The sequence below is a fragment of the Artemia sp. Qi Xiang Cuo genome, chromosome 10 (assembly GCF_049724085.1).
Source record: "Artemia sp. Qi Xiang Cuo chromosome 10, ASM4972408v1, whole genome shotgun sequence".
NCBI lineage: Eukaryota > Metazoa > Arthropoda > Branchiopoda > Anostraca > Artemiidae > Artemia > Artemia sp. Qi Xiang Cuo.
This window is the reverse complement of record NC_142803.1, coordinates 48,991,211-49,063,299: the sequence shown is the minus strand read 5'-3', so window position 1 is coordinate 49,063,299 and position 72,089 is coordinate 48,991,211. Positions and strand designations below refer to the sequence as shown.

General features: G+C 36.4%; 1 protein-coding gene across 1 annotated transcript; it reads right to left on the bottom strand.

Annotated features, from left to right (window-relative positions):
- Nucleotides 1–37,093: 37,093 nt before the first annotated feature.
- LOC148947848 (Parkinson disease protein 7 homolog) lies at nt 37,094–54,314 on the bottom strand. The gene is made up of 6 exons (XM_089095114.1): nt 54,193–54,314; nt 46,675–46,836; nt 45,056–45,125; nt 41,211–41,333; nt 40,132–40,281; nt 37,094–37,202 (listed from the first exon to the last, which is right to left on the bottom strand). The coding sequence occupies exons 1-5, from the start codon at nt 54,277–54,279 to the stop codon at nt 40,142–40,144; spliced, it is 582 nt and encodes a 193-aa protein (XP_088951240.1). The 5' UTR covers nt 54,280–54,314; the 3' UTR covers nt 37,094–37,202; nt 40,132–40,141.
- Nucleotides 54,315–72,089: the final 17,775 nt, after the last annotated feature.

Sequence of the window (72,089 nt, the reverse complement as noted above, 5' to 3'; positions counted from 1 at the left end):
GTTTCCACTATTTTTGCGTGCTTTATCAACTCTAGAGTTGATTTATTTGAGAAAATACCGAACTTAACTAGAACTGTTTTCTTCTTTAAGAAAAACTCAGAACTGAGGTGTAACTTTTTTTCTCTCCTTCGGAAGAATTCAGAATTGGAGTTCAACATTTTTTTCTCTTCTTTAGAAAAAATTCAGAATCGAACCTTAACTTTTTTCTCTTCTATGGAGAATTCAGAAGAGAACTTGAATTTTTTTCTTCTATGAACAAATTCAGAGCCAAATTGGACCTTTTTAACTACTTCGATTAATCTCAGAACAGAAGTATATCTTTGGAAGAAATTCAGAATTGAAGTATAACTTGCTCTATCTTCTACGGAAAAATTCAGAACAGACCGTGAACTTTTATTCACTTTTTTGAGAAAACTCGAAATTAAAATGGAACTTTCTCTCGTCTATGGAAAAAATTCAGAATCGAAATATAACTTTTTCTATCTTCTACGGAAAACATTCATAACATATATTGAAATTTTTTCTCTTGTCTTAGAAAATTCAGAACTGAAATGTGACTTGTTTCTCTTCTTTGTGAAAATTCAGTATTGAACTGGAGTTTTTTTTTTTCATAGGACAAATTCAGAATCGAAGTGTTACTTTTCTCTTCCTTGAGAAAATTCAGAAGAGAAGTTGAAATTTTTTTCTCTTCTTTGAGAAAATTCCGAACTAAAATATGGTAAAGAAATTTTTAAAGCCCTCAAGTGCTAGCATATCCTTAGTCGAAATGACCCTCAGATGTGAGTGAAAAACGGTATTGTAGTGCCACTCTAGTCCCGAGTTTGAATGTTTTCATGCCCTGGATTTATTAAACCCTAGCAAATAATGAAAAATATCAAAATATCAAAAATATAGGCTAGATTAGTCATTATTTCATCGGGTTTAATAGATCCAAGGCACGAAAACATTCAATATCGAGACTAGAGTAGCACTGCAATACCGTTATTCACCTGACACACCTGAGTGCCATTTCGACTAAGGATATGCTAGCACTTGAGGGCTTTAAACAATGATTTACCATATTTTAGTTCGGAATTTTCTCAAAGAAGATAAGAAAAGTTCAACTTCTCTTCTGGCTTTTCTCAAGGAAGAGAAAAGGTTACGCTTCGATTCCGAATTTGTTTAATGAATAGAAAAAGCTCCAATTCAATTCTGAATTTTCAAAAAAAAGTGAAAACATTTCAAGTTCTGTTCTGAATTTTTCCCGTAGAAGATACAAAAAGTTATACTTCGATTCTGAATTTTTTCCGAAGACGAGAGAAAGTACCACTTTAATCTAGTTTTCTCAAAGAAGTGAAGAAAAGTTTAAATTCTGTTCTGAATTTTTCCGTAGAAGATAGAAAAAGTTATGCTTCGATTCTGAATATTTTCCAAAGATATACGCCTGTTTAGAGATTCATCAAAGACGTTAAGATGTTCCACTTTGGTTCTGAATTTTTTCATAGAAGAAAAAAAGTTCAAGTTCTCTTCTTGATTTTCCGATAGAAGAGGAAAAATGTTAAAGTTCGATTCTGAAATTTTTCCAAGTGAAGAGAAAAAAATGTTAAACACCGATTCTGAATTTGTCCGAAGGAGAGAAAAAACAGTTACACCTCAGTTCTGAGGTTACCCAAAAGACGAAAAAAGTTCTAGTTCGGTTCGGTATTTTCTAAAAGAAGAGAAGAAAAGTTCAAGTTCCCTTCTGGATTTTGCCATGGAAGAGAAATGTTAAACTTCGATTCTGAATTTCCCCGGAGTTGATAAAGTACCTTAAAAATAGTGGAAACAACACAAAGTAATGCAATAAAAATTTTTTTTTTGAAAATAATTGCGTGTTGAATATCATCATAAGAAATGCACGCTTTAAATCTACTCATAAAATACTTCGTCATGTTTTCTCTTCAGATGTCACATATTCACATTCTGGGGGTATACACAACTTTTAAAAACCTCATCATACATTTCATTGTCGATAATACCAGCTAAATGGTCTGCATCTGTTGGTAAGCCCATGATAGTAGCAGTAACGTCTGCTGATCCTTTGTTTTCATCAATTCATCTTTATACTCCTTGATGATATTGTCTTTCAAAGCCCTTTTTATTTTACTTGCGGTTCCAATGTCTATTACGACAGTATTTTTCCATAGGACGCAGTTTTGACACTTGGATATGATATGACTTATGATACTGTTAGAGCAATATGCCTGTCTTCTTCTTCTTGTCTTCTTTTGGATGGTAATGCCAGAAGGATGGTGATAGGATCTATCAACGGGTAATGGGTTACCAACACCGGTAGCAAGAAGTTGGCCTTCGTCGTCAACTAAAAGTTTTAGACTAGCACTCTCTTTGAGTACTATCATCTCTGTGATTTTTACTCTCGCATATCCAGCACTTTGATAGTAGAAATTCTTGGGTGCTCCAAAAGAATTTAACTCCTTAGTGTCATGACACAACACAAATACATTTCCAATAAGATCGTCATTAACGCTTATTTAATAATTCAAATATTTCTCTTTCTCAACATTCAATGCAATGATAACTTTATTATGTACGCAGGCTTTCTCGAAACGCTTCATCTTCACCTTTTCCATGATGATGTTAGTGAAGTTTCGATGGGATTTGTTTTTTCATGAAATCCTCTTTAATCTACAAGCTGATAATGTTTGTTTGTGCTCTTTTTATTTTACTTATGGTTTCATTGATGATTACGACATTATTTTTACATAGGTCGCAGTTACGACACTTGGATAAGATTTGCCTTATGGTATTGATGCTGGGGTATGCCCGTCTTTTTGTTGTCTTCTTTTCAATGTTAATACCAGAAGGATGGTGGTATGATCTATCAACCGGTATTGTGTTACCAGCAACTATAGCAAGAAGTTGGCCTTCGTCTTCAGCTATAAGTTTTTGACTAACATTCTCTATGAGCACTATCAGCTCTGGAAATTTTATTCTACTATATCCACCTTTAGTAGTGTTGAATTTTTTCGGTATTCCAAAGGAATTTAACTCCTTAGTGTCAGCACAATACATGCATACATTTCCAAAAAGATCGCCATTAGCACTTGTTTCTACTACTACTACTACTAACAACTCATCGCAGCACCAAACCACCTGAGGCCAGTACAGCTACGCACGCTCCTCCTCCGCCCCAATCTATTCAAAGCCTCCCTTTTTACACCCGCCCACGAAGTTCCTATTTCCTTTAAATCTTTCTTTATGACGTCCTCCCACCCCAGACGGGGACGACCTGCTTTCCGTTTAGCCCTAGGCGATTGGCCGAAAAGAACAATCTTCGGCAATCAGTCATCCTTCATCCACACAACGTGCCCTAACCACCTCAACCTTTCTTTCATTATAGCCCTAGAGAGCGGTATTGAACCACATTTTTCGTATAGCCTATTGTTTGAAATACGGTCAGTCAGCCGGGTACCCAGAACAATCCTTAAGCAATTTCTCTGGAAAACATCTAGCAAACCTTCATCCGCTTTTCGGAGTTTCCATGCTTCAGAGCCACATTTGACCACTGTCATCACTGTAGCTTCTAAAATTCTAATCTTGGTTTGCAGACTTATCTTCCTATTCTTCCAGACTTTTTTTAACTGTGAAAAAACACCCTGAGCCTTGGCTATTCTATTTGTAACATCTTCACTGCTCCCACCATCTTTACTATTAATACTACCAAGGCACTTGTTTCACAATTCAAATATTTCTAACTGTCAGCATTCACTGTGACAATAACGTTATCATTTACACACATTTTCTTGGAATATGTCATTCTCACTTTTTGAAATATGATCTAGATGTTTATCCTTCCTATTTACAAAAGATACTGATCGAAAACTTATAATAAAGTAACTAATTTCGACCATCACCCATAGATTACCAGTAAGGCAACCATATACAAAATCTTGGAATTGGCGGAACTTGGAGTGGAAGAGGCTGAATCGGAATTGTAGAATCGGAGGGTAGAAGCGGAGGATCCGGAAGTAACTCAACCGGAGCTAGATTTGGAGTTAGGGTCGGAGGGGGCATAGATAGAGCTGGAGTCGGTTGTAACGGGTTGGAAGCCAGCAGAATTGGAGGTGGAAGCATTGTAACCGGTGGGGCAGAAGCGGGGTTATCACCTTATTAACAAAAAGTATATTGAAATGTCTTAGGAATGATGGTAGGGTGGTAGCTGGTGCCAGAGGGGGAGTAAGAGTGTCACACAGGCTGGGAATTGATGCGGTCTATCAGGGGAGGGTTGGATTTCGAAAACATAAACCAATGGATTTAGTGCGTTATTTTCAGAGAGGATATGATCTTGAAATGTCTTAGGAATGATCAATGGGGTGTCAGGAGGTGCCGCAGGGCAGTAATAGTGTATCACTCCGGCGTGAATTGCTTGGAGTACCACGTTCTGGTAATGAAATGCCAAGTCCGCCCTTCAATGCTACGTGGATGCTAGGGGGAGGCGCGTAATGCCGCGGTGGCGGGGTGTCTTTATGAGGTTATTATGAAAGGCTTCGCTTGTGAAAAACTTAAATCAATGGATTTAAAGCAAAAGTTTTAAAAAGAAATGTCTGAAAAATGTCTTAGGAATCATGATGAGAGGTTAGAGGGTGCCACAGAGGGGTAATAGTGTGATACTGGGCTTGGAATCCTTGGAAAATAATAACAATTGAAAATATATCCATTGAAGGTGTTCAAACGTTAGATGATGACGCTTAAAATATTGATGACTGGTTTCGCAAGTTGCCACACAAATTAATAATGTGGTATTGCGGCGTGAATTGCTTGTATCACATTCTGGTAGTGATCGAGTTCCACTGTTCAATGCCACATGGATGTTAGGGGGCAGGTGAGTAATCCCGTGGGGGCGGGGTATCTTTTTTAGGTTATTATGAAAGGCAAGGCCCGCGAAAAACTCGAATCAATGGATTGAATGAAAGCATAATTTTTAACAAGAAATGTCTAAAAAAAATGTCTTGGAGGTAACAATGTGATGTCAGGGGGCAGTCAAATAATGTCACTGTGGTGTGAGTTGCTTGGAGCATCATGTTATACGGTTCGAAAGTTAAGGTGGAGGCGTTAAAGAATTTTTACCGTGGAAGTACCACATCGATGGCAGGCGTGAAATGTTGTAGTGGCGGTGTGTTTTGTGGAGCAAAAGGAATGGCTTGGGTTGCGACAAGGTTGAATCAATGGGTTGAACCAAAATTCTTAACAAGAAATGTCTGAAAATTATTTTAGGAAAGATGATGTGATGTCAAAGGGGTTTCGCAGAGTAGTAGTAGTGTGGTACAGTGTCGGGAATCGTTAGAAAATAGTAGCAATAGAAAATATATCCATTGAGGGTTTTCAAACGTTGGAAGACGCTCAAAATGTTGATGACGGGTGTCTCAGGGGTGTCACAAAGTAGATAGAGTGTACTTCTGTGGGGTGAATTGCTTGGAGTATCACGCTCTAGGAAAGAAATGCTGACTTCTCACTGTTCAAAAAAATATACTGTTAAATTTAGAGTTACAAGCTTATTTTCAGAGTGAAAAGGTTGGAGATGTATTAGGGGTGGTGAGAAGGTTGCCATGTGAATTGCAGGCGTGTAAAGCCGTGATTGTGTGGGAGTGTTCTGAAGATAATCATCAATGGCTTGGGTCGGGATAAGCTTGAATCAATTGGTTGAATGTATAATTTTCTATGAGAAATGTCTGAAAAAATATTTTAGGAATGATGATTTGATGTTAGAGGGGTGTCGCAGAGTAGTAATATTGTGGCACAGTGCCGGGAATCGTTGGTAAATAATAGCCATAGAAAATATATTCACTGAGGGTATTCAAGCGTTAGAAGATGTTTAAAATGTTGATAACGGGTGTCGTAAGGGTAGCACAAAGCAGTTATAGTGTAGTACTGTGGCATGAATTGCTTGGAGTATCACGCCCTAGGAAACAAATACCGATTTGTCGCTGTTCAAAAAATATACTGTTTAATTTAGATTCACTAGCTTATTTATAGAGTGAAAAAGTTGAAGATGTCCTAGGGGTAATAGGGGGGGCACGTGGATGAAAGGTGTGTGAAGCCGTTATGGTGTGGGGGTGTTTTGAAGGTTATGGTGAATGGCTTGGGCTTCTGATAAGCTTGAATCAATTGGTTGAATGTATGATTTTTAACGAGAAATGTCTATAACTATTTTAGGAATGATGATGTGATATCAGAGGGTTGTCGCAGAGTAGTAACAGTGTGACACAGTGCCGGGAAACGTCAGTAAATAATAGCAATAAAAAATGTATGCATTGAGGGTGTTCAAACGTTAGAAGACGCTTTCAATATTGATTACGGGTGTCGCAGGGTTCCACAGAGCAGTAATATTCTGGTACTGTTGCGTGAATAGGTTGGAGTATCACGCTCTAGAAAAGAAATGCCAATTTACCGCTTCTCATAAAATATACTGTTTAATTTAGATTCACCAGCTTATTTTCGGAGTGAAACAAAATCCCGGTTTTTCAAAGAAAATTATAGAACTTCATTAAACCAAAATGAACAAAAATCTAAATCAAATAATCTCCAAGCGCAAAACTGTCACAGAAAACGATGCATTATCAAAACGCCCAGTCCAACTCTAACTTCATTCAGCGAAAAAAAATTTACTAATACTCTCTCTATTGGCAAGTTAATGCTAAATTTGCATAGTGGCGCCACTTCTCTAAGAAAACCAACAAAATTAGAAATGCGCAAAAATGAAGTATTTATGCAATCTTTCAGCTAGTTAATACTAAGTTTGTAATAATACTTACTTACTTACTTACTTTTGTTACTTACTTACTTGCTTAATAATGGTCCATTTCTTTCAGAAGACACACAAAAAAATAGAAAAAATATATTAACGGTTCCTTAATTACCCGCGCGATATGACTAAAATGCAGAATTTATGAACTATTTTAGCTAGTTAATACTAAGTTTTACAAAGTGGGGGGTTGGTATTTCTCTAAGAAAACACACAAAAAAAGAAAAATATATTAAATGATCCTTCAATACCCGTGCAATATGGCTAAAATGAAGGATTTGAGAACTATTTCAGCTTGTTTAGATTAAGTTTTACAATAAGGGGGGGGGGGGTCATAACTCTAAAAAAATACACAAAAGCAGATAAAATACATTAAATATTCCTTAATTATAAATCAAATATTCAATTTGATGCTGTTTATACTTTCCAAGACTGTTCAATGCGCATATAGTTTTCAGTAAAGTACCAATGACGCTGCAGGTTTTAGACTTTTACAGTGAGAGAAGAAGGTCATACCCAAATTCTTGTTTGAGGTGATTTTTGTTCGCTTCAAGCTTGATTTGCATATTCAATTTAAGTTTAACTCGTTTTGAGATTTATTAATTAATTTACATTAATATTTATTGTGTGTTTCTTTGCATTGATTGTTTATGTAATTTCTGTTCGTTTTAAGTTTCATTTGCAATTCAATAGGAAAATATTTTTTTCGTCTTAAGCTTGATTCTCATATTCAATCTAAGCATTATTCGGTTTAAGATCTATTTATTCATTTATATTATTACTTGTTGTATGTTTTTACCATGATTGTTCATTTAATTTCGGTTGGTTTTGGGTTTCATTTATTCTTTAATAGTAATTTCTGGTCGTTTTGAGTTTGAATTTCAATACGTATTTGCATTTGCTGAGCTCAAGATTAAAATGGTCTTTACTTTCCTTTGAAAAACTTACTTTTCGGAGAGTTTTTTATTATTTAATTTTTGTTCGTTTTTGATTGCAAAAAAATTCAAGTTCTTATAAATACCTTATTTCAAAATCAAACTTTGAAAAAATCACATATTTATCAAAGTATCAAAACTGATATCAAAGTAACAATATCAAAGTGAAAAAATGGGTTTGTGTTAACCTCGGAGTTTTCATTATCTGATGTTTGAACTATTTTTAACAAAATTGCTATCTCAAAATTTGTATCAGATAAATATATATCGGATGGGTTTGGGGAAAAAGAGCCTGGGGGACTAGATTAAACTCCGGTCTCTTTTGACTCTTTAAAAGTGAACTAGAACTTTCTATTTTCAATCAAATGAGCCCTCTCTGAAGTTTATACGAGTATCCCTTCTATAAGAACCATATATATCCCCAGAGTATAACTTACAACGCCTGTCCCTGGGTCCTGGGGGATTGTGTCAACCCTGGAGTTTTAATATTTTATGGTTAAACTATTTTTAACAGAATTGTCACCTTAAATTTTTATCGGATGGGTTTATCCATCCGATACACCCAAAGACGTGGAGGGCGGGAGGGGCTAGTTGCCCTCCGATCTTTTCACTCTGAGAAAATGAACTGCAACTTTTAATTCCCATTCAAATGAACCCTCTCTGAAGTTTATACGAGCATTCGTTCTTGTTTGGCATCTGACCTGTAAACATCTGTTTTGTTTTTAAGCCGGATTAAGCTTAGAATAAATTACAGTGGACAGTTTCGCAATAAGTGAATTAATTCGTTTCGCTGTATTCACATTTTGTGAAAAAAAAAGGACTTGCTATGGCTTAGTTATTTTGTTAATAATTGGATGCTATGCTGCTTTGGAAGTCAGAAAATGGTGGAAAAAAAACGTCGCTGGCCTCTATGGTCCACTGGGCCACCCTGCAAGAGCAGTGATTGCCAACACCTTCCGTGGGCCTGCCCACTACAAGATAAGTCTCATTTTGGTTTTTCATTTTTAATTTTGGTTTTTTTTTTCTCACACTAATCATGACGTCTTTCAAGCAATTCGATCTTGCACTGGCGAAATTTGCAGGCTATCCATTGTGGCCTGTACGAATTCTGATGATTACGAAAAATGATGGAAAGCGAACTAACTATTTGATCTTTTGTTACGGGGATCATAACGAGCAAATTGTTTCTGAGAATAATCTTGTATCGTACAAGGATAATATTCAAGAGGCTTCTACTAAAACTGCGAAGAATGTGAAACACGCTTTTGAGGAACTCGAACGTTTTCCTGAGATTTACAGGTCTATTTCAAAAGCGTTTGCGGCACTAAAAGTACCGGATCAAGCTGCCGTACTGCCTGGTTCACAGTCTGCTTTATTTGCACAAATTTCCGCTACAGAACAGGAGCTAGTGAAAACTAGGGAATCTATAGTTACAAAGATAACTCGTCAGGTTTCTGCCAAGTGTGGCTCGAATGCAAAATCTGGTCTTAAAGATACAGCTGAGACTATAATTAGCGAGTTATATAAGTCTGTGTCACTAGAGCTCAACCCCATATTAGACCGTATCGAGCGTGAGTTGAAAATGTATAGAATGCAAACCTGTAATCTGGAGAATCGAATTGAAAAAATCGAACTCAAGCTAGACGATATTGATCAAGAAAATTTGTTGGACAGTCTTGTTTTAAATGGTCTTAAGCAAAAGCCAGTAGTTGACCTTAAAACGACTATGCTCAGTGTCCTTTCGAAACGGATGGGTGTTACTGGTATATCTTCTGGTGAATTATCAAGTGTTTTCCGGCTTAGAATGAATGGGCCTCATACCACCAGTGACAAAGTTGCCCCAGTTTTAGTGCGATTTGTTAGTAAAGAAGTTGCTCGAAAAGTGTTCTTACAGAAGTCTAAACTAGCTGGGTCTGGAATCTTTGTGTCGGAATCCCTTACAAAGCGACGTCGCGACCTGCTAAATGCCGCAAGGGATCGCTTTGGTGTTGAAAATGTATGGACCGACCGGGGCAACATACTAGTGAAGCTACCTGGTGAACCGTCTGCCCGGAAAATAAGATCCCTTGCTGAATGCGTTTGAATTCGTATTTGTGTTGTTTTCTGTCGTTTTTTCTTCTCTGTACAGCGTTTTTGGCTGGTTTCGTTGTGTTTCGTTTTCGCGATTTTTTCACTCGTATTATTATTCGCATAAAATGTTTTGGTCTCCCATTTATTTTATTCTCGCTTTTCCTTTTCTTTTGAGGGATCCGTTTTGTTTCGTTTTTGGTTTTAGTCTTTCTATTATTATTTGCAAAAAAATGTCTTGGTCTCCTATTTTTTATTTCTTACTTTTTTTTCTTTTTTTTTATTTAGAGAGATATGTTATATGTTTATTTATTTACTTTCGTTAGTTCTTCACTTGATGATTTAATGAGCCGACCTTTTCGTCTAGAAGAGGTTTTATCGGCACCAATAGCAAGAGATGCTGAACCGTGTATGAACCAAGTTAGATTTCAACCGTTAAAAAATAGTGCTTATGTCCAAAGATCGAAGTTAGACCCCGGGGAAACCGAGTCGTTGCGAATATGTGCCTGAAATTGTCACCTCACTACTTGCTATGAAGATGTGTTGCAATTTATTTCTGATTCTCATGGAAAAATTAGTTTTATTGGTATATCGGAAAGTTTTTTTTAGTCAGGAACACTCTTTCTCGCTGTATTCTTTTCCAGATTATAATTTGGAGGCTAAAAATCGGACGTCACTTCACAGAGGGGGAATTGCGTGTTTGATTTCAAAGTCATTGACATACCAAGTAAGAAATGATATTGATGTTTGGATAGAGGGTAAGTTTGAAAGTTTTAGTATTGATTTAAATTTGGGTAGTAGTAAATTTTTGATTAGTATTGTGTATAAGCCACCGAGCGCAAGCTGGGAAGATTTTGAGCGTGGATTTGGTCAACTTACGCGTGCGGTGTCTCGGACAGGTTTAGATTTTATTTGTATGGGTGATTTTAACTTTGATCTGCTATCGCTGAATGGAGTGAATCTTGATTTTTTTAATTTGATGGTTGCTAATGATCTTTTTCCCCTAGCTAATATTCCAACACGGGTTACGAGTCATTCAGCTACTCTCATTGACAATATTTTTGTTGGTTCGAAGTATCTGGACCGCAGCTATGCTGATGTGGTTCTGTACCCTTGTTCTGACCATTTTCCAGTTCTCGGAACGGTACCTTGTGTCCGCATAAAAAGAAATAAAAGAAAAAAAGTGATGATTCGGTCGCTAAAAAAAGAGAACTTACAGAGGTTTGGTGATGAGTTGAGCAGCACTGATCTTAGAGAGATTTTGGAGATAAAAGATGACGCTTCTGGGGCATATGATTGCATGATGGGGATCATACAGCCAATTTATGACAAGACTTGCCCAGTTAAATTTGTGAAACCGCATAAGGATCAACCCAGGAAGCCTTGGATAACTACAGAAATTCTTGAAGCGTCACATTTAAGAAATCAAGTGTATGTAGATTATTTAAATAGTAGGTGTGTCAAGAAATTGGAAGAGTTTAAAATAATACGCAATAAAGTGAACTCAATGAGAAGGAAAGCTAAAAAAGAATATTTTGCTAACCAACTGAGTTTTAATAAGGATAATGCGAGAGGAATTTGGAAGGTTATAAATGACCTATTGGGAAAGAAGAAAGAAGCTCCACCCAATTCGCTGCTGATTCAAGGAGAAGCAGTGAGTGATGAAACGATTATTATTAATAAATTTGCTGAGTTCTTCTCAAGTATTGGTCAAAATGTGCAGGGGGACGGGTTAGTGAATTTTAATAATGATTCCTTGGAGGACGAATTTTTGGATGAAAAAGGACTTGGACATGAAATTGAATTTCAACAGTGTACTGGAGATGAAATTCTGAAGGTTGTGAAACAATCAAATCTAATTCAGCAGGGACAGATGGAATTAATTTGAAGGCTTTTAAATTAGTGATGTGTTATTTAATACCATGTCTTGTCCACATAATCAATCTTTCCCTGGAAACTGGGGTATTCCCCGATGCGCTTAAAAGGGCAAAAGTTATCCCTCTCCATAAAGGTGGGTCTAAACTAGATATCGAAAATTATAGACCTATATCAATCCTTCCCCTGTTTTCAAAAATATTTGAAAAAATTGTACATAAAAGGCTGTATGATTACCTTACGAAAACAGGGATGTTAAGTGAAACTCAGTTCGGCTCTGAGGAAAGGTCACTCGACGTCTGACGCCGTGCATTCTCTCTGTGATATTGTAAATAGATGCTTTGAACGTGGTGAAATCCCTTTGACTGTTTTTATTGATTTTAGAAAGGCGTTTGATACAGTGGATTTTATAATTTTACTCATACGTCTACAGTCCCTTAGAGTTCGTGGTAATTATCTGAAATGATTTGATAGTTTTTTAAGTGGAAGATCTATTCAAGTTGTTTTAAATGATGCATTTTCTTCTCCCCATCAAGTGAAGTGTGGTGTACCTCAGGGATCTGTCTTGGGACCACTTCTGTACCTTGTGTATGTTGATTCAATGCGTTTTAACTTACCGGAGTGTTTTATCACGACTTTCGCGAATGATACTGCTTTAACTATGTCTAGTCGAATGATTGATGATCTATTGTTGAAAGTAAATAGGGTTTTAAAGTCATTTTATGTATTTACAAGTTTAAGCCTTTTGTCAGTAAATGTTAAAAAAACTTATTTTATGATTTTTAGGAGAGTTGGTAAGCCTCCGAGTGTTGATGGAGAGATATGTTTTAATGGTAAGCCTTTGTCACAGGTGCACGAGGTGCGTTATTTGGGCTTCCAGCTTGATTGTAATTTGTTTTGGAAGCACCATAGTGATATTTTTGCAACTTAAGTTCCTAGAGGTCTGGGAATTTTCAGTCGTATGAAGCATTTTTTACCATTATTGGTTACTTTATTATTGTATTATAGTATTGTTGTGCTTTATATTTATTATGGATGTGTCATTTGGTCTATTAATTTTTATGCAAATTTCAAAAGAGTGCAGATTTTACAAAATAAAACAGTACGTCTTCTTGGGAATTATATTGAAAATGTGAATGATACCGCGTCATGTTTTAAAAAATTAAGAGTGCTTAACATTGGTCAGATTCGCGATTACCAAGCTGCTATTTTTGCCTATAGATGTTGGAATGATGTATGTCCTCCAGTTTTTACAAATTTTTTTCACGTAAATAGTTCACTCCACAGGTATGTGACTAGAGAGGCGGAAAATTTTACTGTTGAGTATCGAGACACCACACATGCAGGTTTCGGGATTCGGATTTGGCTCCGGCTATTTGGAATGATATCCCAGTTGGCGTTCGGGAAGCTGAACACATTGGGTCGTTTAAATTAAAAATAAAAAAAAATTTTTTGGGCGAGGGGCTGTATTTTTTTTTTTTTTTCATATTTATTGTTTTTTTTTCTTTTCTTAATTTTTTTTGGTTTTTTTTTTTTTTTTGATTGATCGTTTTAAAGTTTTTTTTTTTTTTTCATGTCTTTTTTTTTTTGAGAATTATAATTTTTAGAGGTTGAGAATTAGAGGATTGCAGCCGTCTTTCATCAGGCTTTTTGAGCCTTCTCCAGGCGGTTGCTTGTATATAGTTTATTTTGTAATTAGTAGTAAATAAAGCAAGTCAAGTCAAAATTCCTTTCACAAGAACCACAAACGGCCCCAGGAGTTTTTGTTATCTGACCTTTGAACTATTTTGAAAAAATGGCTCTCTCAAAGTTCTCATCGGATGGGTTTCAGGAAAACAGGGAGTGTAGAGGGGGGCTAGTCATCCTCCGATCTCTTGTGACTCTTAAAAAATGACCGAGAACTTTCAATTTCCAATCATATGAGCCCTCCGAAGTTTATACGAGCATACCTTCCATAAGAGCATATATGCCCCCAGAGCAATCCTTACAACGCCTGCTCAGGCCTGGGGGAGGGGGGTGTCGACACAGGAGTTTTCCTGCTCAAACATATAATTTCAAGAACTTTCAACTACATTGAACAAAATGGCTATATCAAAATTTTGATTGGATGTGTTTGGGGAAATGGTGGGCGTGGAAGGGGCTTCAGTTGCCTTAGAATCACTTTTGAGTATTAAAAAGGGAACTATCCATTTAAATTTCAAATCAAATGAGCCCTTTCAGAAGTTTCTACGACAACGCTGTCTATACAAAACCTTATATGCCCCCATGGCATAACTTACTTCCCTTGCCCTGAGGGCTGTGGGGGGGTTGTCATCCTCAGAGACCTAAGTTCCTGAAGTTTAAAATACGTTGGATAAATGGCTATCTTAAAATTGTGAGGAGCTGTGTTTGGGGAAAGGTGGCCATGAAAGGGGAGTGAGTTGCACTCCAATCACTCTCGAGTATTAAAAAGGGCACTAGCCCTTTTAATTTCAAATCGAATGAGCCATTTTTAATTTTCTACGACAATGGCTTCTATAAAAACCTTATATGCCCCCAGGGCATAACTTAAAACCCTTGCCTTGAGGGTTGTGGGGGAGTGTCTTCCTCAAAAACATATTTTATATCTGGAAATCAACTACGCTGAACAAAATGGCTATTTAAAAATTTTGATTGGATGTATTTGGGGGAATGATGGGCGTGGGGGTGGCTAGTTGCCCTCCAATCACATCCCTTTGAATTTTCAATCGATTGAGCCTTTTTTTAAGTTTCTACGACAACGCCTTCTATAACAACCTTATATTCCCATAGGGCATAACTTAAAAACCTTGCCCTGAGGGTTTGGGGGGGGGGGGGGGGGTGTACACCTCAAAAACATATTTTCTATCTGGAAATCGACTTCGCTGAATCAAATGGCAATCCCAAAATTTTGATTACATGTGTTTTGGAGACTGATGGGTGTGGGGGGTTAGTTGCCCTCCAATCACTTTCGACTATTAAAAAGGACACTAGAACTCTCGATTTCCGATCAAATGAGCCCCCTTTGAAGTTTCAACGACGACCCCTTCTATATAAAGCCGTATGGCCTTTACTATAGGCAACGCTATAGCGTTGCCTCTGATAAATACATTATGAGCAATCAACAATATTATTTGGCATCACTTTTTAAAGAGCGTTACTTAATGAGGAGGTAAAATTTCTGGAAACAGTTGATTTCCGACAGCGTGCCAAATTTTGGCAGTAAACACGCCGTTCTAGCGTGTGCAAAAAATGGGAAATCTCAGGTATCGTGCAATAGGTTATATTTAGAATGTAATGAGTAGGACAAAATATTGAGGATAGCAGGCCAGTCCTGATGGTTCGAGCGCTGTCCTATAGGAAGTAAATTGACCTTTCAAGTCCCAGCGAAGACAAAGAATTAAAAAAGAAAGAAAAATGTAAAAAAAATGCCTTTAACGTTTCGGGCTGAAAATGAAATGTCAAAAAAGTATTATGTGACAGTGTTGTGCGTGCTGTCATTAAATGAGATTTTCACATCCTTACATAAGATATGAGCGCCGTTATTACGCAGCACCCACGTTTGTGCCGTGCTCGGTTAAAATCGGGATTTCCATGGGCTCCAGGAGTCTAGCTTGTCACTCACAATTCGCCATCCATATTATACCTGGTCACAGAAATCCTGGATGTCTTCCAGAAAAACAATGTGCCGAAAATGGCTATGGATTGAGACAAAAATGGCTGTTACTAGGGGAATAATATTGGGACACCTGGAAGTGTCACAAGAATCCCATGTTATCTTTCCTATGGAAAGAGGGTGTCATCGGAATCTTGCCAGGGATGTCACAGGTATCCTATGCTATTTTCCTATCTGTTTCATAGAAATTCTATGCTATTTTTCCTAGGGATGTCACGGGAAGCCTGCCAGCCGCTCGGGATCTTGCCAGGGTGTGTCGTGGGAATCTTGCTAATACTGAAAAATACTGGAACACCTGGGGAGTGCCAGAGGAATACCATGTTAATTTCCTATGGGTGTCGTGACGTAACAGGGCGTCATCGAAATCCCATGTTAATATGCTATGGGTGTCGTAGAACCTGAAATGCCCCCATTACTTATAAAAAACTAGCGCTTTACAGAAAACACAAAATAATATAGGAATTTTGGTACAGTAAAAGTAAACGAATTAAGGACACTTTTTACAGATTAAAAATGCTATCAATCCCTTTTAGGATCAATCCCTTTTAAGATAAAGCAACAATCCATTTTAGGATTGTTGCTTTATTTTTTTACGTTTAATTTGGTATCACTTCTGCACAATGGCTCAGTTCAATCACTGGCTCTCGATGTGTTCTGAAAAGGACATGTCACGATTAATTTGTACAAAAGTCCGAATTCACTGTTGTATAGAGAGAAATAATCGAATTTCGATAGTTCATATTATGTCTTATTTGATCTTCATTTCAAGTAATATTAAAGCATATTTCTTACAATTTAAGACTGTATATTACTCACTATTGGTATTATAATTTACGAGACTAAAATGCTATCTGATAAATAAATCCAATGTTTTGTATGATGTTCATTTACTTCGCGGTTATTAAAAAAAAATATTTAATTTTACGGTTATATTTTTAAGATAATTTAAATTGTATACTGAAAGTTACTGAAGTTACAACTGGTGTAAGACTATGAAAAGCTTTATAGATTAGTTTATTGCTGTCAGGCTACATATTCACTTTTGACTCCCAAATCCATATTCCTGTTTTTTATACTTGAATTTTATGTTTTCAGTAAAGCGGTAGTTTTTTTTATATTCCTAAAAGCATAGGGAAACATGATTAGTTGGTTTATTTGTACTAGTTTAATTGACATATATTAGATAGGCTGTGAAGTAATAATTTTTGTCCGTTTTAAGTTTCAACTTCACTCTTTACTTCCCTCGGAAAAACTTTGTTTTGTTTAATTGATACAGAGAGGTATTCATATAGAATATGAGGCAGCACAATAACGTTGTTGAAACCGGTGAGGTAAAGACGGTTGAAATGCAATTTCTCGGAAACAATTTAAAGATCTGAGGCAAAAATTCGGCGATAAATGTGAGCTATTAGAAGACTACGAGTATGGGGGCAATGGGGAGGCCAAGGTATAGGATAGAGTGTAATAACAGAGGTATCAAGACATATATCCTGTGAAGAGTTACGGTGCGGGAAATTAAAAAGAACAACCTCAATTTTTTTTTATGGATCGAATTCTTGGTCAAGACTACGCTATTGATCATATAAGAGAGATACACACTCTGTTCCTGCGATACGGATATTTGTCCAAATTTAGCTGAGGATAATTAGCATACAAAAACAAATAATATACTAACTATACATACCCGCCTTTCCTTAATAAGTTACGAAACATTTTTGTAACCGTGATAATTCATATCTCTCTTTCCGTATCTTCTTCAGCTATCAATAAATCATACTTTCCTGTGTAGGTGTCTTTGGTAAGATAAAATTTTATAAATATTTTTCAGATTATTGGAATCTTTAAAGAAATAATTTATTCTTTTTCGGATTATTCGAAATTCTAATGAAAAAAATATACACATTTCTTTTCAGGTTTAACGTATCCAATTCAAAAATTAAATTTTCTTACAATTTTTCCAGGTTACAACCGAAGATCAATTCTCGACAGTGGCAGAATACGGTTTCAACGTGAACTGTTTCCATAAGTTGGTCGTCGGAACTGTAAGGGTTCGAATTAAAGATTTTAAATTAGTATGGAAACCATACGACTTTGAGGGGCTATTATGATCAATTTTCATGAGAAGTATACTCCCTATGCTGGTCTTCGGATGTATTGAAGTCTTGGGAGTGGCCGTGGCAAACATTGTGACAATAGGGAATAGATGGCAGCAGTAGGGGGCAACAGTCGTATGTCTGTGGGTATCACTACTAATGTCGACCAATAAATATTTGAATTAATCAAAAATTTTACCTAAAAGAGGTCTATATTTTGAGCGACAAGTGTTTTCGCTATTTTTGGGCTCGTGATTGCGCCGGTTTGGGCTATGCGTTCTACCGAAAATATGGTAACACTGTATTTAATTTGTGCAATTGAATTGCACTCAGTCGTTCAACCAGATCCAGGGTTTTTTGCGTGCTGATTTCGAAGACCTGAGCAAGCGAGGGCTAAACTAAGGTAGTTATAATTAGGTGAAGATTCACCAGAGTCCTGAGCAAGGAAAATCTGGGTTTTCTCTTGACTATATATATATGTTGCTCAACAATACAATAAGAACGTGGGTCTAATATGATTTACAGACAAACACTTAAATAAATAACACTTACAATCGAAGCAAACTTGCTTGTCCCCAAAGTACCGTTGTGCAGTGGTACCTTGTGACAACAACTTCAAAAAGCCAAGGCGCAGTTAATCTATTATTAGGACCTTATATAGCATTTTCTCTAACCACAATTCTTGGCTCTTTCGTCAATTTCTTATCCCACAAGAGCTTCCTGTATTTTTTTTTTCTATTTGGTCTACGTGTTCTGTTTCTACAAGTTTCAAAACTGGGATTATTTGAATTATTTGAATTTTATTGGAATATCTAATTTACTCTATCATTCTATTTATTACACTTGCAACTCAGTAAAAAGTACATTTCTGGCTGAGAAAGGGTAAATTTTTAATAGAAAGAAATTTCATTCAAATAGTATATTTCTTTTCATCTTAATTTTCCAGGGAGGTGGGCAAGGCCGTATCCAGGAGAGGTAGCTAGAGGGTTATACCCCCCCCCTCCATTTTTGTCGGATTCGTAAAGCGTTAAAAATGCATATAAACAAATTTTAATGTGCTTTTTAATTTTTTTATTGTAAACTTCCCCTGAACAAAAATCCTGGATGCACCCTTGGAGGTGGAAAAGGTTTTTATCTAATCCAAAGTTGTTGTTTTTTTTAGAAAAAATAGGTTTTTTGGATATTGCATTACATTTATCCCTGAACTGTGCCTTAAACAGATGATTGCCTTCTTCTTATAAAAAAAACCCTCCCCAGGAATTGTTATGCGTAGTATCCTCTTAAATATTTATAACACTAGATCAACAATGATACAGTAATAGATACTCTAGGCATGGTCGTGTCTTCAAAAAACTTTTTTTTCCATTACCTATTTGGAAAACGAAAAAAAAATCCATTATTTTGTCGGGAAAAGATATTTGTTGTCGATATTCATTGTTGGTAAAACATAGGCTACATGTAAGCAGATGACGTCCTCTGATTACCTGTTGGGAAAAACAAGGATAGATTTACCATTAGGGCATTCTGCTTTTGCAATTTAATAGATGCCTATTGACCTTTTTTGTAAAACTCAGGTTTACAATCCATCCTTGACCTTAAAAATCGTAGATATTGGTCTGTTTTCAAGGCCATATCTCGGGTGGGGGTTTGGAGGTTTGAGCCCTCCCCCCCCCCCCGAAATGTTCGTCCGACTCTGAAAACGTAAGAAAAATGAATTTAAACGCATTTTTGATGGGTTTTTTTTTTTTTTTTCCCAAAATAAAATCTTGGATACAGCCCAGTCTATCCTATCTTTTTGGTTTTTATGATTGATACTTCTCTTTTTAAAAGAATGCTTGGTATTTTCTTATCTCACCCACAACAATTTTTAGAAACCTTTTAAACCAATATTTTGGCCAAATTTTCCCACACCCTAACAAAACCTTCCCTGTACAAACAACTAGTCATTAATACCAATTAAAAAACGCGAAACACGCTTTTTGGTTCTTCCGCTCTGTTTTACATTTTATCTTATGTAATATGACAATCTTCTGATTCACAGAAGCTCCACTGGTGGAGCTTCTGTGACCACTGGTGTCTTGGGACCCCATACAGCTAAACTGTCGTAACCCATACAAATTTTGTGAAACTTGTCTCCCATGATTAGGCCATGCTAAAGCTATTTTACATCAGCTCGAGAGCTGGACTATAAAAAAAGAGAATGAAAATAAAGCGAATTTTATGATTAAGATTTTGTTCCGAAATACGTATTAACATATAATAAAAAGGGCATACCAATTACTAAAATTCTTATTTTTTTCTTTGAAGCCTAAAACAAGGAATTTTGGTAACAATTTGATACGTTAAAAGAATTAAGTTTTTATACTCATTCCGAATAAAGTACACGAAATTTATTAAGTTTAATTTTTCCAATCAAAATCTCCGAGTCTGAGAAAATTTGCCTGATTTTAGAAAAAGGAGAGAAATGCCCTCAAAAATCAAGTGACCTTAAGAGTAATCACACGTTTAAATTCAGCATATCAGAAAACTCTAGTATAGAGGTCTCAAGCCAATATCTTAAAAATAAAGAATTTTGCATTTCTTTTCCCAGAAGAATGATCATGGGGCGTGTTTATTTGTTGTTGTTATTCCCCAGGGATGATCGTATCGAACCAACGGTAGACGATCAAGAAATGGGTCATTCAAATGGAAATTGAAAGGTGGCCAAACATTGCCATGAGCTTTGTTTTCAGCGAATTCAAATGGTAATACTGTATTTCTCTTTTCCTGTTCATATATACAGTTTCAATGCATTTAAACATACGAAGCCTATACAAACATACGAAGCCTATATACTTAAATATCACTATTCGTTTTAAAATTTTAATGCTGTTCTTTACTTTTAGTTGAAAAACTATTTTTTTATACTAGTTAAACGCACAGATTCTATCACACTATCTTATCACCCTACTGAAGAATTTGGTAACATTTAACAGGTTTTTAAACAGGTTTTAAGACTTTCACAAGCTATACTTGACTAATACTATAAGTTCATTGCTTTATCTTTCTTTGTGTTTTTTCGTTTGATTGGTAACATTTTAATCAACAGAATTTTAAATAGTTGATTAAACATGTTGGGTGTGTTGGGTTATTGCTAGCTAAAACTTGAGGTAGTCGACTCTTCCTGCCAAACGATTGCTCAGCCAATAACACAATTTGCATTACAACAATTAGTCGGGTGTATCCCATTTGAGCGCTTTCCCATTTGAGCGCCATGGCGCGCCCATGGGAATTTCCCCTTTGCGCGCCGTATTTTAATGAGTTAAGTTGTGTCCCATTTGAGCGCCAGATAATATTTTGCGTATGTTAGGTGATATAGCTAGGTGATCAGGTAAATTTTTCGCAAATCATATTATTGACTTACGAATAAAGTAAACACACCACTCGATGCCTTTTTAGGCTCTTTCCAAATATAATAATCATTTTTGTCGGAAATGAATTTTACCCCCACCCCTATGTATACCAATTCAGGGCATATATGTGCACATTAGGGGGTGGGGGTAAAGTTTAAACTTAACTCCCATTAACATCAGAAATAAAATTTACCCACCCCCTAATGTGCAAATAAATACCATGAATTGGTATATATAGGGGTGGGGGTAAAATTCATATCAGAAAAAATGATTATTCTATTTGGAAAGAGCATAAAAAAGGTATCGAGTGGTATGTTTACTTTATTCTTATGTCAATAATATCAACTGCGAAAAATTTACCGACGGGTCTTCATGTCTGTTTTCCTCATACAGTATATAGCGGTGGATACCGCATAATGCATAAGTACCTGTATATACCTTTAGTAGTAAATATATATGGTATACATAAATACTATATATATTTACTTAGTTTATAATACTATAAATGGAAGTTATTTTCACAACCATTGACCCAATAAAATCCTCAGTTTTGTTCGTTGTCTTCGTGGCAATAAATATTTCTACAGGTCAATGTGGCAGCAAACCACGCTTCATCCACCGCAAAATCACAATTTTGGGTTTGGCGCTCAAATGGTACTCCGTGGCGCTCAAATGGGAACAAAATTCCATGGCGCTCAAATGGAACAAAATTCCGTGGCGCTCAAATGGGAAAGCGCTCAAATGGGAACACCCCAATTAGTCAGTTGATAGTTTCTCAAGTTAATTTGTCTAGCCTGACTATACGGAGTGACTTAATGCCTGTTGTTATGTAGCTTTATTATGGGTTGCCTCTTTATCGTAGCATAACATTCGCAGGTGATAACGATTAACGGGTCATGGGAGCCGATCTGGAAGATAATGTGCAATAAATCTACTCTTGATGATATAGGAGGATTACTAAATACAGAAAATTATATAGTGACGAAGATGGGCTAAGGCGTCCACATAGCACCCATTCAGATGAAGATTACTGGGACTTCTTTTTTCTTGTCGAAAGCCAGCCAATGTGCTTTCTTCAAATTTGATAAGGAGTATTCATCCCAGACTTGTGTCGGGGAGGGGAACAATATAGATCGTCCTGGCCACCAAATCAGAAAGCACGGGTAATTCCCAGTATTTAAGTCTAGAAAAGTATGTTTTCTGTCTCCTCTGAAATTTTTAACGGACTTTAGTTTTTACATGTTTCTTGATTTTTTTTTTTTCAGCTGGCTGAAATTTTCTTGGAACAGATATAGCTTTCAACGGCCAAGTATCCGGTTTGCCAAGCCAAAATAGAAACTGTTATCTCCGTTCTTCACTCTTGAACGGTTTTTGAAGTATTTCATGGGTTTCCGCTGGAATTATCACAAAAACAGGGGTGCCAAATAGGCGGAATAGACAAGGGGATATTGTCCCAACTAAATTTTGAAAAATACTTTTTTCAGTATTTTCATTTTTTAAATGAGAAAAAAAACATCCCGTAATATATTTTGATTATTTTTTGTATATCTTTCAAAATATCTGAAAAAAACTTGGCCCCCTTCGCTCACTGTTTCGAGAATTGGCCTCCCTGCATACAAAGAAGAAAATCAATGACTTACAATCGGCTATTTCCATAAAACCCAGAAAAGTATCGTAGCAAGAATACCAAATGGCAAGAAACATTTATTAAAGTGTCTTTAATAATTTATTTTTTAGACGTATAACTTGAATCAAAATTATCAATGATTAGAATCAATTAACCATTACGGCTACCAGTTTTTGCAAGCCATTAGATACTTACTACCACTACCACTCCCCCAAAACAAACCCTAAATTGTCGCATCTGCTCTATTCTTCACTCCTTACCGATTTTTTAAGCATTCCATAGGTTTACACTGGCTCTTCTAGCACAAAAAGGAAAATCTATACCTTTTAAGTGGCTATTAAAACTTCAAAAGATCCAAACAAGTATTTTAGCAGAAGCAGTAAATGGCAATCAGAATTTAGTTTTGTCATATTTTTATTATTGATATTTCTTATTAATGACAATTTTAATTTTCCCTCAAAACAACGAGAGCACATCACGATGGAATAAATAACTGAAAGAAAATCGAAATAGAAGAATGCAAAATAAACAAAAGCCGAAACTAGCCCTGAATCATCGCGAGGGAAAATATATTTACTTGTCAAGTCTTTCAAAAAATCTGTCACGATGACTTAGATGTAATCCAAAATTCAGCAGGACCGTAAGTTCTGATCAACTGCCTGATTTTGGACCATTGGGGAGATTCCCAAGAGAAATTTCGCACAAAATCTGTGGACCACCCCTGTGTCAAAGATGTTGTATTGGTCAGCACGCGTAAAGATGTTCCAAAAAGGGGAAAAGGTGAAGACATTCGGAAGATCGAGTGAGTCGTAGAATCGGCATAGCAAACACGCTTGTTGTATGGTACTTTCCAACAAATAAAAATTTCAAATGCCTTTCAGAACTTTCAACAAGATGCCCAGGCATTTTGAGGAATAACACTGGTACTGACTTAAAGGCCGAGAAACTCATTACTTGCAAATGAGGATAGAATTTGATTTTTTAGTTTTAGCTTCTATCTTAGATGGGCCAAAAATAAGAATCTCACTCTTAGATTCGTTGAACGACTAGCCCATTTTTTCATATTCACAAGTAATAACAGAAAAGTTTTTCTCAATTGATGACAACGTTCGGCTATGTTATTTGATCTTTACTAGGCAAAGAGATGGCTAGACAGGTTACAAAACTCCCTATTTTTTTACCTTAATCTCTGCATACAGGAGTCACCTTGTTCTTTTACGGTATGCTTTAATGGTTTAGTGAGACTTGGCTGGTATGGGCTTGGTTCATCGAATGGTGCTCACAATATAACAACCATTCGCAGGCTAAAGACGCAAAAGTCCATTGTTGTACAAAACATGGTTTTATTTACAAAATGCAGTATCAGAGTCACAGACGACTGTAACTCTAAGTCACAAACGACTCAGAATATCGTGCCATTTTCATTTGCAAGTTTATAGAAATCAGAGTATTTTATTTCAACAATAACCACTAAAACTTAGAGATAAGGACTGAGTTTTAATAATTGGGTTTTCCCCCTCTGTTTTGGACATTCACGGGATTGTGTTTTAAGGATTTTTTAGAGTACTTGGGAAAATTAGCTCCAAATTTGCCCTCCCCCTACCAGGATTTTGATGAAATTACGTCACCGCTTGTGCCCCTATAATATACCGCTATGTTAGATCCCTTTCTGGCGAAGTTTCCTTTTTATTTTTGAAGATTTTCTGTCAAAGAAATTGACTCTTAACTTAGAAAATCATAAAAATATTCCGTTAAATGAGAATTATTACCGAAAATAATAGAAAAATTCTGTATGCATATCTATGTGCAATTATGGATGTCAGCTTCTTGAAGTCCAAGCATTTGTTATGACAACGAAAAGGCCGGAGAAACAGACTGGGGTTTCTAATATTATTTGCTATACAAGCATACGGTAATAGACTTCGGTACGTGTGTCTTAAAGCCACCATAGTCAAGTTCTGTCGAGAAGTGAAGTTAGGTTAATGCTAATGAAATAAAACAAAATATACGAAGATATAGTACTTTTCTAAAATATAAAACACACTCAGGAACTTGTATTGCGAATACCCAGTTTTCACGCTGTCTATACAGACAACAACCTTCGGCTCGTTGAGACACCACATTCTAGTTTTTTTAAATTAAATATTTAGCTAGTATTTTGGTTAGGTTAATTTAAGTTACGCACTCTGGGCAACCCCCCTTCCATAACTCTTTGTGATAGTTTTCATAATTTTGTTACTAAAGCATTGTATTTTTATCACATGTGTTTTATTTCATTAGCTAACCCACCAAACTTCAATTCTCGAGTGTGTTTTATATAATAGAAAAGTACCGACAAAAGTACCTAGAATTCTCATATTTACTGGTGAGATGTGATCTTTGTATATTTCTTGGATTTATTCCTGCATTCGAGAACACAACACTTTGCCATTTTTAATTGTTTGGATCTTTTGCGGAACTGATTACCTAACCTAAATATTGCTTCCGGTGACCTGAGTAGTCGACAAAGTTATTATGATCATTCCATCACAGATCTGACAACATTTATCATAAATCAACTATGACCAATGGCTAAAATGCAACTCAAGGCTAAGCTTTAGATTACCACTCTTTCATAATTCAGCTAATGTCAAAACCCATCACAATTTTTGTACTTCCTTTTCATATTTTAGGTCAAATTCACAGATTTTATGCAAATTAACAGGGTAGCTATGGTCGCAGCAGAGGCAATTTGAAGTCTGTAGGAACTTCTGTAGGCCTATATAAAACCAAGTCCAGATATAGACATGGCCACGTTTTTGGTTTTGGAAAAAGAATGTATCAAAATAAACCCACTAGCGAAGACTTCCCTTATGTCTCTTTTGAGGTTGAAAATTCAGGGACTAAATTAAAACTCTATAGATATAGCCCTCAGAAAATATCTATCTTTGTTTACATGACGTCCATGGGAGTACCAACACCTTACTGTCTGCGTTGTTGAAAAAAATTGAAGAATTACATTTATCATATTTTGAATGTCATCAGATCATATTAACAAATTTTAAGCCATTGCTCAATAAGCCAAACCTGTTATACCAAGCCATATTTGAGATGTGTTAGATGCCATTCTGGCCAAGTTCGCTTTTTATTTTTGACGATTTTCTGTCAAAGAAATTGACTCTTAACTTAAAACACTCATAAGAATATTCCCTTAAATAAGAATTAATACCAAAAATAACCGAAAATTTTTCATCGAACACGAAAAATCTTTTGATGCATTCAAAAAGTATCTTTTGTGCCCTTTATGCCATATCCTTAAGAGTGTCAATTAGAGGAGGGGGCATTTGTCCCCTCTAGATTTTCCCATGGTCATCTTTGTGAAATTTTATGGCAGACACTCCCAATTTACATATATAATCAAAGTTGAATACAATTATCTTTTTGCAGCAAATTTTACTGGGTTGTAAGACTAAATATTATTTAACATTTGTTTTTTTAAGCAATGCTTGTGTTATCTAGAAAGCCAAGTCACACAGAATGCCAAAACCATCACGATTTGCATATCAGAAATTTGCAAATTAACTTTTGAGTTTTTGTCAAATTGGTAAGAACTATGCATTATCGACTGATCTTTAAGTGGGTCACTTCAATTCCACGGGGAGTAAAATCGTAAATTTTTGCTCTTGGCTCAATTTTCACCAAAGCAGGGGATATAAAGATGTTATTCTCAGAAGATCAGATATCATTATGACATTATTAATTGCTATAGTTAGCGTTATAAATTTCGCAATATCTATGTGAAACTTATAACTTCAAAACATGAGTTTTAGCTGTTTCACGGTTCTTAGAAGGATTCCATCTTTTTCTATTTTTTAAAACGTATATGATTGCGAAAGTTTTCACTTTATCAACTTAAAAAGTCGAATTTAGTGCTTTGAAGTGCAAATTATATCAAAAATGAAAATATTTTCTGCCTCCTGGTCTTAAATTGAGTCTATTCATAGCTGAAAACTGGGACTTTCTACGATTTTCTTGTGGTTGTTGACCAGACACAAGAAAACCGGTGTTTAAAAGCTCTGGTTTAAAACCGTTTTGTAAAGTTTTTGTGCATATTATTGCCATGCCGAACCGTGAAAACAAGAAGCGAAAACTATTTCCGTAAATTTGACGATCCTTATCGTTATTATATACAAAAAAAAGTTTTCTCAAATGAAAGTTAGGAGGAACATTAAAACTTCAAACGAAAAGAAATTATTACGTATATGAGCGAGTTCACCCCCTAGTCAATACCTCACTCTTTACGCTAAAGTACGAATTTTTTCGAATCAAATATCCCTGAATCACAAACGCCGTTTGATTCGAATAAATAGTCTTTTGAAAGTACAAAAAAAAACTTTAGCGTAAAGAGCGAGCTATTGATTACGGGGTAAACCCCCTCACATACGTAATAATTTCTGTTCGTTTTAAGTTTTAATGTTGCTCCTTACTTTCCGTTGAAAAAACCTGTTTTTTACTTAATTTCTGATCGTTTTTAAATCATTCTGGGAAATCCGGCGCCCCCTCCATAGAAATGTCCCTTCCCCCAAGGAAACATCCTCTTTGGAAAGATTTTGCCACGTAATCCCCTCCCCCGATCTCCCCCGCCAGAAAAAAAATTCATGAAGGTTCTATGACTTTTGGAGGGTGTTTCCCCCTTTTTTCGAAAATCAGGCAAATTTTCTCTGGCGCGTAACTTTTGATATGTAGGACTAAACTTGATGAAACTTATATATTTGAAATCAGCAAATCTGATTCTTTGATGTATCTATTGACATCAAAATTCCGCCTTTTAGAGTTTCGGTTACTATTGAGCCGGGTGGCTCCTTACTTACAGTTCATTACCACGAACTGTTTGATTAAAAATTCAAACCTAAAAAGTCTTTCGATCCCCGGTGTTTAAAAGCTTCAGTCTGGAAGCTTTTCTCATAGTTACTGTGCACATTATTGCCATGCTGGACCATGAAAAAAAATAAGCGAAAACTAATTCCGTAAATTTGACGAAACCTTTCGCAAGTAAGGATTCAAACTTAAACAATCTTGATCCATAAGTATGTTAATTACGCGTTATTTCCTCTTTACGCGATTGGTGTAAACTGGGTGACAACCCTCAAGTCACGGTTAGCTCTCAGCTTTCCATAAATATTTTTATCAAATTCAAAGTTTATCAAGTCAAGATTTTCATCTTAGCATCAGTAGCAGAAAATTGAATTTAACATTTGAGCTTTGAAATATTTGAAAAAATCAGGATTCAATTGATAACAGAATAAAATTTGAAACACTAAATTTAACAGAATAGGTTCATTGGCCTGAGAAAATTTCGAAAAAAAGGGGGGGGCCTAAAAGTCAAAGAATCTTAATGAAAATCACAATATCAGATTCAGCGTATCAGAGAGCCCTATTGTAGAGGTTTCAAGCTCCTTTTAGCAAAAATGTGGAATTTTGTATTTTTTTTTCTTTTTTTGCGAGAGAAAATATCACGGATGCGTGTTTTTTTCTCCAGGGGTGATCTTATCGCACTAATAGTCCTAGAACATAGAGAGAGGGCTCATTCAAACTAAAATTGAAAGTTCTAGGGTCCTTTTTCAGTAACCAAAAAGATTGGAGGGGTACTAACCCCCGGCCATGCTCATTTCCCCCTCCCCCAAAAAGTCGTCCGATTAAAATTTTGAGATAGCCATTTTGTTGAGTATAGTTGAAAGGACCGAAAACTATGGCTTTTGAGATAACATGACCTTCTTTAAATCTCTTTAAACCTTCTTTAGGTCTTTAAATTATAAAATTTGCCTATTGATTACAAATAGTATTGGTTATTGGGAAGTATACAGACATTTTTCAGAAGGGGGGATTTTGTGCTTGGGGTGGGTTTCCATGGTAAGAATTTTTCTTGGGAAGGGAAACCTCTGGGTCGAATTTCCCAGGGGAAATTTTATGCTGGGGGGATTCGAAGGAATTCCTATAAGAAATTATTTTTAATTGTCTTACTTTCGCTTTGCCAGCTCAACGTTGCATGTGGAGATGCTCTGGGGAAAATTTTCAATGGGTTTGGATTTCTGGAAAAAAAATTCCACGGAAGGGGGGAATTTCTGGAATACTCGGAAAAACAATTAAAAATTAAAGTCTTTTTTCAAATGAAAGTATGCTAAGGAGAACTTTTCAGGCTGATTCGTTCACAAGAAGTTTCACGGAAAAGGTGGAGGGAATTTTCAGCAAGGATGGAATTGCCAGGAAGAAATTTTACGGAAGCAGGGTGTTTTTACGTAGGAGGAACTTTCCAATGAGGAGTTTTCAGTGAGGGGAGGGAATTTTTCATGCAGGGTGAGCCAGATTTACCAGCATTATTTGAAAAACGATAAGAAATTGCATAAAAAAGCATTTTTTTTTTTTACTGAAAGTAAGGAGCAATATTAAAACTCAAAACGAACACAAATTACTCCCTATACAAAGGGTTGCCCCCCTCCTCAATACCTTGCTCTTTAAGCAAAAGTTTCACTGTATGTCCCATTTTTTTTTAAGAACGACTCCTGAAACACAAGAGCCGTTTAATTAGAATAGGAAGCTTTTTTAAAAGTGCAAAAAACTTTAGCGTGAAGAGCAAGGTATTGAGGAGGGGAGCATCCCTTTCATATATGGAATAATTTCTCTTCGTTTTGAGTTTTAATGTTGCTCCTTACTTTCAGTTGAAAAGACTTGATTTTATGTAATTTTTAGACGCTTCAACTTTTACATGCCATTTTAGTATCACGGTTATAATGTTTAACAACAGAACTTTCTGAGATCTTTCAAATGATATCCCAGTAGACTTATCTATCAATAAATGAAATAACATTATTTTTATACAGTCCTTAAAAGCGCTTATCCCAGATTTACCTCTCAATCACTCGAACTATATCTCTTGGCTTTTTCTACAATTAGCCACGTCTTGGTGCCTACTGCAAAATACTTGTTTCCAATTCAAAATCAACGGATCATTTTTATACAATGCTTAAAAGGGCTTATCCCAGATTTACCTCTCAATCACTCGAACTATCTGTCTTAGCTTTTCTACAATTAGCTGTGACTTGATACCTACTGCAAAATACTTGATTTTCAATTCAAGTATTCCGTTGATTTTAAATTGAAAATCAAGTATTTTGCAATAGGCATCAAGAGTCAAGACATGGCTAATTGTAGAAAAAGCCAAGACATATAGTTCGAGTGATTGAGAGGTAAATGTGGGATAAGCCCTTTTAAGGATTGTACGAAAATGATGTTGATAGATAAATCTATCAATCATCCATACATATGTTATTGCTAGGGCAGAACTAAGGCAAGATAGTCGCAGAAATAAGGGAAAAGAAATTGGATTGATTTTGGGTTGACGAGTGACGGACAATGTCCACTGGATTTGTATACAAACTCTGGGACTGAATTTGCTTGAACTAACAGGTGGTGAATAAGTGAAATCTAAGCCTAATAGGATTGGCCACTTGTAGTCTAAAGGTGGAATACCTTGTCATAGGATTGACAGATGACCAACAAGTCCCCTGAACTTGCAGGCGAACGGTGAAACATATAGTTTTCCAAGTGTTTGGTTAAAAGGCAGGGGTAGACGGCGGAACTAAGTATGACTCTTTTATTGGACAAATACTTGTGTGTTAGCTTTTGGAAAGGCACGCCTGCCTAGAGTCTCAGGCATGTTGACCAAAAATTTAAAACTGACATAGGACCTTTATATTGTCTGAAATGAGAGGCAAACAAGGCAAGTCGGCCTAGGGTCTTAGGCAGGTTGACCAAGATTTTAGAATTTGACACAGGACTGTTAATTTGCTTGGAGTGACAGGGAAACAAGCGTTTAAAGCCTAATACTAAGGGCCCAAACTACTTAGAGTGTCAGACAGGCAAGTGACCCAATCTATATAACTGAGACATCTGCACTAACAAAAACTTAATTCAGTATTAGTTGGACCAACAAGTTGCCTAGAATTGCAAGGGAAATAAGCTTCCAAAACCTAAAAGAGCCTGTCTGCCTAGAGTGTTTGGCGAGTGAACCCATTTATAAGCTAAGACAGTTGTGGCAACAAATAATTAATTAAATATTGGTTGACCAATGTTTAGTTGACTGACTGTGTTTGTATCTTGGGTTTTACTGTCTAGAATTGTCAAAATCTAAGATGTTCTATATACAAAAAAAAAAAAAAAAAAAAAAAAAAAAAAAAAAAAAACTGACAGATAGTCAATTTTAGGCAGCACAGAAAATGTCAAAGTTTTTGTCTAATAATTCATTAAAAATGTGCATGGCCGCTGTGCCCCAAGCCGTGATACCCCAGTACCGGCGTCCGGGGCAGCTTAATCCAATCGCCCCTCACCCTATTAACGGCCGTGCCAAGATGTTAGAAAAAGATTTTTTCACAACTGATATCTGAAAAACGACCTTAAAAATTCAGCCGGTCTGGATTCTCTTACTTTTTTCTAAAAAACAAAAAAAGATATCAAAAGTGTACCTAGGCAGCTTTTCTTTTTAAGTAAAATTTGTTGGTCTGGGGCCTAAAAAACTGAGATCTTGAAGAAATCGAAAGTACTATAAACTTTTCGATTCAATTGCCCGGTCTGAAAAATTCTAGATTTTTCAATTTTATTCCTCCATGATTTTCCGACCAGAGAATTTTTTGTTCAACAGTGATCTGAAAATAGAAACGAAACAAATATTCATCCACATGAAGACATTTTCAAGGGAAGATTATTGCCCTATGCATCTACGTTAAAAAAGTGTACTTTAGTTCCATTGCTTTATTTCTGTGAAATATTTTTGCAAGCCAGTCAAATTATTAGTTATCCATGGAGAGAAAATAGCCCCCTGATTAGCTGTCAGTTGGACCAGACTCCTGTCCAGTGTTGCCAGACCTCAAAGAGAGGATTGTGATTTCTTGAGCCCAAAATTATGCTTTTTTAGAAACAATTATGCTACAATTTTGTTATTTCCCCGAATTCATGAACAAGTTAATCAGTTGTATGTTGGTATTTTTTCTGATGAAAGAAAAGCCAACTCTGTCTTATCTTTATAAAAGTTCTGAATAGAATATAATCTGAAAATAATTTTAATCTATTTTTAACTCCCTAAGGAAGCAAAAGCACGGTATAAGCAACGGAAAGTAGAACTACAAACAGAAAGACTAAATATAGGATAAAAACAGTTTTTATCTTAAGTTATCTTTCTTCCAGAAGCAGTCGACTTTGGAAACATAGTGTCCTCCCTTATCATCAAAATTTTCCTTCGTAAACGTAAAAAAAGGAACAAAAAAATGCAATTCATATCTACGAATCTTTCAATCTTTGCTTTCGGATTAAAGATTGCTTTCGGAGGGGCTACTTAAGGTTTTTCACGATCGTGGAATCTTACCTGATTGTGCGTAGGGACGTATCTGCAGCAAACTGTAAATTTCGTAAATTCTACTTGCGATTTCATAACCAGGACGGATTCAATTCTTTCTTTCTTCAACTTGTTGCGATTTTCAGTCCTAACATCACTCAGCCAAGAAAAAATTCTTTCTGAGCCTGCGTTCAAATGCAGCAGGGACAGAGCTCTCTTGGCTAGTTCTGCGATATCTGAAACATACTTTCGTCAGTGAAGTTTCTCGTTTCGCGAATTTTTCTCCACATAAATGAGTAATCATTTTGCTCGAGTCTTCCTTTCTGGAGTCGGTAAAAATATATGGTAGCTTGCATCACCGGGAGCCAGTATCAGTTAGGTTTATGCACGAGACTTGGGAATCCGTTCACTACTATACTTCGTGATGGAACACTTTTTCTTTTGGTTCCCGTAGCCTTTTTGGCATTTACAAACTGAAGAGACTTCAAAGGGAATCACTGTCCTCACAACCATCCTCGCAAATACTTCGACAATCTTTGGTTTCTCAGCTGTAGCAGCAGCAGCTGTAGTAGCAGCAGCAGCATTCGGTCCACAAATGGACCGAATGGCAAATATATTTCAAAAGAATAAAGTTTGTTCTATTTTTAGATGTGATGTTATAAGTTGCCCTACATTTTCTTACATTATACTACAATTATGCTATCTTAAGGAGGATTATGCTTCGATGCTTTCGCTTCGTAATTATACTACGTTCAGGATAATTATGCTACATCTGGCAATACTGCTCCTGTCGTGCCATAGCTTTATGCAAATTTCTTCAACATCCTGAGCTTAGGGGAAGCAGAGCGTTGAAACAACCGCGCTACCACTATGACGTTTAAATATTTTTTGAAAAGCGTTAATTCGAAAAGAGGCATGCTACATAATACAAGTTTTATTGGAGAACAAAAAACTTGAAAATAGGCTGTCAGTTTCCTGACTATTATCAATGAAACATTTTCTGTTCTAGGGGATAATTTAGGAATACAAAATGCGGGAAAAAATTTTCGAACCAAAATACCCATTTTGCTAATATTTGTATAAAATAAAAAAAGAAGATGCACTACACTATGAATAACGCTGAAGTTTCTCAGCATCTCGAAAACATAACAAGATATGGGAAAACAAAATGGACAAATTGAAACGGAAGGAAATCGAAATGGCTAAAACATTTTTATATAAGGAAACAGGCTAAAATTCTTAATCTTGCAAAAAAAAATGCCACCTAGCTTTTGAATTATCTCATTTTATTGATCGTAGTTAAGTTTTCTTTAACACTGAAATCTGGCCTCATTGACTACAAATAATATATCTTACGCTACGGTTACGCAAAACACGCTATGGCACAATTACTTATTAAATTACATATTTCGGTTTAGTGTCGTAAAATAAGAACTAGGAGCATTCAAAATTTAAAAGAGGATCATCTCAAAATCACTTTTTTATGTATGGCAGTATGGCAGAGTATGGCAATTTTGCTCTAAAAAGGAGAACCAGTGGTGGTTCTGACTTCTCTTGCGCCCGAGGCAAAATCTTGATTAGCGCCTTCCCCCTGTCTCTCATAGAATTTCCAGGCCAAAATTTAACAAAATTTTTATTTTTAACAAAACAATTTTCCAATTTATTAATTAACTAATAATTTAGTATTTAACTGTTTTTTTTAATTTTTAATTAATTAATAATTTATCAATTATTTTCATTGATTGAGTTCACTCTCTACTTTATTTTAATAGAAAAACAATTTCAAAATTACAGAACGATTATAATCATTAGATTATTTACTTGAAATTTTGCGCCACTAAAATTTCTGTGCCCGGGGCAAGTCCCCCCTCTGTCCCTCCCCTAAAACCGCCTTTGGAGAGAACGTGTATCTGTGTAACTCCCAGCAATGGTCCACGTAAAAAATTACATATTCTGATTTTCTTTATATCAAAATTGTGTACTCAATGATTCTAAACCTAAATCTACTGCTACAACTGGCTACTCATCACAATACAAAGCCACTTGAGGCCAAAACTGCACCTCCCGATCCTCCTTCAACCCAATCTGTTCAAAACTTCACCACTGGCTCGATTCCATGAGCTTGCACTTTCCTTTAAATTCTTTCTGGTGACCTCTTTCTACACCGTTTGAAGGAGCCCTGCTTTAGTATTGACCGCAGACAGATAGCCAATAAGCACAATTTTTAGCAGCCTATCATCGTAAGACGCGATCTAACCAACTTGGCATTCCTCCCTTATAGCCTTGGAAAGTAAGATGAAGCAACGCTTCTCACACAGCTTATTATTTAATATAAGTCAAGAAAATAGTTCAATCCTTTGAAAATTTCCTGGAAAACATCTAGCCCATCTTCCCCAACTTTTCAAAGAACTAACGTTTCACAGCCATGCTTGACCACTGTCATTGCCATGACTTCCAACACCCTGATGAAAGTTGCATCGAAAGACTTATAGATTCGAATTAGATTCAAAAATTAAATTTTTACTCTCAAAAACTTATTTTAACCGCAAAATAACTCTTTGAAACTTGGTTACTCTACTTTCTAAAACATTAATGCATCCAACATCGTTACTAATAATGATTCCAAGTTAGGTGAAGCTATAAACTCTGTCGATGTTATCATTAAATAACAATCCCCTCTTCGTCCACATTTTCCACTAGTTAAAGTGACTTAATCATCTTGACAAAAATTTTCAAACCTACTGTCTTATCCTTGCCTGTCAAAATCTACAAAAACACTCATTTTGCTGGCATCTTTATCTGTAACACTTCAATCATCTACAGTGTAGTTCTAGAAGAGTTTCACCTTTCCATTTAATACCATATTCTCCATTAGCCTTTGTTGTGTTCCTTAGGACAAAGAACATCTAAATAATCTGCCTAAAGTGGGATAAGACAGAACCCTACAAAATTCATGATTCCACACCAAACTAGCTACTAGCCTTACTTCCCACCTTAATTGCAGCATTATTATTCTTGTAAATAACACCAATCCCTTTAATATAGTTCTTTGGTATCTCATACAAGAATAGGACCTTCATTAAAGCTTTTCTATGAGCTGAACCAAATGCCTTTTGAAAATCTGTAAAATTTAAGACTAAAAGGGTTTTATTGCTACGGAAGCTGCATACGAGCAAGTTCCAATAGAATCCGGAGTACCCCAAGGTTCAATTCATGGGCCAACCCTCTTCCTAATGTATTTGAACGACCACTACCGACCAACTACCCAATTACCAATGTCTGCTGCGGATTGTGTCTTAAAAATTACTTTCAGACTGCGCCGGTGTCCACATTTGATAATCGGAAAGAATTGGTGGCATTTGCAGATGACTGTACTCTAGGTGCCACGGCTCTGGATGAATCATCCCTTACATTAAAGCTTCAAAAAATGACTGAGAAAATACGCAAGTAAATCTACTAGCTTTAAATGTAAAAAAGTCGTATCTTCTGATTTTTTTTTCTCGTACAGGTATGATTAGCTCCACAACACGTGAATTTCGAACACTATGAAGCCTCGTAAATCAGCCCAGGATCAATATGTGTGGTTCCTGGGAGCTCTTTTGGATTAAAATCTATTCTTTAAGTGTCATATTCAGGCAATAATTAAAGCAAGTACGTCCTTAAATTAAATCAAGTATTTTCTTTTCTTATCCTCCCTCTTTTATACATATCTATTATTTATCCTTATATGCGTTACTGTTCGTCTGTTTGGATGTCTACATTTCCTTCTATACTTGCATCTGTTCACCATCTTTAAAAGAAAGTGGCAAGAGTACTACAGTGCACTACACACACTCCTGTTGTTATCCTGAAGATGAAGGGTATTTATATTACATCTCTAGCTTCACCGGTATATGAATACTTCCACAGAGAGCTTCCATGTTGTTTTTCTGGACTATTTAAACTAGTAAGGGATGTAAATCCGTACACAGTTCGTAACTGGGAGGATGCAACAATTCCGCCTACTCCCTCGGTTCGTTCATACTTCGGTCTGGCCGTGACTGTGGGGCATACTTGGAACTGGATTCCTGATGAGATCTGGCAGTCACGAACACTTGGTTCGCTTAAGAAAGAGATGAAAAGTTTTTCATTGAAAGTAAACGTTAAATAGGTTTTAGTTGTTATTGGATTTTCTATTTTTGTTGGGTGTCGTTTAGTTAGCGTTGGATCCTCGATAACGCAGACAAAATTTTAATGTGTCTTTGATTATCGGGTGATGGGAGGATAGCCGTATATGTGGGAACTGTCGGTGAGTTGATTTCTTATTCCTTATCGATTTAAATTCAGGCGTAGTTTAGCATGGATATGCCCAGTTTTGTTATTAATTAATTATTGTAAGTGGTTTCCCAAATAATGGGCCATTGAGCCCTTCGGGATATTGTCTTTGTTATTGCTTATTGATTGACATTATTGGAAGAACTCGATGATTCAGATGCTTACCAATTACTAATCTAAGTGGCAAAATTTGGTCAATGCATCCTTTCTTTTTCGTAGAACCATACTGTTCTTTTCTTTAAACTTTATTTACTATGTTTCTATATCTCAAAGTTTAATACCTATCATTATACTCAAGGCCGTACCCAGACGGGAGTTAGGGGGGTTTGAACACCCCCCCCCCAGAAATGTTTTGTCTGACTCGTAAAAACGTAAAGAAAATGGATATAAAAGAATTTTGTATGTGTTTTTTCAAGTTTTTTTTTGTGCAAACCCCCCCCCCCCCGAAATTTTTTTTGTAAAACCCCCTCCGAAAAAAATCCTGAATACGGCCTTGATTATACTACGTAATTGGCTTCCAGTGGATATCAAGTTAAATAGTATAAAAACTACAGTCACTCTTATCACCTTTCTTGCAAAGGGATATAACTGAAAATTTCCAATAATCGCTAGTATTTCCCCATTTGTCACAAATCATGTTCATATTTGACGGGATTTTTTTGTCATTTCTAGCTTCATAATCACAATATTTCAATAAAACGTTTACATACTATCAGTATCTGAAGCTTAATTACTTTTAATCTATTTTGGCGCCGTCTCTAACTCCTCCTTATTAAAAAAAACTCCTTCACTTCCAAATATCGAACATTTTCCCACTATTTTCTATTCCATTTCAAGGTTTAACACATTCTCAAAATGCTACGATAAATTTAGACAATCACTAATTCACTATCATACTGACGGATCTACTGTTTACAGTTACGTGATTCTATGATCAGTATTTGGTAGCTGCCTTACTTTTATCAGAAGAAGTTAAATTCTAATTCAATTTAATAGCTACAGATACTACAGGAAAAAGGTACTTAATTTCTTCAATTAGATCGGAGATAGTTTCTAAGCCATGGGAGTATTGGAAGTAGGCCTGAAAAAAATAATACTTTATCAGTGACATTTATACTAACCAACAAAATAAAATTTAATTTATAAAAAGTAAAATATAATTTTTTCGATAAAAAGAACACAAAGAGCACAAGCACGTCAAAGAAAAAAAACATACGATATAATTTTAAGACCAATTGAAGACCGTATCTATCGATACTAACATCACTACTCATCTATCAATATTAACGATATCTATCGTTGTATCGATAGGTATTGACATCTATCGTTATATCGGTAGATATCGACATCTGTCGTTATATCAGCCGTATCATTCGATACTCAACGATGTTAGTATCTATCGGTACTAACATCACTGATAAAATGGCAGGTCAGAATAAATAAAAAATAGCCAAATAAAATAATTGGGATATTTAATGCAATTGGAAAAATTGGACAGTTTAATCGGTCCCTATTAAAATTCGCAATAAAACAGGGTACTTAAATTTGTTCTATCCCATAATCAACACAACCAGATTAATAACATAACGTTTATCCAACTTTGCATTATCCTTCTCTCAATCACTCACACCCCTGTAAAGTCGGCTTCTTAGGTAGTCTGTTCATACTAGTCCGTGCAACAGGACATTTCGCCAACTGTGGCTGTACGGAGCCAACATTGAGGCTCCACAAACTTTAGTGAAGCTACTGTAGAAGATCCAAAACGGTAGAAGTAGGACAAAGTACAGCACTGGCAAACACCGGAGGCTCCCTTCGAAAGATAGGTCCTCAGAGCCTTAATGACAATGTTTCTAGAAGTAAACGACAATGACAATGTTTCTAGAAGTAATGACAATGTTCTAGAAGTAAATCATTTACCTCCTCCTCCTAAGTGACTGGTTCTTCTTGTGAGTATGTTTGTCCAGGCAACAAGACTGACATATAGACAAAAAATTCATTACAATCCCAACCAGAAGAATATATGTAGAATTGACTATTCAAGAAATAGACTGTCTTGAGGGACCTTCCCCCCGAATGACCTCCCTGAGGAAGACTATCCCTTCAAAGACATCTGCAGATTTCTTTTAATGGAGATTCAATGAATAGATATGTTTGCTTAAAATTTAAACAGCAGATCAAATAATTTGGTGTTGTTTGCAAAGCAGTTTATCTTGTTTAGAAAAAGTTCCACTTAATTGTATAACAAAGAAGATGCAACAATTCACCATGCAAAATGCATCGTTTGAAAACTCAGTCCCAATTCACTTGAGGATGACCACCCAAAATTCCACCTGCACAAAATTTAACTAACGGTCACAGATAGAAAAAAATACTGCCTGAGGTTCACCGAAGAATTGGTACAAGACTTGACCATGGTGAGAAACCATCATTTAGAAGCTTTGTTCAAATGCCGCTTGAGGCGAAAAAAGTCTGTTCCAGCTGCAAGCACATAAGTAAGATATAACAAGGCACTAACATGTGCCATAGACTGTATATGCTCAACACAGTTGAATAAACAGATTAGTGCCAAAGTTAGCATAGCAGCACATAATAAAGTTAAAAAGGGCAAACTTCTTTAGCATTCCATGTGTAAGGGTTAACTCTGTTTGTTTTTGTTTTCACGCAGACCAACTTGAGTTACATATTAGCAGTTTCCTCAAAAATTTCAAACGGTACAGTAAACGAAAAAACGAACCCTTTTGGGAATTCTGACAACTCTATTAAAGCTCTTCTGTTTTTTTCAGATAATATCATAATATATCAAAATAATATCATACCACTACCGAAAATGATTGTAAAAATGGTCGTTGTCAAGATATCCAAAACAGTAATAATAATGTGAATTTTTCCCGCTTGAAACACTCCCTAAAGGATAGGTATGTAGAAACGACCTTTAATGGGTGTATGTGAAAGAAAAAAGAACCACAGCACAAGGAAAACAAAAATATTTAACTAGTGGCATCTCATCTTTAGGGATGGATGTGACATGGGCGAAATCGCCCTTGTGAGTATCAAGTGATTATGCTTAATAATTTGCTACCGAACGAATATATAAACTTGATTATATTACCGAATATCCCTATGAGTTTGTTACTTTACTATTATTTTTTCTTTTTATTGATTTCCCTGTGTTACATTGAACTTCATAAAAAACCATATATAGGTAAACATTTTTGAAACAAGAGTCACGAAATAAACGGCTGCCTAGTACAAATTAAAAATAAATTTAGAAATTGTCTGCGGACAACATAAATATTATTCGCATACAGAAAAAAAAAAATTGCAATCAGAAGCAGACACAGCCAAAATTTCAGTTTAATCTCTAACCTCCAAAAAGGCATTTATGTATGAAGTTTTCTAGGGGCCATTTGGACATTTATCAGAAGGATGGGAAGATAAATGACTCTTTCCTCCCGTGGTTACAGATATAGCGTCAACACTGACGAGCGAGATTCCGAAAGGCTTAAACAAAGTTTATTTTTTAAGGGCAAATATCTAACCTCCCGATAATCACACTTATTTAAAAAAAAAACTCCAAAGCTTTTTAGAGATAGTTCACGAAAATTTATGAATTGGGGCAAAATACTCGTTCATTTTTTCATGAAATTGCCAAACAAAGGCATTTTTTGTTAAAAAATACCCCTCCCCCCCCAAAAAAAGACCTTTTTCAAGTTCTAGGGAGGGGCAAAGGATCTCCTCCCCCCACCCCGCCAATTGAAGCCTCTGTTATATCTCCTTCTTTTTAGTTATATTTTTAGGAAATTCAGATGGGAGGGACACATTTCAAGCAATATCAAAAAAGGATAGCTTACCAGCTCAAAAATGCCCCCCCCCTCTTCATAATAAATTTATTAGTCTCGGAGCCTCCTTTAATGATGCAGTAAGAATAATGGTCTTCATTTATGAACTGTACCTGAATAAGCTAGAAATTCAGATGCCCCCCCCCCTCCCCGAACATGCAAAAAAATTACCTTTTCAAAATCAGAAAGCACTATAGTCGACAGGCTGCATAACCATAAACTTTGCAATTTTTTCACAAACTTCAGGCGATAGTAACTCGTGAATTATCAGCAAAGCGAAGTTTATCGCAGTTCCAGGTCCACGACTCGTAATTATTTTGCCTGAAACCAAAAATTGCTAAATCAATTCAAATTAAAGCCAGGTCCTACCCTTTTAAAGGATAGACTGCGTTTAGCATAGCCTATAATAGACTGTCAAAAAGTATAATTTTTAGCAGCTACCCATCCTTCATCCGAAAAACTAAACCAAATCATCCTAACCTTCCTTTCGTTGTAGCCGGTAGTCTAGACCGTGTTTTTGTACAGCTTATTGTACGAATACCTAAAAAAAAATATTAGACAATGTTTTTCAACACCTCTGAAAAACATTTGGCATATCTTCTTAAACATTTGGAACCGCCCATATTTCAAAACCATATCTGACGACTTTCATTACCGTGACTTTTAGCAACCTAATCTTAACTCTAATACTCGTCCTATTATTTTCAATACCCCTTTTTAAACTGCGAAAAAAAAACTCACTGAACTTTGGCTATTCTACTTTTTACGGACTGCGACCACCATCCTTTCTAATGACGGTATGTAAAGCTGTCACTAGGTGTTTGAAGCTGTCTTCTCGGCCCATTTTTTTAGTACCTAGAGCTAAGCGTTTACCCTCATTTATTTCAAATCTAAGCCACTTAGTTCACACATAAAACTTCTTAGCATTAATTCTCAAACCTGTTCTTGTCCTCTGAACTCCCAACAACTCTAAAAAATAAATCATTTTGCTAGCACTTTCACCAAGGACACTCAAACCATCTGCAATATTGATATCTAAGAGTTTTATCCTCCTACTTAATACCATTCTCTCCCATAATTCTGCTCCAAAATAGTACCTTAAAATAAATAACAATTTCATGTTTGCCCCCCCCCCCTCACACACACACACAAGAACATTTCAGCATACTTACCCTCCCCCCTTCCCTCCAAAAAAATTCAATAGGTGACCACCCTAACAATAAAGAGAAAAAGAAGTACAAAAAACACACCATCTTTGCATGCAATTTGTTCTGAATACTGATAGCCACCAGCAACCAGTTTGTCTTGAACACTTGGATGGGATGTGACTTTTTTACCAAGACCAATGCCATGAGTCATTAGACACAATGGACCTAAAAAAAAAATTTAAATAAGAGATAAACTGTCTCTAAGATAGTCGAAACTGCTCTATAGTAACGTAAGAACTTCATATCAAACCTAGATAAGTTTTGCGCCACACGCAGCACTTGTTAAGAGTGAGAAAGGAGCATGTTACTGATAGTTGACACCCAATCATTAACTAATCTTAAGACGTGGCATGGCCTGAAGTCCCATATAGCATTGACAAAAGAAAAACAGTTTGAAAGGCGACCTTAAAAACAGATGTTTATTCACTTCCAAGTGGATTATACAATATTTGCTTCTTAGAGTGCAACAAATTTAACTGTCATTATAAACGACTTTCATAGTATAACAACTGAATTTAGGAGGAAAGATAGAGGAATCCTGATCGTGCACAAATCAGCACTTCATGATGACCACCACACAAAAATATTTCCTTTTTTGAAAAACAGATCAAGACGACAAAAAAAATTTGGATGTTTAGATATTAAACTGCCCTATCAGTTATTTGAAAACAAAATACAGAATTTGTGATCACATGATAACCGTTAAAAATATTTCGACGGTACTACAATAAGGCCTGTTCTAGAAAATAGGGACAAGCTGGGCAAGTCTACCTAGGCATGTAGTCCCAAGGCGAGCAAACAAGGGTCAAAGGAGATATGCAACTGCAAAGGATCCTGCTATAATAACAACGAAGGTGACGAAAAAACTAAAACCTAGGCAACAAGGGCCTGGGCTTGAACGAGTTCGAGGCGGCGATTTTGCCGCTTTCAACTACCTTTAAATCTTCAACCACCATCACCCTCCCGTCCCAATCACAACAGCCGGTACAGCGTTTAAAATTTATAATGTGACTGCTTTAAGACTTATTTAAGAAGTATTGCTAACTATATGTCCGTCCCAAGTCTTTATGTATTTAAACAAAGAAATTGTAATAAGTGCTAACATATTGAGCTGATATGTGTATACCGGAGAGCAGAGGCGTCATTTGGGAGGGGCTGGCTGGGCTAAAGCCCATCTCTGATTTTGGAGTAGCCCCAAAACAGTAGTCACAATTATATTGATTTAATCTTAAGTATGAAAAAATTGTGTTTTCACTTAAAACAAATCCTTTTCTAATAGAGCTGCACTTCACAACAATCTATTGTGAGCTTTATTTCCAAAGATATTTATTTTTTATTCCTAATCCTTATTTCATGCCACATTTTTATTGTCGTGTTGTAAAGGCCACGGTGCCCGACTTTCATTACAATAAAACAAGGCGACGCAGGATCTTTAACAAAATTATAACTGTCGGTTACGCGGTTCTGGGGCAGTGATCCCCTCTATATATACGTATTATGTACTCTTTATTTCTTTGAGAGTGTTCTTGAATCTGTTCAGATTTTTTTCTAAGTCGTATGTGACTCAGGTCTTCTCTTTTTCCGGATTTTGTAAATAGAACAAAATTTTGTTCAACGACGGACTTTTTGCATTCATAGTAGCCATAGACATATTATTTATAATAGACACCAGACCACTTGGGATTTTGCAAGTTCATTCCACATTTTTTTTACTCCAATTAACGCGCTAAATTTGAAATTTGATTTCATTCAAATGGTTATTTCATGAATTTTGTTTCTTGAATTGTCTTGAAATACAGCTTCTTGAATTTTGAGACAATCAAAGTGGGAATTTCAGACCAGTTTTTTTATGATTTCAGGAAATATAAAAAAATACATTATGTTTTATAAAAGGACAATTCAAAGAATCGATTAAAATTTTGAAGGACAGTACCTAATCTTACATGCCCAAGATTATAACAAAATGAAAATATGGAAAAAGCACACGATTTGTTAATAGGACAGTTAAAGAGAAATTGTACCAACAATCAAAGACCAAATATTTCTGCTTCACAACTGAAAGGCCTTATCAATGGAAGGGGGGGGACTTGGCTTGAACCAACTTAGAAAAAATGCGAGAAAAGCATGAAAAAAACAAAACAAATAAGAGACATACCAATTGGTGCCAATTCAAGAAAATTTTGGATGGAGGAGGGGGGAGTAAGTGTAATTACTGTTTGACATCCAGAAGGGGGGGGCAGATTTGCTTTTTTTCGATTTTTTACGAAAATATCAAGCCAGTGTCATGAGCAGCCACACTCAGGTATCAAGCCGGTATTAAAGCAGTTGCACCGCATGCAATTTACATTCACCGCCTCAACCTTGTGTTGGGTGATTGTATTTAGAACTTGAGACGAATAGCATCTTTCTTCTCCATTCTTCAAGATCTGTATTGTTTTATCACGAATAGCAATACTCTACCAACTGTTTGTTAATTGATCAGAAAGCCGCTGGCTTAACTGTTCCTCAGTTGGAGAAATCATCTACTACAAGATTGGCATACTGATATATATCGGTGAACAAAGTATTAAATAGAGACAACTGTATCTTGGTTGTTTCATCAATTACCAAAACGTGGGCTCAGACCCACGGACTCGCAACCAGTCTTCAGACATTTGAATTTATATTTACACTCCATCTAGCGGATTTTTTTTCACAAACTCTCTGTTTGAGCAGCTGTAGGTGGTAGACCTAGTTTTCTCTAGAGCTACTGGTCTTACTGCAGCTACGCGAGATAAATTTATTGACATGCAAACTGAAAAAGCTTTTGATGTAATGTTTCATAAAGCAAAGGTATTTTTTCGTGAGTAGGCCTCACTGAAGACCATTTGCAAAATTTTCAGAATTCTGGTTCCTCATGAAAAACACAAAAGCGTGCACAGTAAGTAGCTTCCAGCTTACCTGATTTTGTAACCGTGTAGACTTTGGGAAAAAGTGACCATGCTGAAGTGAAAGAATCAACTAAAGATGCTTTCAGAAGGGATTATTTTCTTGTGATAGACATATTGTGCTGTGAGTTTGAAAGCCGCTTTACGAATGCTCTCTCACTGTTAGAGTCAATCTCTGCATTAGATGTTGATCCTCTGCACTATTACTAGCTAGTAATACGAGCTTACTAGCTAGTGTGGCAGCGCATTACAAAGAAGCTTGCATTGACACAACCCTGTTTGCCTCGCACACCGATATCTTGTGAGAAGATATATCGACTCTTTAGGCAATAGGCCAAAAGATCTCTTAGAACTTCACAATTTTGTGAAGGCAATGTTGATAGCATATTCAGAAGTTTTGAAAATTATACAAATCTTCATTACAACGGCTTGTAATGAAATTCTTTTCGACATTAAGCCTGATTAGAACCTATTTAAGACCAACAATGGACAACGAAAGCCTCAGTGATCTGATGTTGGTGTTTAGTGAAAAAAAAAAAACTGTGTGAAATCATTGGCGAGGCTACGGTTGGTATTTTTGGAAAAATGAGACCTCGTTGGTTCCCAGTTTTGCAATAAAACTGTGAATTACTTTCCAATTTAAGTTCTCTGTACTCATAAAAAAACTTTTAAATTGCTTCTTACTATTATTAGTTGATTTTGGGAGAGGCTTGTGCTAACCTCTGTCTAGTAACGTTGCTCTAAAACAACTGTGAGCCAGCCACTTTGGGGGCCCACAGGGGTTGCTTATCCCCCCTTAGTTCAGAATGAGATGAGGCCGCTGCCGGAGAGAGGCACTCCCCCAGTAAATTTGGCCAAAAATGTGAAAAGCCGCACAAAAAAGGCATCTTTGTTTGTCAGACCTCTATTTACTTCGAATCCAAGTATATAAAATAACAATGAAAAAAAAGATGAACTCACCAGCACAGATAGCAGCAATAATAGATCCCCTCTTCTCGTGGTTTTTCAGCAGCCTTGCGACCTTTGGACTCTTAAAACAAAAACAGCTTTAGTAAAGAGTACCACTATTTTGTTTTCATAAGGTATATTAGTTATTGTTATGTAAAGTAAGATCTTAATGAACCCATAAAAGCAAAGAAATTGTCCCTTCCTACCCCTCTCAATTTTGTTCACAAAAAAACTTCGGTTCTAGTATGACACAGCCCCACCACTCAAGTTGCTCATCAATTGACGCACTGTGGAATTGGTTTTTTCTGTTTGATTCTTGCAGCTTAGCGTGAGACAAGACAGAGAGAGGTGACTGAATGGATGGGAAAAATATAATTTGGGCTATATATTTGCACATTAGTGGGGGGGGGGGGTAAAGTATTTGGACCTTGTGAAGTTATAAAACAATTCTTACTTCATAATATAGAGAATAATTGTACCTAACACATTTGGCCTGAAGACCCGCTATACTTCAACCCCAACACCCTAATGTCTAAATTTATAGCCCAAACTTGTTTCTAAAGTATTATATATTTATCATACTTAGGTAAATTTCATTACGATCGAGCGTCAGAGAAACAAGTTCTGGTTTGATGAAGAATATTAGGTCAGGGCTATATCATACAAGTACCAAAACTTCTCTTTTAATAAAAACAAAACTATTGCAGAATTTGAATATTGAACCACTGAGTATTTCAAATTACTCAAGACAACCATCAGGGTACTTCATTTCTAACCGACAATTTTTCCAAACTTGGCACTTTGCTGCTTTTTGTTAAGTGTTTAGCTGCCACTGTAATGTTTATTCTTTGCCATTCTCCAATATCTGACAGCACTTTTTCGCCTTTCTGTTCCAGTCCAAATATTTTTATCCTTGCAGCTTCTCAAGATATTTGGGGGGAAGGGACATTTCATGAAAAGAAAATGTTTCATTAGTAGCTAAATAAGATGTCTATCAAGAAGTGAAAAATCTTGTATTTACACTATTACACAAGCTGGGCTGAAGACAGTTTCTGAACTAAGCTGACAGTTATTGTTAGCCCATGAAAATTGAAGTAGTATTTTATTTTGCTTCATTGGTGTATAAATTATCATTTCACTTATTATTAAAAAGCACTTAGGTAAAATTACTTTTGAGCCATTGTAGTATAATTTATCAGATTTTACTTGTTAAGGTTGACAATTGATGTTTGTTCACGCAGCTTTTACTTACATAAAACACTTAGATGAGAAAATCTTGACAATAAGAATCAACATAAACCTTAGACTTCAAAAAAATCAGTCCAAAAGTGCCAATCAGGTTTCGGTCAAAAGTGCCAGTCCAGAATTCTGTCAAGCATCCAGAATTCTGTCAAGCACTGCGTCCTGAAAATGACTGGTGAAAACAAGTAATTTCGGTTAAGAATGCCTCTTCAACCCAACGTTAGATGGTGATGGTGCCCATAATATACAGATGGTGCCCATAACAAAAGTGCTGAACTGAGAAGTATAGCAAAGCAAACACAGGAAAAATTACTTTTTGGGGACAGACTTACCTCAGTGACAAATTTAACCAAGTTAAACCAATCATACACTCTATAAATGTAACATACCTGACTTAGATTTTCAACCCCTTTGAGTCCTCCTGGTACAAGAATAACATTATACACAGCTTCATCATCAATATAATCCAATGATACATCTGGAACAATAATAACCCCACGGCTACAGGTCACTGGATCCTTACCATGAAGGCTAGCAAGGGTCACATTTATCTGTTAAGGAGAAATAATAGTTAGAATTTAGGGTTTCTTGAAACTCGGCTGAAAGCAAATTAGGCAAAACTTCATAAGAGGAGAGGGGAATTCTTAAGGACATCCAAAAAAACAAGATTCTTATTCTGAGTAAATAAGAAAACTTACTTGACTTAAGGCTCCTGCCGGGTTGGGGGCGGTGTAGAGAGCGTCGCAACTCTGCTCCATCAGACTGACCGGTCTGCTGCTATTAGTGGGGCCTCATCGACAGCAATGTTAGCCATCTCCAGGAATTTTTTGAAGCTATCCTTCCACCTTGTCTGAGGTCTGCCCCTCGTGCGAGACCAACCATGAGCTTTAGCGTCAAAATCGTAGACTATTCGGGCTGGGGTTGTCGTTGGCATACGCAGGAGGTGTTCGAACAATCTGAGAGTACGCTGCGCTGTTTGGACGGAGAAATAGCACTAGGGAGGTGAAAAGCGAGCAACCTTGCGTTGCTTACAAAATCACCCCATTGGAGTTCCTCAATCCGACGGAGCTGTTTCGTCTGGCAGACGTCTATCGTGCTGAGGATTGTTAATTTAAGAGGCCAGGTTTCTGCTGCATAGAGGAGGACCGAGCTTACGGATGCGTTATAAATTCGCATCTTCGTGCGCCAAGATATACGCGGCATTTTCCAGAGATTGTTGAGCCTTCCGATGACAGACGAGGCTTTTGAAATTCGACTGCACACCTCTTCCTCTATAGAGCCGTCATTAGACAGCCCGGAGCCAAGATAAGTGAAGTTTTTCACAACCTCAACAGGAGCTCCACAAACAGTTATGTTCTCAGGAGGCGAGACTGGGCTTTGGGGCTCAATTGCCGTTATCTTCGTTTTAAGCCATTTTATTTTCAGCCCCACTTTTGTTGCCTCCACTATGCGGCATTCTCCAGAGATTGTTGAGTCTTCTGACAATAGACAAGGCTTTTGAAATTCGACTGCACACCTCTTCCTCTATAGAGCCGTCATTAGACAGCACAGAGCCAAGATAAGTGAAGTTTTTTACAACCTCAACAGGAGCTACACAAACAGTTATGTTCTCAGGAGGCGAGACTGGTCTTTGGGGCTCAACTGCCGTTATCTTTGTTTTAAGCCATTTTATTTTCAGCCCCACTTTTGTTGCCTCTTCCTGCAGGACCTCCAGAGCGTCAGTCAACTGGTCAATCGAGTCAGCAACAAGACCAAGATCATCTGCGAAGCAGCATCCATCAGAACGGATCTCCAAACTGCAGACCAAAGGGCAGGCGATTTGTTGTTCGTGTTATGACATGGTCTATCACGCAATTGAACAGTTCCGGGGTGGCAGCACACCCTTGGCGTACACCAGTTTTGATGCCGAATGTCGTGCTCCGTTTGCCGTTGACACTTGGACGCAACTCACGGTCTCTTCGTAAAGCTTTTAGAACAACTTGCAGTATTTGTCTGGTAGACCAGTTGATCAAAGTATCAGCCAGAGTGAGTTGCGATCAACCAAGTCAAACACAGCCTTGAAGTCCACAAAGGCTACATATGCTTTCCTCCTGAATCCCTTTGTCTTCTCAATTAACTGGCGCATGGTAAAGATTTGTTTGACAGTGGATCTCCCAGGCATAAACCCTGCCTGCTGGACTCTCCTCTTTCATCTGAGGATACACGTGCATCTATCCAGCAGGGTCAAAGCAAAGAGCTTTCCAGGCACTGAAAGTAGCGTTATGCCTCTGTAGTTTGAACAAATGCTCTTGCTCCCCTTTCTCTTCCATAAGGGCAGGATTATACCAGCTCACCAGTCCTTCAGGATCCATTCTGTGCACCAAACCACAGAAACAGCATGTGGAGCCAAAGTTGCATTACCAATCCAGCATACTTCAGGAGCTCAGCAGGTATTCCACATAGCCTGCCACTTTTTTGTTCTTCAAACGTTTTACTGCTCTGTAGATTTCTGATGACGTGAAAGGAGTTTCTGTGTCACTTGTCAGCAGTTTCTGGGTGCTGGCGGCTAGGCTGATGAGTTCCTGGTCAGCCTGCGCTATGGCTTTGGCATTGAGGAGGCCTGAGAAGTGGTATTTCCATCGACTGACCTGGGCAGCTTTGTCACTGAGTGTATGGCCATGCACAGAGACAACAAATGCAACCGAGGGGGCTATGTTGCCTGTTAGATCACTGAGATGCTTATAGAGACTGCCAACATCACCTTTCTTGGCTGCACCCTCTAGCTCATGTGCCTTCCTTTCCACAAACAGCTTCTTGTCTCGCTGTATCAGTTTGTTGCATACACCATTAAGGCTTCTATAGGTTGGCATGTCACCGAGTAACCTCGCCTTGCGTCTCTGCTCTATGACGTCAAGCGTATCTGACTGAACCCACGATTTATTAGCGCGCTTTTTCCTTCCAAAATTTGCTGTCGCTGATTCCAGGACATTCTTTTTGAACAAGAGCCATGCGTCCTCAAAACTTTCAAATGGCAGGAGTGCATCAAGAGTTATAATATCTTTCAATTTATACCTTGAAGACCTTTTTTCATTCTGTATAGAAGGTTAAACTGAACTATTATCATATGTTTTTTTTTCAAAGTCTGGTACTCTTTGTGCCTGCTTTATCAAAATCATATACTACTCATCAGAACCTTTAATAGAAGAGGTTCTAAGTTTAAATTCTTTACGAAGTCTACACATAGCCAGGTAAATTTTATAGCAGGCTACTAACTGAACATAATACAGGTTTGGAATAATGCTTTCAGAAAAAACGAAAACTATTTCATGATGAAATCCCAGAAAATGAAATAAGACTCAGTGGCAAAAAACATTTTAAAATTAATATTTTTGTAATTATATGTGATTTTTAAATTAGCAACATTAAAGAAAGATTTGACAGATATGACTATTAAAAATAAAGTTTTTATGATAGTGATGTTAGTGACTTTTCAATAACGAAATTAAATTGCTATGAATAAGATTTAAACCAAGCAATTCTAAAAAATGAAGCATTACAGTATAAGTCTTTTATAAGTAAAGACATTTCTTCAAAATAATATTATTGCAGTGTTTCCTAATTTAAAAATAATTTGTAGAATTTATTTAACCTTTCGCATAAGCAATGCAAACGGTAAAGATCATTCTCATTAATGGTCAAAATAAAAAAGAAAAAATAGAATCCACATTAGGCCAACAAAAATTAAATAGATATCATTACTTTATATAAAAAAAAGAGCTATTAAATAACTCTTTCATTTATAACAAACTAATTGACGAGTTTGCAGAATTAAAGCAATACTGTACAATTAATTGATCTAAGCATAATTTTTTAAGTATTCTTGTTTGTTTTAATATGTTACATTTATTTAATTTTTGTGCATGTGTTTTATTTTTTCATTTTTTTTTCTTGTAACCCAATAATTTAATCGAACTACATACTATGTGCTTTAAAAATAAAATACCTAATGCAAAGCATGTGTCTTGACTGAAAAATAGGCCTGGAATTAAAATATTGCCTATGGTCCACTTATTTTAGTCCGCCACTGTGTGGATAGGCAGTGGTGCCAGCAAAAATAAAATGTACTATTGAATAGTTTCAGATAAATTTGGAGGGGGGGGTTAAAGTAGAATGCATTCTCCAAGTTCCCAAATCATAATTTAACCTGAAACTTTTGTTCAAACACCTAGATACTACCTCTAGCAATTACAGATTACATTTAGTGGAAACAAGGACAAGAGAAATGTCTGCATTCTTTCAAAGAAAATAAAACATTAAGCAATTACTTTGATGTTTTTTAATCAAAGTTGGCAGTTTTCAGGCTATTCATCATTGTGATTTTTTTTTTTTTTTAAGCATGAATAGGCCCTATCAATAAGTCTAAGGCTGAAGAGTATAGGAGACTGACAAGGGGGAAACTCAAGTTTGTCATGAGAAAAAACAACAAAATCTATCATTACTAGGCTAAATCATCAATCTAATTACAAACAACTAAATAAAAATATTAGTTATGTGCAATTGGTTTTTCCCTTTTGCATTTATTTATACATTAATATAAATCTTAAATATGAGTATACTAGGCAATTTCACTACTTCTAATGGCATCCTATTCCACTTTTCAGCAACCCTATAACAAATGAATGCTTGTTAATGTTCTATGACAGCCAACTGATGGGCCAGGCTACATGACAGCTAATCAAGAACCACTTTTGTAATACAGGCAGAATATTTTATGTTTATAGACTTTCTAAAGTTATTATATATTCTAAATGGCAACTTAGTCCAAATTATTCAGAATACAAAAGGGTTTAGAACAACAGAATGCCTCTCCTTTCTGAAAATTTTAGGCATGATCCTAAGGAACTCAGATCTTTGACAGTAGGCCTATGTTTTGGTGCCAAATAATCCCTTCAATTGTGCTTAACAGCCAACTATGGTGGTAGAGAACTCCTTTAGACATCTTGGGAGTGGCTTGGCATCATTACATTTGGAGGGGATCTCAGTCTAGCCTCTACTCATCTTTTTACCATCCCTTGTCTGCCTTGAATGGGCTGAAAGTTTCTAACTAGGTGGTTTGCTAAGAGAGATTTTTCTAGAAGGAGATAACACAGAAATCAAAAAGGCTTAGTCATTCCCTTCTTCAACACCCAGGAAAATACAGTTTTTGTGGGTGACCACTTATTTGGCTGACCAAAGACGGGATGAATAAGGGACTTACATTATTGGAGTTGAGCAGTTTTTGTGGCTTGATAACATCAGCCCTTTTCTTCATGTTTACAAAAATTGACAAATTTATAATTTAAGATCATCTTTGTGTGAAATTTTTTCTAGGATGGGAAGAAATTTATTTGTCTTTGCAGCATGCTTTCTAGGACTGTGATGTCAATCCTATATTGGGTTGATACAAGAATCATATAAATTTTAAGTAGAGGATAGAGAATGATTTTGTAGATCCAATTTTTTTTTTTTTTCATAAAGCTATCTCTTTGTCAACTCATAAAGTTGGGTTGACATTCATGTTTGGAAAATCCTAAACTCTTCAAACCTTCTATCTTTATTTCTTCCCAATGATCTTACTATGACTTAAGGTAAAACAAAGAAACTTCAACAGCAAGTCAACTCTAAATAAATTTTCTATAGTTTCTATCCAGTTTATACAAAATCAGTACTGTAGACACAATCAACTACATCTATAGACACTATCACGAAGTTTAAGATTAGAGTTGGCAAATACTGGTCACCTAGCCAATCCACTAAACTGTGTTGGGCTCCTGAAAGAACTCTACAGGCTCCCAAACCTTACCTAACAGAAGAAATCTTTAATATGTGAGCAAATCTTTGATCCAAAATACAGAAAAACTTTTGTGGAGGTTTAATCTTGAAGGATTAGAAATCAGCAAAGGAAAGTAAAACAGTAATGGCTACAGACTGCTGCAATTTTGTAGGTATAACAATCTAGTAATGAATAATACAGTATCTGGCCACAAAATGGCTCATAAGTTAACATGGTATTCACATGATGGTAAGAAAGCTAACCTTTTTGATTATGTTATTGTAAGCCAAAGACTGGCGAGATCACTACAAGATACTAGGGTATATTGGAGTGCCGTTATTGCTGTTGAAATATCACTATCTAGCAGTGTCTAGGTTTAATTTAAAGCTAAAATTAAGGAAGTGTAACTACCTTCCAGGAAGCTATGATACTAGAGGACTACAGGATGAGAATCTGATAAAAAACTTGAAAAAAGTTTTTTAAGAATAGGAAGATAAGTCTACAAGCCAAGATTAGAAAATTGAAAGCTATAGTGATGATGGTGACCAAGTATGGTTCTGAAGCATGGGCAATCCAAAAATGGAGCAATATTTTCAAGAGAAATTGCCTGCAGACTATTTGGATGCCTTACTGACACACCATATTTCAAACAATAGACTGTACAAAAAGTGTGGTCTAATCCTACTTTCTAGGGCTATTATGACAAAAAGGTTGTGATGGCTAAGGCATGTTCTTTGGATGACAGATTGCCAAAGACTGTCCTTTGTGGCTAACCATTTAGGGATAAACAAAAAGAAGGTTGTCCTTGGTTAGGGTGGAAGGATGTTACAAAGAAAGATTTGAGGAATTGGGAACTTCCTGGGAGAAGACAAAGAGGGAGGTTTTGCACAGATTGGGATGGAGAAGGAGCATGGCTGGCAGTGTTGGCCTCATGCAGCTTGGTGCTATGGTGAGTTCTTTGTAGTAGTAATAAAGAGAGGTGGGGTGCATTGTCAGAAAATCAACCATGTTATTTATAAAGAGCATAAAATAAGGAATTTAATGCAACTGTTTGTATTCTCTCTAGTTGAATTATAGGTTAGATGCTTTTGCTATCTTGGAAAGTGGTTAAGCAAGAAAATAAAATTTTCAGGGATGGTGGGATCTACAGACTAAAGTATGTCCTGGGAAGATATTTTGAAGTACCTACCTCCACTACTTCTCATTATGGTAAAATTCTACTTTAGCTACTTTTGGCTATCTTGGAAAGGGGTTAGGTTAGGAAAATGAAACTTTCAGGGATTGGTCTACAGGCTAATGTGTGTCCCAGGAAAGGTATTTTGAAGTACCTGTCTCCACTCCTTCTCCCTCTAGAAGGTCCTGACCTTTAAAAATCTGTGTGTTATCAAAGTGAAACCTTGCAAAATAAATGTTCAAATTAAATAAAGTACAAGAAAATTGTTTTCAGCTTCACAACTTTGCTCAATCCTAATTTATATGGTTTTAAACATATGCAAATAAATTTCCTAAATTTTGAAAAAAAAATTGACTTGGCTTAAAACTCTATTCAAATAACAGGAATTACATTTTCATAACTAAAGCCAGATAAAAAGAAACTGACACCTGAAAATTAAGGTAAAATGTTTTTTTCTCAAAATTTCATTAGGTATGAGCTTGTCATGTTGGCAAATTTCAGGACCCTCTAGAGGGAGAAGGAATGGAAGTAGGTACTTAAAAATACCTTCCTTTGACAAACTTTAGCCTGTAGACCCATCCCTGAAAGTATCATTTTCGTAACCTAACCCCTTTCCAGCATAGCCAAAAGTAGCTAGAGTAGAATTTTACCAAAAGGCATCAAATGGTGTATTCACTTTATTCCTAACTCAATAATATGATTTCATAGAACTTTACCAAAGTTTCGTTTTCCAAACCTAACCATTATGCAAGAAAGTACATAGTAGCTAAACTAGAATTTTACCCAATTTATTGGCGGATTCATTAATAGGCCTAGGCTCAAAAAAATTGCTTAAAATTCAGTTTTACAGACCACCAATAGCCTATTTTAACTGTCCTTTTAACATGAAAAAAGGTTCTATGCTAAAATCTTTACCCTTGGAACTAAAAAAAAATTAATTACTTCAGCACGTCTAAGAGTATCCACAGCAGCTACTACTTCTGTTTCTTCTGAGCCTCCAGCAAGTAAAACGAGGCAAGTCTTAGCCATTTTGAATATTTTTGCCAATGTTTCAATGTTGCCAATACACAGGCAAAGGATACACCATTTTTCCTCAGGCGGAATCTTAACGGCGTTTTAATGAAATTTTGACGGAATTTTAACGTCCCGAAAAAGCTAAAAATAACTTTTGTGGGAAAGCTTTTCTATGTAGTGGAGGGTCTCCGACATGATTTTAAAAACAATCTGAAATAAAGGTCTAAATGAAATTGAGCAAAGAAATTTTTTTACCCGGAATGGTTTAAAAGTATCCACAGAAGCTACTATTTTTGTTTCTTCTGAGCCTTCAGCAATAGTTCCCGAAACCGCGCCACGCCGACATGACGGCGGCGGATGTGTGATTTAATATCGGCGGCGGCGCGCCGCCAGGTGCACCGAAATTTTTTGGCGGCGCGCCACGGCGCGTCGATTTTTTTGATTAAAAATAATAAAAAAAATTCCACTTCACCAAGCACGTTCAACCTCAACTTGATTTTAGTAAGGATTTTTAATTGGTTGGCTAAAAACATACAAGAACAATATGATAAAACAGAAATTTGTTGGGCCGTGCGGAAAGTGTTTATGTTCACCGTCGATCAGACCAAGTAGAATCCTCATTTTTAGCCACTAGACCCAGGAAAACCTATGTTGTGTTTATGTTTAACATTTGTGTTTAGTCATTTTCTTTTTGTTAATGATTTCGGCTAATGTGTATAACTTTCAAAGTTTGAGGTTCAAACATCTCCTGTTCATCAAATACATACGAAAAGGAAGTGAAAAAAACAAAACAACAACATCGAAAAAACACTGTATACAAGTAAGATACCATGGCTTAACAACACCAACTATTTTAAATCATCGGTTACATCACTTCAGTTACAACTGATGTAACAAAAGTGAGTTTGCTCGCTCTGCATGGAGCCATTGAGCATCGATAAATACATGAAACCCAAAACGAACAGAAATTACAATAAATAACCGAGTCAAACTCAAAACGAGCCAAAATTAACATAAGTTGGGCTCAAAACCCATATGCCTTCCCAAGGCCAGAACATAATTTGCACTTTACAAAAAAAATATAAATGTTTTTACTTTTATAACTTTAATAGATCAAATAATATTAACATTTTGATTACTTAATATGAGTATATGTATATTAAACTGACAATGCGCATTCATTTGTATTTTTTTCAGTAAAGTGCAAATTATATCCTGGCCTTTTGAAAGGATAGGGATTTTCAACATAGTTCGCATTAGTTTCTGCTTGTCCTGAGTCTGACTCGGTTATCAGTTGTAGTTTCTGCTTATTTTAGTTTTCATTTCTTAATAGATGATGTTTTCTCGAAGTTTCGAGCTTGATAGGTTGTTTTATTTTATTTTTGATCATTTTTAATTAATGAAGTTCTTTACTTTTCTTTGAAAAACTTATTTTGTGGAAACAGTTTTATTAATTAATTTCTGTTCGTTTTGTATTGAGATAGTCTTTTCAGGGAAAAGGAAAATAATACTTTAAATTTTATCTTTTTATTAAGAATTTATAAGTTTGGCCTGCTATTTGTATGCTGGAAAAAAATTTTCAGCAATTTTTAACAACCCAGACCCTTTTAAAAATCCGGTTAAAATTATTAGTTTTTAATTTAGTTTCATATCTCCTCTAGTTGACCTGAAATGAAAAACTTGATACCGTTCATAAAAAAATCTGATTACTTTCTTTGATAGCTTAGATACACTTACGCTTTTTTGTTATGATTAATTTTAAAGAGCAGAAGTAGCCCTGAAAGTTTGAACATAATACCCTCAGTCGGTCTTGGGATACTTTTGAGATACCTTATTGGGAATTAGCATTAACATAGTGCATTTTGATTTAATCTTAAGGCAACATTAACTTTTTAAAAAAAAAGCCAATGGGTTGGGGGGGGTGGGTTGGGGGACTAGTTGCCCTTCAATCACTTTCGACAATTAAAAAGGACATCAGCCCTTTATATTTTTAATAGAATGAGCCCTTTTCGAAGTTCTTACAACTCCTTCAATACAAAGTGTCCTGGTCTAAACAACAACAAAAAAAATGATACATGATACTCACGTCTATCTTTACTATAAAAATGTCATGCCTTCCAATCACTTTCAATTGTTAAAAAGGGCACTAGGCCTTTTGATTTCCTATCAAACGATGTCTTTTTGGGTTTCTACGACAACGCTTTCTATTAACACCTTATATGCCCCTAGGGCACAAATTACAACGCTTACCCTAAGGGCTCTGAGGGTGGTTGTCATCCTCTAAGACCTAATTTCTAGAACTTTCAACTACGTTAAACAAAATGGCTGTCTCAAAATTTTGATTGGATGTGTTTGGGGAAGTGGTGAGTATGGAAGGGGTGTTAGTTGCCCTCCAATCGCTTTCAACTTTTAAAAAGGGCACAAGCCACTCCAATTTACAATCGAATGAGCCCTTTTCGAAGTTTCTACGACAACTTTTTCGATACGAAGTGCCCTAGTCTAAAGGAAAAAAAAAATAATACATTGTGTCAACATCGTTCTTAAATACCCCCAGGACATAACTTAAAATCCTTGTCCTAAGGGTTGTGGAGGAGTAACCTCCTCAAAAACATATTTTCTCTCCGGAAATCAGTTACTCTGAACAATATGGCTATCTCAAAATTTTGATTGGATGTGTTCAGGGAAATGGTGGGCGTGGAAGGGGTGTTAGCTGCCTTCCAATCACTTTCGATTATTCAAAATGGCACTAGCTGTTCCAATTTTCAATCGAATGAGCCCTTTTCGAAGTTTCTACGACAACTTCTTTGACACGAATTGCCCTGGTATGAAAAAAAAAATACATTGTGCCAACCTTGTTCTTTGCTTAGGCAGCGCGATTGCGCTGCCTATGATAACATCCTGAACCGCCTAACGCTCTTTTACCTACCTCTTTTCATCCGAAAAATCAGAAAGAAAAATGAACAGAATTTTAAAGCGGAAGGTAGAATTTTTGTTTCAAGAAAAATTTCTTCTTCTCCTTCCTACGAACCGATATACATGGCGAGCCCAAGATAACAGTATTTATCTTTAAGAAACAGATTAGCCGGGAGGACGGTTGAAGTTTGGAGGTCGATATCGATAAGCAAAAAACAGAAAAAAACGGCGGCGTCAGCACGCTGATGCAAGCTCGGCGGCGCGCCACCGTTTTTTTTTCGGCGGCGCGCCCCCGACTTTTCGGCGCGGCTTCGGGGTCTATTCAGCAAGCAAAACAAGGCAAGTTTTAGTTATTTTAAAATTGTGACTAACTGCTGCAGGGCTGCCCATAAAGAAGTGAAGGATGTGCCATTTTTGCTCAAGTTGTATTTGTATGGCACTAGGTCCCGAAAAAGCTAATTTTCTGTGAATTCCGATAGCAGCTTTAGTTGGTGCATTCGGACAACTCAAGATTCCTATGTCGTCAATATTTCAACCTAAGGTCAATTTTTCAAAAGTATGCAGCGTTTTTCTCTTTTTTTTCTGATGAAGACGAAAGTCTCTTTTTGCGATAAAACGCTACACAATAAAGGGGAGAAATCTCAAACCTACCAGGGAAGGGGAAAATCCTCAAAAGTTTGATTGGATTTGATTCTGTTTGTGTGTGGCAAATTTACATGGCATAATTACGGTTCAAATGGTGATTTCTTGGTATTACTGCTATATGCAATAAAATAAAAATGTAGGCAGAACTTTTTTGGAATTACGGTATCATACCACAAAAATGATATAAAGCGCAAATCTGAAACATATGTAGTTCTTTTCGAAATAAAAAAAGTAAAACAGCAAAAATCCAAGTCTCGTTCAAACTTTTTAATTTCTTCTGAAAAAAGTTTGAGCAAAAACGACAGATATGTTTTATCATCGTCTGCGACGAGAAAATGGTCGTCGCAATGGAAAATGGAAATGGTTAAAATTTAGGCGAGAAAATAGTTTTCTATTTAATTCTAAGTAAGTTCCCTGACACTTTGTCAATAGCCTTATGCCATTTTAAATCCATTTGATGATCTAAAAAAGGGATTAGTATTTCATCAAATTAAAAAAAAAATTTCGTAATGCTTAGTAAATATAATTTTTTTACTAGAATTTTGTTTATTATGTCTATGTTAGTATTTTTTTAATATTTTAAGTAAATTCCTCAAAAATTGATGTTGTATGTCAAATTTAAAGGCAATTATAAAAATACTTTAGTCTCTTATTCCCCACCAGGTTTCATTGAGATCAGACAACTTTTTGTGGTAAATGATCTCATGACAAGAACTTGGGACCCCCTTTACCTACACAGGTTCGTATTAGGTTTAACTCTCAAAATATAGATTTAAGACACCCACTTTTACTTTCCGTTAAGTTTGTTAAGATTTGGTAACTCATTCTAGCATCTGTCTTGTCCCTAAATTTACATCTAAAAAGTACCCTTACATCTCACTACAGTCGGCTTATGTCTGGCAACTCATCCTGCTTGATGCCTAATGATACAAATACAGAGATCCCTCTAAACGACCTAAATAGGGCAATAGTTCTCATTATGTACACTGTTCGGTAGAGATTCGACTATCTTTTCGATCAGATGTCGTTTACCAACATAGAACCTACCCTTCCCCTCCTGCAGATAATGAGTTGTGTCTGGTAAATAAATCTCTTAAATATGGTGGTTCTGAGGTTAGAAATAAGCTACTGAAAATTATGAATACGATTTTTGAAAGAGGGGAAGTATCTAACGATTTTAGGAAAACCTTAATTAAGCCACGGTAGGCTACAAGAAAGGGGGATAAGATTAAGTGTCTTAATAGTCGAGGCACTAGTCTGGTCTCTGTAGGTAGCAAATTGCTTAGTAATAGGATTCCTTTTAGACTGAGAGATGCTTTAGACAAAGATTTAAGAGAAGAAAAGTGCGGTTTTAGAAAAGCTAGAGGATGTGTCGACCAAATTTTCACTTTTAGGTTAATAGTTGAGAAGTGCCTTAGTGGTCAAACTCCTTTGGTCCTCACTTTTATAGATTATGAGCAAGCATTCGATTCTGTTGATAGAAGAGCGTTAGCAAAGGTCTTATCCTTGTATGTTAAACCAGACAAATATATTAAAGTGATTAGTGTTATGTACGAGAATAGCACTTCTGCGTTTAAGGTAGGAAATGAGGTTAGCAGCTAGTTTTGTATTAAATCAGGAGTTAAGCAGGGTTACGTTCTATCCCCCTTTATAAGGATCATTTTGATTGACTTTGTCTTAGGGAGCACAGGAAAGGCAATGGGGGACCAGGGAATCAAATGGGGAGGAATCACTCTCCTGGACTTAGATTATGCTGATGATTTAAGCATGCTAGATAAAAGTTTGAGCAAATGAATGAACTTTTAGAGGTTTTGCGAGTTTAGGGCGCTAGAACAGGTTTGAAAATTAATGTTAAAAAGATTAAGTCACTAAGGCTAGGAATAAGTGAAGATGAAAACGTGACGTTGGGTAACGAAAAAATTGATCAGGTGGGCAGCTTCACTTACCTTGGTAGTATTATTAGTAAAGAGAGTGGGAGCAGTGAAGATGTTAAAAGTAAAATAGCCAAGGTTCAGGGTGTTTTTTTCCACAGTTAAAATTTTTTTGGAAGAATAGGAAGATAAGTTTGTAAACTAAGATTAGAATATTGGAATGTAGTGTGATGACAATGGTCAAATATGGTTTTGAAGCCTGGATGCTCCGAAAAGCGGATGAAGATTTACTAGATGTTTTCCAGAGAAATTGCCTACGGATTGTTTTGGGTACCCGGCTGACTGACTGTATTTCAAACAATAGGCCGTACGAAAAATTTGGTTCAATCCCGCTTTCTAGGGCTATAATAAAACAAAGGCTGAGATGGCTAGGGCACGTTCTGCGGATGACAGATTGCCGAAGATTGTCCTTTTCGGCCAAACGTCTAGGGCTAAACGGAAAGCAGGTCGTCCTCGTCTGGGGTGGGAGAATGTCATAAAGAAAGATATAAGGGAAATGGGAACTTCCTGGGAGGATGTAAAGAGGGAGGCTTTGAATAGATTGGGATGGAGGAGGAGCATGCGTAGCAGTGTTACAAATTGCTACAAATTGTTGGCATCAAAGATTGTGATGGTGTTGTTCTTATAACATAATATTTTTTTTGGTACTTGTGAACATAATGGTACACACTCGAGAAGTGAAGTTAGGTCAATCCTAATTAAATATACCAAAATATAGTGAAAATATAATACTTTAGAAAAAAAAATTGGGCTATATTTTTGTACATTAGGGGAAAGGAGTAAAGTACAGCGGGTCTGCATGCAAAATTTGTTTGCTGAAATTATTCTGTATATTATGAAGTAAGAATCGTTTTATAACTTCAGGCTGTCCAAATACTTTACCCGCACCCCCACCCCTAAAGTGCAAATATATAGCCCAAACTATTAAAGGCCAATGTATTCTGTCACCCGTCACTTGTTTTCCACTGAGCGTAAGCTAATTGTCTCTTAATACAGACAGATAACATCTGTTTGTTCTCGAGTGTGTACCATTCTGGACATAAGTACCGTTTTTTCTTCTGCACTTTCATTTTTGACTCGTTCTGATTCTTCTTGTCCTTTAACAGTACAGTTCTTTGTTCTTCACTGTCATTTTTGACACTCTTGATGCTTGCTTTAGCGTGTCTGTCAACCCTACAATTCTTTGTTCTTCACTTTCAACTTTGGCAAGCTCTGATTCCTATTGTTGCTTGTAATTCTCACTGCTGATTATCTTCTAACTGCTTATTTCTTTGTTCTCGCGGTCGTATATCTTCTAACCAAACATTTCTGTGTTCTTCATTTTTGTTTTGATTCGTTCTGATCCTCATTGGCGCATGTCTTGTAACCGCATACTTTTTTTCTTCACTTTCGTTTTTGAGTCGTTGTGATTCTTGCTGCCACTTATCTTTTAACTGCATATTTAATATATTCTTCAGTTTCGTTTTTGACTTGTTCTAATTGTTGGTTTCGCTAATATTTTAACTAAATATCTCTTTTATTTTTAGTTTTGTTTATCATTGCTTCAGACATTTGTTAAAGACTTTCGCCTAAGTTGCTTGATTACGATTTGTGCTTTGTTCTTTGTCTCATTTACGTCTCTTGATCCCAGATATTTTGAAACTGCTGAAAATGCCTTTTAAAATCTGCATCACTAAAAAGGGCACTAGCCTTTTCAATTTCCAATCAAATGAGCCCTTTTTGAAGTTTCTACGACAACCCTTTCTATAAAAACCTTATATGCCCCAGGGCATAACCTACATACCCTGAGGGCTGTGGGGGGGGGCGAGGGGGGTGTATTCCTCAAAGGCCTAATTTCCAGAAATTTCAACTACGTTAAACAAAATGGTTATCTCAAATTTTTTATTGGATGTGTTTGAGGAAATGGTTGGCGTGAGAGGGGGGTTAGTTGCCCTCCAATTACTTTCGACTCTTAAAAAGGGCACTAGCCCTTTCAAAGCATAGCTTAAAGCCCTTGCCCCTGGATCTGGGGGTTGTTCCAGCCCGAAGGCTTTGTTATATGATCGTTTGCCCTTTTTTTCAACAAAATGGCTATCTCAGTATTTTGGCTGGATGCGATTTGGGAAATGATGGGTTTAGGAAGAAGATAGTCGCCCCCGATCACTTTTTACTCTTAACAACGGTACTAGTTCTGATTTTCCATCAAACAAGTTCCCTCAAAAATTTTTACAACCACCTCATCCGTGAAAACCTTATATGTCAATAATTGACAACTAGTATAACTTATAGCCCTTGCACTGAGGACTGTGTGGGGCGGGGGGTGTCATCTCCAAAGACAAATTTATTGGATCTTTCAACTATGTTGAACAAAATGGCTATCTCAAAATTTTGATTGGATGTCTTTGGGGAAATGAAGGGAGGGAGGGGGCTGGTCACCCTCCAGTCATTTTGACTCTTAAAAGTGCACTAGAACTTTCGATTTTCCAATCGTTTGAGCCCCTTTAAACGTTTAATACAACCACTCGTCCTATAAGATGGGCTATGGTCAGAAAAAAATAATACATTGTGCCCATATCCTTCTTTTCTTGGCTAATACTGTTGTGCTGCCAATGGGAAGAGATCACTCAACATCAAAGTTGCGCTTTCTCCCGGTTTCTGCCACAAAACATCCATGTATGCTCGAGGAGGTTCATTGTGCCAGAAAATGCAAATTGTAAGGCATCCAATCAGTCTTTAATTGTATAAGGCCTTAAAAAGTAGGTTTTCAGCCCCCTTCTCATCTTGAAAAATGGCATTATATTGGGTAGATTAAGCCTTACAGTGTGACCTGAAGGTCAAAAAAATAATATCTTTATTTTTTTAAATCGTCAGCTGGTGATAGCACGAGTGCTACAGTGACAACCTAGGATGTGGAGCAATCCTCGTCGGATAGATATTTTTAAAAAGAATCCTACAGCCAAGAGATCGTGCCACAGCAATGTGAAATAACTGCTAATTTTTGCCGCAAAACATAATTTTTTTCAGACCGAGGGGCAATGGCAGCAGCTTTAAAGCTACTGGCTCTTATAAAATTATCTTCGTGACTCTTTCGCAAAGTGCCGTACTGCCAAATGATTCTTTTCGGTGCCGTCTGGATTGGGATGGCTAAGAAGCACAAACAGGGTTCTATTGTAATTGTCATCGTTGAATGTCTTTACGCGGTTGGAGGTTCACAATTCACTCCCTCTTGTATTCTCCCTCCCTGTCCTATAGTGAGTGAAAACTGAAAAGGGGCATCGTGAAAACACTATCGAATGAACAAACTGGAGCTTATTTATTTTCAATCTTATGAAAAAATTGAGTTTATTATGTGCAAATTCTTAAGTGAAGTGATAATGACACACCCCTCACACTCTTTAATTACGTGACAAAGTTGCGCATACCTGGATTGAAAATTTAAGGGATGTGGAAAGTAAAACCTATATTCCTTCTTAGGTTTCAAACAAAAATTACTTCTTATATTTCATCCCAAGTTAAGCAAAAACTGTTTGTAAAGTTTATTTGTGTATGTTGAAAATGACGAGGAAAAATTAATTCAAAAGAACCGAATCCTTTTCGCGCAAGTTAAATGCAAAGTTAAAACGAACAAAAATTACTGCTTCACCAGTTATGTAAAATGTATCTATAAAGCTAACTCAAATTATCAGACTCGTGATACTTTATGACAAAAAAATTAAAATGCCATTACATTAGAATCGACGAATGGACTATTCTTCTATCCAATTGAGAAGCAACTGCTTTGCCTGGAACTCAAGTTTAGAAGTTAGGTTTCGAATGGCACCGCTCTTCGGAGGTTCTTCTGAGGGATAAACTCGCTTAAGCACGCTGTTGCTATTACTAATTGGCTGAGGAATATGACCGATAACAGGAGAATCATGCACTGAATTTGACAACGTCTTTCTAGCCCTAGGGTGGTTCCACAATTTATAGTTGTCGCTGGGCAGTTGATTCTTTGAGATTAATCATAGGTGGCATTATCAAAAATATTTTCGTTGGATTTACAGAACTTGAAAGATATTTTTCTGCGTAGGAAGTCCTTTACTTTGATGACGGAATTAGCCTACGTCATTCTGGAGAATGAATTTAAGTAATCTGCACAGCTAGAATAAATCTCTTTTAAGTAATCTGCACAGCTAGAGGAGACACTGGTACCAATAGAGGAATCTGAAGCCTCATTTTCTCCAAATCTTCCCTGAATACCGAAAAATGAATAGACTCATGGTATGGTTTCGTTTACTCCAGTTGCAAATAAAGTTTTGGCCACCTATCGTATTCAATTAGCGAAAGGACTGAAGTCTTCCAGAGAATAATGTTTTTATTTACGTCTAGAAAGGACTTTAAAGTAAGCTTTCTTGTTTGCTGGTAATGCTTCACCTGCTTTGTGCGATAATATTTCTTGATTAGACTTTTTACTTACGTCGCTATTAACTTCGAAAGAGTCAAGAGCACTTTCTATACATTCTTGTTGCTCATCATCGGGGCAAGGTCTATTAACAATAGATATTTCCCTCATTATTAATACGCAACACTAAAGAGACTGAGATTGCCTGAGAAAAGTCATGGTTGATTGAAAAACAAGTACGGTCATCAAAAGAATCTCTTGATCGCAGCAGTTTTTCACCTGATCCAGGATCTAAAGCCACTGCAACAGAGGTAGAGGTTGGTGGGAAACAGTCCGCACATTCACGAACAAATATTCTGTGATTTTCAACAAAAGGAGTAGACGACTCAGAAGAAGGAAAATCCGACAAGGCGATTTCCACTTCTTCGGAAACAGAGGGGGTTACTGTTGAAGATTTAGTTGTTTGTGATTCTCGACTAGGTCTTCTTTCATCAAACAAGAATTGTCTTGAGATTTAGATTGGATAGAACCATGGATAAGAAATGCTACAGAATCGTTCGGCCTTCTGGAAGTGCTTCTAGTTGCTCAAGGGATTCTGTGGTCGCTTTTACTTTTAAATTTCCAAACTTTCTACTTTGAGCCGATCTATGCTTTTCAAAAGTTCTAAACGCCTATGCTAAAGCCAGATTAGATTTGAATTATCGGCAAGAGAGGGAGAACTGGGTCGGAAAATAAAACTAATTGTATTACTAATGCAGATTAAGAAAACAGGCACTATTATTTGGACTAATCAAATTTACAGATAGAGAAAGGTAAAACAATTTACGGCTAAATTGCCCTTCTAAAAAGTTTCCTTTTTTTCCTTAACAGCTTCTAACCGAAATCTAGTAATCGTGGATGTGACCTTGCGTTTGATCCCCAGAGCATCTTTTGACTTAATCATGTATTTTCAACTTATTCATTTATTCACCAGGAACAAGGTGACCATTGGAAGTTTATAACAAAACTGTAGGTAACTAGTATACGTTTCGTAGGAAGGATTCATTACAGCAAGAAGAACAAAACCTATTTAAATAGATTTAATGGTCATCTCCTTAGTTTAGAAAATTGTAAACAATAAAAGAGTGTAACCTTTTTTTTCTTATTGTGTATTACAACCAAGCCCGTACCCAGTGGAGGAGTTATGGGGGTTTCAACCCCTCCCAAAATGTGTTTTGACTCGTAAAAACCTAACAAAAATGGATATAAACAAATTTTGTATGAGTTTTTTGGTGCACCCCCCCCCCCCCGAAAAAAATCCTGGGTACGGCCTTGATTGAAACATATCCGTATGTCTACATAATGCAAACTGTCTCACCAAAACACAAATATTCATCGATTTGTAATAGTTATAATATAATTCCAGGAAGGATAACTATTAGATTTTGCATCTAAAAAGACACTTAAGAAACTCCTTCACAATGATAATGTTTTCTTATATGAATTGTGGTAGAGACAAACACTAAGTCATGTCAGCCAATCAAACATAAATATCAAGCAGCTTGGATCAATCATTGTAATATTGTTGAGTGGACAAAATTATTGTAAGACATTAATTACTTCGAACAGGATGCCTCTGAAATAGGACTACACATTGGCCCTGGTGTATTAGGATTGATTTCTTGCTCAAGTAACATTGATTTATGATTTTTAGGGAACTTAGTTTCCCTCGAAAAATCGTCAAATGTGGCTTGTAACTGCTGAATTCCGGCATTTAAAAAATTTATTTGCCATGGAGACCCACCACAGATGACTACATCACTTATACATAACAAGTTACCTGGTTCAGTTACCCAGTTGGTGGGTTTATCAAACATGGGAATGTTATCTTTTGAAAGCAAGGTTTAACGTTCATCAACTGCAGGATCTTTTTTGTCTAGTTTCACCTTTTTCTTTTCTGGCTCCCTGAAACAAGCTCTGTCAGTGCGTGACTTGAGATCTTATTATGTCAGTCTGTTTAAAACAAGCGTACATGATTGCAATTGTCTTCTGATTTTTAGTATTTGAGTAAGGGCGATAAAGTATCTTCCATTCATCCTTTCTTTTGACCATAAACAGAGGTAAAAAAAAATCAGGTTCAAAATTACAAGGTTATGTTTATTTCCAGAATGAGAACAAAAATCATCGCTAGTGCCAAGTCACAACAGATAGCTAGATGATCCCAGATCCAGTGAACCACAGTAGGGTCCAAAGATAATAATGTAAAACAAAGTGTTTCTCGTACATAATATGATATACAGCATTAGTATTTAGAAACTAATATATTAGCTTTAAAGTTCTTAAACGAATCTTTTGTATTTCCTCTCAAGTTTTAAAGATTCTATCGCTCGTCCAGGCTAGTAAAGAACGAACCACTGCCCATAGTAACCAAAAACTTAAAAGCGCGTTTAAAAAAATTTTCTAGTGAGAAAAATCGTTATTTGTCTGATTCAGAAATGGTAATTATTATTTAAATTAATCAAAAAGGGTAATAAGCAGTTGTCTTTTTGAGGGAGATTTATAACTCCTTCACATTAGTTTGCATCATAATTATTCATTATAGATTTTAAAAAGTGAAAAGTTTGTCCATTGGATGATTTGAGACTATGCAACTTTTTCCAAATATACTGGTCACTACCATTACAATTGTCCCCCAGCCCCTCTCTTCCTAATGTGGCCAGATATAGCCCAAGATTATACAAAAAAGCTTTTTGCGTTTTGGTTTAATTGCTTTATTTTGTGTGCTTATTTCTCATCAACAGTTGCTTCATAGTGCAGGATAATGCCAATGTGAAATAAATTAGCAAAGCTTTGCATATGGCTGTATCTAACCCCAATGGGGCTGGAAAGTAATTATCATGGTTGCAACCCACTAAAGAGTGAACCACAGCCCATAGTAACCAAAGTTAAATAATGTACTTAGAAATAAACTGCCAAGTGAAAGCAAATTGCCATCTGACACCGATTCAAGAACTGTAACTATTATTTCGTTTTGCCTCAACATAAAAGTTTATTGCGAAAAGAAATTTATGGTGATTTCCAAAAAAGCCTGAAACCCCTCGAAAATGGCGTCAGATCAAAATGAAAAGTTTACCTTTGGATTTGGCATACGCAGGGAAATTACAGGCCCTTGAACAACAAGAAAAATCACTTATTTTCCTGGGTAGCACTGATCTGTTTCCCATTTTTTTTTGCTTTTTGTTGTTGTTTTTTTTTTTAGGGCTAGCGGGTTAACAGAACATCATAGAGAGATGCTTAACCCATTAGCGCTCAACGTTCCCATTTGGGAACGTCTCATTTTTTTTTCCCCCAAGGTAGCAGCTCGGGCAAGTTTTGAACTTTCCATAGAAATCCAAGGCTAACAAGTAACTTTCTCGAAATTTCTTTGCCTTGAATTAGAATCAGGTGAGTTTTCAGGATTTTCTGAAATCTAGCTAAAAGTCAGTTTTTGGGAACCAGCAGTTTTGGGTGAAATGCCACCAAAGATGAGCGTTTGAAATATCGTACTTTGGTGTTTTAGAACTCTGTACTTAGCGACCTTAGAATCTTTGGAGCCCTTGTATTAAAATAACCACAGAGTACAGACACAGTATCGGATAACTAAAACTGTTCCCTATTGGGAACTTTGGATGCATTGGCCCCACAAAATATTTTACGGATCGGCAACTGATGGTTATATTTTATTTTGCAGATGGCTCCCAAACATCACGTATCTGTAAAAATATCTGTGGCTATACTAAACGAACTTATTGATGACGAGGAGGATATTGATATTGTCATAATTCCCCATGTCATGGGGGTAGTTAGTGATGAAGAAGAAGGAGACGAGGACAACACACAGTCTTTTAATGATCTTCCAAATTATGTTGCAGGGACGATAGAGCTTGATATCACCCATACTTTTGTAACAGACTATGTAGCTGGAGATAATCCATCCGGGCTTCCTGCCACTTCTACTTTGGGTGCTGATTATTTAGACTACGTTCCACTAAGCCGTCGTAGAAAAACAGCCCCAACAGTATCGCAAGGACAGTCTTCAAAACTCGCCTCCAAAAATTCTGGACCTAGGAGAAAAACCCAAAGGGATATGCCAAAAAAGAAAAAGAGAGCACAGTCTGAAGATTTTCCGTCAGAATCACTACCTAGACTGGGAGACAAGGTCAGTCACATGATAAGCATGTCTGAATTCGAGGTTTTTTTAGTCCTAGGACGAAACAGTTCGTGCTATGATCATACGGGAAACAGTACGATATGCTTCTCAGAATGGTGACATCAGCCTCAAATTGAGCTTTGAAGAACTTGACAATGTTTTGGATTCTGCTACTATCAGGATATCATCGCCTTCGCAGTGAGAGAATGTTCTGGTCCAGGTCAGACGACCTAGTCATTCCTATAGTCGGACTAGTCATGTACCGCGACAGATATCTGAAAATGAAGAAGAACCTGAAATTTGCAAATAATAATGAACTCTAGGATAGCGAAAAGATGGCTAAAGTTAGGCCACTTGTAAATTTCTGGAGCATGAAATTTTAGCAATGTGGAACTTTTTGTTAGAACTTTCTATAGGTGAACAAATGACACCTTACTTTGTTAGTCACAACTTCAAAATTTTTATCCGAGGAAAACTGATTCGATTTGGATACAAATTTTGGGTTCACAAGACACGATCTTCTCACATAGCTTTACTCGCAAGGATTTCGTGCCACAGGAACTGTGCGTGAAAATCATTTGAAGGGGCGTTGTCTCGAAGAAACCAAAGTTACGGAAAAGAAGAAACGCGGTTATTATGACTACAGGTCAGATGGAGGGGTTTTGGCTGTCAAGTGCAAAGATAGCAAAGCCGTTTGTGTAGTAACCAACTAACTGCGACTCCATAGAACCGCTTTACCAGGCAAAAAGATAGTCAGTGGCGGAGCGCAAATATGTTCCAATTGGACAGCCACATCTTATTAGAAGTCATAATCAGGGAAAGGGAGGCGTTGACCTAGTCTATAACGCTTTGTCGGCATACAAACTAATTTTGCGAGGAAAAAAGTGGTATTGGATCATAGGCCAAAATCTTCTTTGCGCTCATGGTCGCAGCTTTGCGGTCCTACCGTCACTTGCATAATGGTGAGGTGGCTGAAAAGATCCCCCAGCTTGAATTCCTCTGTAAGTAGTTCAGGGTCTTTTCAACAACGAAACCTACCGTCCAGGTCATGGTGGGAGCTCAAGATCTCTGTGGATGTGCCCTAAGAAATCAACCGCTCATGTACTGGTGACAGGAGAGAAGCAGGTTCGATGCCAAGCATGCAAAAAAAACTGCACGGCTGGAGTGCAGAGAGTGCTGCGTCAAACTAGCAATTCCTAGCTTGGATTCGTCTTTTATACTTATTTTCAATAAACATGACAAAAGATATGTATCCTATATTTCCTTCAGTTCCAAAGACAACATTACCGCCTAACGTTCCCATATGGGAACATAGCACCATGGTTACACCGTTGGTGCGAAAAAATATTTGGCACAAATCTTTAAGTTAGAACCTTATTTCACTGCACTAAAACAAATACCGCAAAATTTTACCGGTAATTGGTCTTGGGCGTCAATGGTCCATTCAAAAGCCATTTCTCATATCTACTTACTTCTTATAAATTCCACTATCTACAAGTGCCATATGGCACTTTTTGTGCTATTTCTTAAGGGGTGGAGCTAACGGGCAACCAGAACATGGTAGAAAGATTTTCAATAGCTCATATAAAAACATTTCTCATATCTACGTTCTTTCCATAAATTCCACTATCTGCAAGTTCCAAATAACACTGAAAATGGCACTTTTGGTGAAATGTCTCAATTGGAAAAGCTGGGCCTAGTGGGCTAGCAAAAATTTTTAGAGTGATGTTTGATGGCTTATTTGAAAGTTATTACTCATATCTACGTGATTTTTATCAATTCTACCATCCGTAAATTCGATATAGCGCTAAAAATAAACACTTTTGGTGCCATTCTTAAGCTTGGAAATATAAAACTGTATCATTGTAATACTCTTGGTCCAAAACCCTTAACTGGAGGTTTTCAAGAACACCTTCCATATGTTCCTCCTCCAAACCCCTTTATAAACTACGCAATTACAGTCCTAAAGACACCAATAGATCAAATTAAATTAAAAGAGCAGTGGTTCTGTTAGCAGAACGGTGGACATCAAATCAGAGGGTCAAGCGTTTGGTTCCTGCTTGGAATTTTTTTTTTGAATCACGGTTTTTTCCCTTCTATACGGTTATCTTTCAGATAATTCACTATTTTTGTAAATATGATGCACTCTTTTTTTAAACTTGTCAAGCATTTTTATTCAAAAGGGAACAGAAGTCATCCAGTTTATGGTTTGCAGCGACATTCTTAGTAGATCACTAAACCCATATCCCAACCAGTGGCGTAATTTTCTCAAAATCCAGGGGGGGGGATTTAAGAAAATTATTTTAAGGAGATTGTCCTAAGGAAAAGGAAGTGACCAAATTTAATTTAGCTGCGAGCCTGCATTCATGTCGACCACGTATATTCCCTTTGATAAAAAATTGATAAAACTATGAAACTGAAATATCAATGCAAAGCGCCAAATTTACTAATCAAATGCCATCACATCATGAAATTGTTCAAGTAAAACTTATTTTACCTTATTTATCCTTATAAAATCATTCTTTGTTTTTCTTTCCATTCTCAAACCAATGTTATCTTTACCTTTTGCATTATTACACCCTAACCTATTATTTTCATTTTTCTTTTTCATCTCTGCAACATACTGCATTCCTGCTTATCCCCTAGACGCTCGATTCCTCTTAGTTGTTTTCCTATTCTCCAGGCTGTGTAAACCAATGCCACACGCGTGCCTACCCTTGAAAAAATCTAATGAAATTTATGTTTCTTCTTTTTTTTATAGAGAGAGAGAAAGAGAGAGATAGAGAGAGAGAGAGAGAGAGAGAGAGAGAGAGAGAGAGAGAGAGAAATAATTTATTAAACAAAATAACGCTTACATAATATATCAACGATCATCGGGGAAACCCATTGGGTTGTATATGGTGGTGGCTTCCATCCTTATTATCAACTAATATATATTCCCACTTCACCTACAAATCAAAAATCACAACAAAAACAACAACTTAAATCATTAACAACTTCCCAGAAGGTAATGTTTCAGGTCATTCTTAAACTGGCTAACATTATCTGTCACCTTAATACCCTCCGGGGGACAATTCCACAGCTGTGGTCCTGCAAAACGCGTCCTGCAGCTGTTGACCTGTGGTCCTGCAAACCTCTGAAGAATGCCTAGTTTCATAATAATGATGAAACAAGTTAGACATAAAGATTCCCCAAAAGCACTACAGTGAATAGCGGTTCAAACATTACTAAACAATAGTAGCTAGTTTATAATCTCTTAACTTATAAACATTTAGAATTTTATTTAAGCGAAGCAACTCAAGGTACTATTTTGAAATCTCCTAAGACACGAACAGCTTTATTTTGTAAAATTTGAACTCTTTTAAAATTTGACACAAAAGAACTAGTTCACAGCAAACAACCATAAGAGTTGTGGATTGATATGATAATGATAATGGATCATCGGAATTCTTGGTGGGAGCTCGTTTCTTAGCCTTGTTATAAGACCCAATCCTCTTGCAACTTTTGCTGCTACTGCATCACAGTGTAATTTCCACCTCACATTACAATCAAGATAAAAACCTAAATATTTAACACTAAAAGCTTGTTTTAAGAACACACCATTCAGACAAATTTTATTTTTGAAAATAATGGGAGTATCAATTCTACAAAAAGTCATGAAATTCGTCTTAAAAACATTAACAGATGGACAGCTACATCTCGTAAAACTTGCCAGTTCATTTAGGGCTTTATTAGCCTTTTCAATCAAAAGATTTTCGCAATATGACGTTACTGTAAACACAGTTTCATCAGCAAAGGACCTGATTAA

Excerpts from the sequence above, each read along its gene's own strand:
- LOC148947848 (XM_089095114.1), bottom strand. The coding sequence starts at position 54,279 with ATGGCTAAGACTTGCCTCGTTTTACTTGCTGGAGGCTCAGAAGAAACA. Across the intron at positions 46,837-54,192 it reads ATACTCTTAGACGTGCTGAA|ATAAATGTGACCCTTGCTAG; the intron begins GTAATTAATTTT and ends TCTCCTTAACAG. Across the intron at positions 45,126-46,674 it reads GGGTTGAAAATCTAAGTCAG|AGTCCAAAGGTCGCAAGGCT; the intron begins GTATGTTACATT and ends TTTTGTTTTAAG.